At 45.3% G+C, this 72,089-nt stretch overlaps 1 protein-coding gene across 1 annotated transcript; it reads right to left on the reverse strand.

The window, feature by feature from the left end:
- Positions 1-35,778: 35,778 nt before the first annotated feature.
- On the reverse strand, positions 35,779-55,549 carry Emp1 (epithelial membrane protein 1). Its single transcript, XM_032905526.1, has 5 exons — positions 55,370-55,549; positions 41,339-41,452; positions 38,683-38,779; positions 38,445-38,585; positions 35,779-37,727 (listed from the first exon to the last, which is right to left on the reverse strand). Exons 2-5 carry the CDS (start codon positions 41,414-41,416, stop codon positions 37,561-37,563), a joined length of 483 nt encoding a protein of 160 aa, XP_032761417.1. The 5' UTR covers positions 41,417-41,452; positions 55,370-55,549; the 3' UTR covers positions 35,779-37,560.
- Between the last annotated feature and the right edge of the window lie 16,540 nt (positions 55,550-72,089).

Raw genomic sequence — 72,089 nt, forward strand, 5'->3', positions numbered from 1 at the left:
TTAAACCGCAAGCAAGAAGCAGAGTAACAAACCAGAAATGGCGCCGGACTTCATAGCTCTCAAAGAACTTCTTCAGTGGTGAACAGTGACGTACTTCCACCGACAAAGCCACCTCTCCTAAACTACCCCAAACAGCACCACCAAATATTCAAACGGGGACCAAATATTCAAACACCTGAAACTATGGGAGACATCGCATCCAAGCCACCACAGACGAACGCCAAGAGCCAGGTAGAAAATAAGTATCAGGAGAGAGATGATTCCTGCCATTGTTACCAGTGTTCCCCGAGCCATGTCAGCTGCCCCCTGGGACCCACTCTCGAGGGCCTCGGGGATTCCACTCTAGTGGAAGAACCCCAAGACTGTGGCTTGCGCCATAGTGTCTTCTAGGGTTCTCCACAGAGAAGCTTTACTGTGTTCGTATAGATTCCTGTCTCTACCCTGCAAGATGTAGTCTGGTGTTCGTGGGGCTTAAAAGCCACTTCCAAACCGTCGGCACAATTAGCAGTTAGGGATGCGGGAGCAACTGTGACTGGTCCAGTTGATAGCAACTCACTCCCTCAGGATGAGCTCTTCCCAGGAGGGTCCTCCATTCTCCTGCAAACAGGCTGCTAGGAGATCCGGCTCATCAAGCTTGTGGACAATCCCGAACATGTCTCCATATACTTAGACTTAATTACAATTAGCATGGAAATTAGTGCTCCCTTTAAAATTAACAATTCATACTTCTAGGACCATTAGAACACGGACCCACGGTCCTGCACAGTCCTCCCCGCCACGCCTCTCTCCCTCCTCCTCTCTGACTCTGAGTTTCTGCTGGGTTTTGCAAGCAGCACCATCTTCTGGACAACAACTCAGCTGCACCGTCCCCTAGTGGATGGGACACAGGACAGCGGGACAGATCATTTGCCAGATACTTCTGCTTTAGCTCTACGATGGGTAACGATTCCTAGGAGAAGAAGGTTGGGGAGTGTGGTGGGGGGAATTTGTGAGAAGTGCAAGAGAAGGGAAGAGCTAAGTGTCAATAAAATCCATAAGTGTGTGTGTGTGTGTGTGTGTGTGTGTGTGTGTGTGTGTGTGTGTGTGTGTGTGTGTAACATGCTTCTCAGGAACCATTCTCCTTGCTCATTGAAGCAAGGTCTCTCACTGAGACCTGGAGCTCACTGAACAGAGTGCCAGTCAGCCCAAGTTCTCCTCCCCTTGCACTAAGTCCTTTATCTGCCAACTGAGCCTTCCTCCCAACTTTTTGCCATTTTTTTCCTTTCCAGCCACCTGGCATGAGAAGTATCTGCTTTATTATACCGATATAATATTTTTGTCTTGATATAAATAATTGCCAGTCTAGAAAGCCTCCCTAAATAAAACAAGCAGAAACCCCACAAGTGGTGTCCAATAGTGAGCACGGCTCCCTCTCCCAGTAGGAAGATCTTTACGCTACGGCAGGAAAAAAATCAATTATGTTATGGGAAAATAGCTCCACGTCTCACTGGGTCTGAGAAAACAAATCCAAGATGACATCCCATCTACTCTATTAACCTAAAATTCCTATTTAAAAATAAGTCAGTTAAGAACACTCTTTTTTTTTTTCCCTAAAAAGAGTTCTCTGGTTGCAGTTCACCAGCTGGGATGGTAGGGGGATGATGGGTTTGTTGTTTGTGGTACGATGTGCTTTGTGTGCATGTAACTGCATTATTTGCTACTTTGAAGTCATCAGAATTCAAGTTCAATTGTGTATGAAAAAAAGTCATCACAGAACCCATTGTTTTGTACCATGACTAAAAGAAAATAATTTCTTAAGCTACTCGGCAATGATCAAAATTAGTAATGGTGGCAGCTAGCATACTAAATCCTTCCTGAAATATATTTTTAAATCCTTAGCATATTTAATCTTTTTGCTAATTCAAAGTGGTGGCATTATCCTCATCTTAAAGGTAGAGACACTGAGGTACAGATAGAATGTATAACCCAGGATCATACGGGGGACTTGAAGCCAGTAATCTGGATGACCCCTGAGACTCTGAGCTGACCTGGGGTGATACCCTCCCTATCTGCATGACGATACATTAGAGAACTCTGGGGGAAAAAACAGTCATTCAACATGGAAGCCATTTCTGGTCCTCAAGTTTTATACCCATCCATTTACTTGTATCCATCCCCAATCCTTGACCCACTCCCAAACACACAGTCAAGTTCATGAAGATATGGACAGAAGGAGAGTGGGGGAGAAGGAGGTTTACTTCAGATTCAGTTTTATTTTCAATTTGTGTGTGTGTGTGTGTGTGTGTGTGTGTGTGTGTGTGTGTGTGTGTGTGTGTGTGTGTGTGGAAAAGCAGTTGCCTTTGGAAGCCAGGCTTCAGATCCTCTGGAGCTGAGGTGACAAGTGTTGTGAGTGGCCTGACATGGGTGCTGGGAACCAAGCGTGGGACCTCTACAAGAGCAGTGTGTGTTCTTACAAATGGTTAAGCCATCTCTTCAGCCCTGGGAACAAGTAATTTTAACTCAAGTTTTTTTTTTTAATTGGGGTCTATGGGGCCATGAATTCTCTAAAATTATAGGCAATGTGTCTCCTGTAAGGTCGTGTTTCTAGAGAAAGAATCCACATCTTTCCTCCTATCTTCAAACGTGCCCATGTGCTTAAAAATATTGAGTCACCAACTTTAATAGAGAACAAAATGGTGGCCCCATCAACCACTTTCCTTGTCCTTCTGTTTCAGAGCACCTCGCATGCAGCCCACATCCTCCCTTTTGGTCAAAATGTGGAAACAAGCCCAAAAGAAGCCCAGAAGACAAAACCACCTTTAGAATTGGCTAACATATCCCCTGTCGTGTTCATGTGCCATACCCCAGACGTGAACTCATACATGGATGAAGGAATAGGGCCAAAGTTGGACAAAGTTAACTTTGGTTGAAGTTCTCTAACACTGCGTTAGAAGCGTTATGACTGTCACCCTGTGAAACTGATTAGAGGAACAGGAGGCTCTGGGATGGCAAGGGTCAAGGCCAAGTTCAGGCCGTTGCCCAGTCTGACTCTACGGCGTTGTCTCTCCTCTTTGCTCTAAGAAAGAGAAACAGGAATCCTATTGATTAATCATCTCTGATGACGTTGGCAAACCTTCCCAGGCTCTTTCAATAAGGATGGACACATGCATACACACATATCTGGGACAGATTGGCCAGGGAGAGCCATCAGCTCTGCTACTTCTCTAATGTAGGCAACCTTGGGTGTCAGGCCTGGCTTCCAGTTCATTTGAGTCAGGGTCTTTTGTTACTAGCTGCTATGCTCTCCAGGATAACTGGCCGTAAGCCTCTGGGATTTATTTGTCCTCAGTTCTCATCTCATCGTGGGAGCATTAGTACAACAGATGAGAGCCTCGATGCCTAGCTTAAATGGGGATCAGAACATCAGAACTCAGGTGTTCACATCCACATGGCAAGGACTTCACCCACTGAGTCATCTCCCCAGCGACACACACGCACGAGAGAGAGAGGAAGGAAGGAAGGAAGAAAGGAAGACAGGAAGAAAGGAAGAATGGGAACCAAAAGAGTATGAACAGATAGAGAAGGAAAGGGAAGAAAAGGGAAGGGAACGGAAGGGAAGGGCATTGTGATATGATGATTGGCGAGAAATACTGAAGAAAGAGGGACCCCTGATTGCTAAAACCCTACAAACCCATACATCCTTGCCAAGTGTCTCTTCTCCAAGATCTGGCCAAATAAACAATTTGTTTATGATGCTCCGGCAACCTCAGGACCAAGGACTGGGACCTGGGGACTGACCATCTGCCTGACCCTAGCTCTGACGCTGACCTGTCCCTCCCTTGTGAGACACTCCCACTGCCTGAGACACTGAGATAGACGTCACAGGGGTGGGATGACCCGTAGGGTTCACTTTGACGTCACTATCACAGCGGCGGAGTGAGATGACCCCTAGCTCCTGGGCAGAGTCTGACTCTTACCATATTGTCCTCAGTGAATCTGATGTCCTGTCACCTGGCTGTGCGGGACATGGCTTCAGGCCACCCGTCAATGCTCTGGACAGGTGACATCTCCTTAGCCTTTTCTCCCACCTGTCCTTCTAATGGAGCTGGACAGCCATGCAAAGTCCGTGAAAACGAGGCTGTCTTGGCGTGACTGGTATGCATCCAGGGAGTGTTTTAATATAATTCAGAGCTGCACGGCACAGGGCTCCAGCGAGACTCTCAGGGTGCAGTACCCACCACAATCGAAGACTCATGGCGGCTGATTAGGGGGAGGAAGATCAGTGGCGATCTTATAGGACGACTAAAAAAGTGACCCTAGTTATTATTTTCATATAATTGGATTTATTAAAGCTGTTTAAAAGATTATTTTTAAATTAAGTTCTTAATTAAGCTTGCCCAACACCGTCTCTTTAAGATTTATCTATTTATATTTTATGTATATGGCTGTTTCTCGTGCACATGTGTGTGTACGCCATATGCCTGCCTGGTGCCTGCAGAGCCAGAAGAAGGAGTCAGATCCCCCGGAACTGGAGTTAAGGATGGTTGTGAGCTGCTGGGTGGAGGTGCTGGGAATTGAACATGAGTCCTCTGCAAGAGCAGCAAGTGCTGTCTTAGACCATTGAGCCATCCCCCAGCCCCTAAAATACTCTTCTATAAGAAGTGAATATAAATATTCCTGAGGTAGAGTAGGGATGTACACCATAAAGATCTGCCCCCCAGAGACCCACTTCCTCTATCAAGGTCCCACTTTCTAAAAGTTCTACTCCTTTCCTAAACAGTGCCACCAAGTGGTGACCAAGTGTACACACACACACACACACACACACACACTACCTTGTACATCTCCAGACCCGAACCACCCTCTGTATACTCATTGACTAGCTATGAACACAACTCTGGTAAGATAACCACTATCACTTTGCTGTATTTCTGCCCTACTTGAATTGGGGTTTATCTGGGTCAGAGGGTCTCCACTGCACCTATCTTTGTTGCAGCCTTGAGTGAAAATCGTGCTAGAATCCAAGTATTCAGTCAGTGTGTTCGCCGAATGGGGGAAGATCGGTAGCTGAGGGAGGAGCGTCATAGTCTCTCCAGTCCTGAATTAACTTTAGCACCTATGGCACCACCCCACCAAAGGCTGCACATGTCATTAATCTCAACACTCAGGTGGCAGAGGCAGGTGGATCTCTTGGAGTTCAAGGCCAGCCTGGTCTACAGAGAGAGTTCTTGGACAACCAAGGCTACACAAAATCTAACCCTCACCCCCGAAAAATGACAGAATTTCAAAAACTAAGGGTTAGTTCTTGAGTGCTCTGAATGAACCCCAAACAGGCCACAAGTGTGGGCCTACCTGGCTAGGTGTAGCTTTGGAGTCTGGGAAGGTGATGTTCCCCTCATAGATATTGAGACTGGATGCTGACATCACAGTAATGATTCAGTGTAGACTAGATGGAAGCTCACAGTCCCTCCCTACCTCAGGGACCAGAGGGAACCTGTAAGTTACAGAAGCTACCTCCTCTAGGGACAATTCTGTGTCACTGGAACCAGAGCAATCCCCAGTGCTGCTTTAGATGTCTCTGAATGTCCCCCTGCTTCTCTCCCCTGGGGCGTCTTGACTACTGTGAACAGTGTTCCGATCAGTCATGTTTCTAAGTGGCATGCATTGGTCTGTGAAGAATTTTAACCACTCTCTCCTGCTTTTAGTTCATTCTTCTCGAAGCAGCCCTGGGCCAGGTGTTCTTTTGTGTATTTTACAGAACGACAAGTGGAATGTTTTAGAGACCAAAGGAGGTGGGAAGATCAAGTCGAAGGGAGGTACGTGTCACTCTGCCTGCTTTCTATAGAGGCTGCTTAGTAAGGGCAAGTAAGGATGCTGGCTTGGTCTTATAGGGTTGCCAAGAGACCCCACTGAGTCCTGGCAGTGGAGTCAGAATTATCAATCAGTGTTTCTAACCCATCCCCCACTCCTGCCAAAGGGTACCCAGGTGTTTAGGCTGAATAGATCTCATGGGCTACTCTAAGTGTGGGCCTTGATTGAAGCCATTCACGATGAGTGATTCCATGCCTGCCAAAGAACTAGGCCGTGAGCTCAGTCAGTGCACGTCAGTGCCTTATCAGTGAGGGTAGACGTACAATGGTCAAACCATATGATGGAAAGAAAAATTATCAGACGAAGCCTCCTCTTCAGACCTAGAAGGGTCTGTCTGGCTTGCTTCTGGGGACCATTTCTCCATTTATTTGTCCCACCCCATTCTGCCAGCACCCAGTGTTCTGAGCACAGCTCTAGTTGCTAGTGCTGAGGACACTAAGCCATTGCCACCTTGGGTCTCACAAGAAAATAAAGACACCGTTAAGATACATTGTTTACCACCAAGTGACACAAGCTCAGATGGGAAATGAAGTAAGGCGAGAACACAGAAAGCTGTGGGGATGTGTTCCCAGCAGTTCAAGAGACACCACCAAAGCTGCTGAGAGGAGAGGGCGATTGTCTCTGGCTGAAGAAACCAGAGCTTTCTGGTGACATCAGAAAGAGTTAGAAAAGAGGCTTAATATGAAAGGCGTTTGACAATAAATCTAGGGCTTAGTGACTGATCAGATCTGGAAGTTGCAAGAGAATGACAAACAAAAGGCTCTTGAAAAGCAGTGTTTGAAACCACAGTCCGTATATCCTTAGTGGGTAATGAAATCAACTGAATGATCGCATTCAGCTTTCAGTGAAATAAAATGAGCTAGAATAAGATAGAGCTTACTGCCTAGTTAGGGTGTCTGTTTTCTTGCAGCCCTGACTGAATACCTTACAAGAAGCAACTGAAGGGGGGAGGGGAGGGGTTCGGCTTACAGCTGAAGGGTAAAGTTCATCATGGTGGGAAGGGACAGAAGTGGGAGTGAGAAGCATGAAACTGCCCTTCTGCATCCAGGTAAAATAGAATCGAGAGAGTAGAAGAGGCAGGGCGGGTCTACAAACCACAAGATCCATCCCGTAGAGACAACCTCTAACCAAGTCCTACATCCCAACGACAACCAAGACTTGCGCCCCAATGGCAGCCAAGTCTTATGTCCTACAAACTTCTAAGACGGCACCGCTGGAACACCACTGTGTGCTAACCCAAGAGCCTACGGAGGACAATTCATATCCAAGTCTCAACATAATGTTAGTACTATGTTGAATTTTTTGCTTCATTTACATATATGTATGTGTCCACATAAACGTAACCAAGCTATAACAGAAATGCATATTCTTTTAAAGTGGGTCATGCTTTTACAAACTGTAAAGCATTGGCTTGAAATGTTTGTGTGAAGGTAAGACACACATAGTAGTCAACATCAAAAAATGCCTGTAATTGTAAAGATGCCATGGAAATTAAGGTTTCTCCTAAATATCTAAATAGACGTAGGGAAGATCGGGGATACATGAGGGAAACGTCAGAGCTGGAGGACGAATTTAGAATTCATTTTCAGATAAGTTCTATGTGAAATTTTAACGAGGATGGATCGTCAAGGAGAAAGTGTGGCAAACATATGGGAAATGTCAAAGGCAAAGCCTTGGGCTGGAGCAGCAGCGTTTAGAGGGAAGAAGGAAAAAGACAAAGCATTAGAGAACGAAGAGTTTGAAGGACATGAGGGCACTGGGAGGACAGAGCACTGGAACAGGGAGCAGGATTCAAGCAATGCTGAATGTTCTAGAAACCTGAAAACAAGGACCTAGATCAAGAGAACAGCACCTGACACAGCAAATTCCAGAATATCGACAGTTCTCAAGAATTATACTTGTGCATAGTGGTGAAAATACAAACCAGGAAAAGAAAGTCACATACACACACACGTACACATACACACACTCATACATGCGTGCACACATACACACATACACATCACACACACATACATATACACATGCACACATACACATGCACACATACACATCACACACACATACATATACACATGCACACATACACATGCACATACATACACATCACACACACATACATATACACATGCACACATACACATGCACATACACATGCACACACACATACATATGCACACATACACACACATACACACATACACACACATATACACATGCACACATACACATGCACACATACACATGCACATACATACACATGCACACACACATACATATACACATGCACATACATACACATGCACATACACAAACATATACACATACAAACTTACACACAGTGTATTTTATAATCAAAGAATACCTGCAGATGAATTTATGATCACCCGTTTCCCCAGATGTTGCCAAGGAACCATGTTTGAAGTCACAGCAGCCAAGGCCTGGCAATCTCTTCATTCAGTCAGTAGCCAGACCATGTTTTGAAACCTCAGATTTCAATAGCACCAAATAACCACGTCTCAAGAACCCAACCTAACAGGCTTACCTCAGCCAAAGTGTTTCAATATTTTCAGTACTCAGAGGAGCCTTGAGATGATGACAGGTGCCTCTCAATCCTGCGTCTTCGTCTTCTTCCGAGGACTGCCTCTTTGAAAGACTATTGTCTGGGAAACGTTTGAATGGGGCTAAGGTTATATAAGCATATGAAGTCAGAGCTATGGTTGACTCTAAAATGCCCCAATAACTCTTGTCATTTAGGCTTGGTCCCGAGAGCAGCAGGTAGGATCTTGGAAAACTGATTAACAGTGAAGGCCCTGACTTCATGAGTGGAATAATCATAGCTTATTAGAATGTTGGAGAATTTTAGGAGGGTGAAAGAGCTAGATCCTTGTGGGCATGTTTTGTCCCTGGTCCTTCCCTCCCTTACTCTTTGTTGTTCCCCTGACTTGAGCAGTATCTCTCTACTATCTGCTTCCTTCCTTGATGTTCTGCCTCACCTCAGGCCTAAGAACAATGGAGCTGACTCACTATGGATTGAAACGTCTACAGCCCATAAGCCAAAATCAGCCTTCCATCTTGTCTGCTGATTTGCCAGAGATTTTTGTTACAGTAACAGAAAGCTAACATGAGTGGACACTGTAAAGACCAAGGGCTTCTAAACAAAATCAAGAACTGTCAGCTTGAGGTCAGACAATGTCTTGCCACTCATCAGATTTTGTCTGCCTTGGGATTCAGAGGCCTTAGTTCCAGATGTGAGAAGAAGAGGATCCATGAAGCTGACACACACCCCAGCACAGGTCCTGGCAGTAATGGTGTCTGGGATTCAGGCTGCTTGTCTCTTCCCAAAGAGACAGTTTTCTGCTGACCTCAAGGCTTCTTTAGAAAGACAACCACAGCAAACCCTCTCTAAAAAGTAGCATTCAACGATGCTTGCAAATGTGCTCGTGTTCTCTCTAAGTTCTTTCTATATTGTTAACTTATTCAATCCTCATAGCAACTCGGAGAGAGAACTATTATTAGCAGCCTCATTCTGGAGAAACTGAAGTATGGAGATGTTAAGTAAGCTGTCTGACACCATACAGATGGAAACAGTCAGAGCCTGATACAGCTGGACACAGTCAGAGTCTGATACAGATGGACACAGTCAGAGTCTGATACAGATGGACACAGACAGAGCCTAATACAGCTGGACACAGTTAGACCCAGGTACAGCTGGATAGAGACAGAGCCAGGTAGAGCTAGACACAGGCAGATCCAGGTACAGCTGGAAACAGTAAGACTCTGGTACAGCTGGACACAGGCAGAGCCTGATACAGCTGGAAACAGTCAGACCCAGGTACAGCTGGACACAATCAGAGTCTGATACAGATGGACACAGTCAGAGCCAGGTACAGCTGGACACAATCAGAGTCTGATACAGATGGACACAGACAGAGCCTAATACAGCTGGACACAGTCAGACCCAGGTACAGCTGGAAACAGTCAGGGCCAGGTACAGCTGGACACAGGCAGACCCAGGTACAGCAGGACACAGACAGAGCCTGATATAGCTGGACACAGTTCATCAGCTTAAACACCACTCCTCGGCTTTATGCTTGCAGTGAAGTGGGACAAAGAGGATTTGTGTAGTAGTTCGAATCTGAAATGTCTCCCATGGACTCAGGAGTTGCAGGTCTGGGAGCCAGAGGGTGGTGGTGGTAGGAGATGGTAGGCGGTGACGCCTGGCTGGAGGAAGTAGATGCTTGGGAATGTACCTTTGACGAGGGTCTAATCCAGGCTGTTTCTGCTTTCCGTCTGCGCCCTGGCCACTGAGAGGGGGCAAGCCTCTCCCACCTGCCTCTGCCACCATGATAGTCTCTGTCCCCGAGCCTGAACAGCTGATCCAGCCAACATTAGACTGAATGTTCTGAAACCATGACCAAATCTTTCCACTCTTTTTTAATCAGTAAATACAGATAGTTTTATTTCTTTTTTTATTACATCCATTCATTTATTGTATAAATAAAAAATACACAAGAATATCACGTGTCTATTGCCTTATGCCCCATATCTAACAGGTTTCAACTGCATATGTAGACATCAAAAAGAAATAACTTTTATTGTCAACCACTTAATTACCTCCTTTTACTTGATCTTAAATTTTATTTATTTATTTTATTGGATTTTTTATTTACATTTCAAATGTTATCCCCTTTCCCAGTTTTCTGTGCACAAACCCCCTATCCCATCTCCCCACCCCCTTCTTCTATGATGGTGTTTTCCCTCCCCAACCATCCACCTCTTCCCATCTCTCCACCCTGACATTCCCCTATACTGGGGATCCAGCCTTGGCAGGACCAAGGGCTTCTCCTCCCACTGGTGCCCAACAAGGTTATCCTCTGCTACATATGCAACTGGAGCCATGGGTCTGTCCATGTGTACTCTTTGGGTAGTGGTTTAGTCCCTAGGAGTGGTTGGTTGGTATTGTTGTTCTTATGGGGTTGCAAACCCCTTCAGCTCCTTCAATCCTTTCTCTAACTCCTCCAATGGGGACCCCATTCTCAGTTCAGTGGTTGGGTGCTAGCATTCCCCTCTGTATTTGTCATGCTCTGGCAGAGCCTCTCAGGAGACAGCTCTATCAGGCTCCTGTCAGCATGCACATCTTGGTATCAGCAATATTGACTGGGTTTGGTGGCTGTAGGTATATGGGCTGGATCCCCAGGTGGGGCAGGCTCTGAATGGCCTTTCCTTCAGTCTCCGCTCCAACCTTTGTCTCCATATCTCCTCCTATGAATATTTTTGTTCCCCCTTCTAAGAAGGACTGAAGCAACCACACTTTGGTCTTCCTTCTTCTTGAGCTTCATGTGGTTTGTGAATTTTATCTTGGGTATCCACTTATCAGTGAGTGCATACCATGTATGTTCTTTTGTGATTGGGTTACCTCACTCAGGATGATATTTTCTAATTTGCCTAAGAATTTCATGAAGTCATTGTTTTTGATAGCTGAGTAGTACTCCATTGTGTAGATGTACCACATTTTCTGTATCCATTCCTCTGTTGAAGGGCATCTGGGTTCTTTCCAGCTTCTGGCTATTATAAATAAGGCTGCTATGAACATAGTGGAGCACGTGTCTTTGTTATATGTTGGGGCATCTTTTGGGTGTATGCCCAAGAGAGGTATAGCTGGGTCCTCAGGTAGTGCAATGTCCAATTTTCTGAGGAACGTCCAAACTGATTTCCAGAGTGGTTGTACCAGTCTGCAATCCCACCAACAATGGAGGAGTGTTCCTCTTTCTCCACATCCTCACCAGCATCTGTTGCCACCTGAGTTTTTGATCTTGGCCATTCTGACTGGCGTGAGGTGGAATTTCAGGGTTGTTTTGATTTGCATTTCCCTGATGACTAAGGATGTTGAACATTTCTTTAGATACTTCTCAGTCATTCAATATTCCTCAGCTGAGAATTCTTTGTTTAGCTCTGTACCCCATTTTTAATAGAGTTATTTGGCTCTCTGGAGTCTAACTTCTTGAGTTCTTTGTGTATATTGGATATTAGCCCTCTATCGGATGTAGGATTGGTAAAGATCTTTTTCCAATCTGTTGGTTGCTGTTTTGTCCTAATGACAATGTCCTTTGCCTTACAGAAGCTTTGTAATTTTAAGAGGTCCATTCTTGATCTGAGAGCATAAGCCATTGGTGTTTGTCAGTGCTCCCAGTGACTGGCTTTCAGCTCTGCGCTCAGGCAGAGACTGGAAGGATCCTCCCCCTGACTGCTCCTAGGTTTCTGTGTCCAGAGGGCTCTAGGTGGATTCCTCTTGAGCCAGGAATGTGAGCTGAATTAGTTGTCTCCCCTGCACTCTCAGGATGATCTGCACTTCTGAGAGTCCAGTTCTCTCCCCAACAGGATTTGGGTACAGAGAAGTGTGGGTCCGGGTCAGCTCTGGGTACAGGGCCTTTCCACCCTTTAAAAAGTACTTCTTTAACGTATCTGTTCCACGGGCAAAAAGTCTTATTAACCCAGTCTGCTATGGTATTTGGGGCTGCATAAAAGGATGAACTGAGCAGAGGAAACCTGGCAGAGCCCTGCAGCAAGCACTTAGCAATAACATTGGACGAATAGGAAGAATTCCTAGGAAGATCCAGAAGCCATTGGGAAGAACCCAGATTCCTGCAGAACCGTAGGACAGGGACTCTCCTGGGAGAACTTTCATGTGAAAAGTGGTGGGTCCTGCCCCTGTGCAGTCTGATTCTCCACAAATGGCCTTTTGCTGTGCTTAGAAACCCAGTAATGGTTCCTGTGCAGCAGGCTCCCCCACCATCTCCTATGTCTCCTCTGACCGCTTTTGAAATACAATACAGATCATCACTCTACAGTGCTCACATCAGTTCAAATTCTTCTTTTACTTTCAGGGGAGCAGGCTGACTCTGTCACAAGCCCTCCCTTTCTCTGGAGGCTCCGTCAAGCTACGTGTGCCGCCTCCGAAGGTCCTTTACATACCGAGAAATCATTAAATGTATCCACAGATAAACAGGCAACATGAAATCAATTTTTCTCCTCTAATAGAAAGAGTACATATGAAGATGACTTCTAATCGCGACAACTGGAAGCAGGCGGGGGAATATGAAATTTATACAAGCGATTTTCAAAGAGGAAAGCGTGTCAGGCTGAGGCCAGTTTTCGTTGAGAGTGGTGTGGTCACTCGGTGCCTTCGGAAGAGGAATGGCAATGAGAAAGTTAGGTGTGGAAAGGCAAGATAACTGCCTTTTCCAACCCCACAAAGAAAATGAGCCTCTTATCGGGCCTGGTGAGTCTATGGTATATGGTCAGCCTCATTAGCATATCTTAATTGAGAATTACACTGTCATCGGAGAATACATTGTAAGGCATAAAACATGAGAGACACGTAATCCATTGAAATTCCAAACGCACGTCTGGGCTCCTCACCATTCCTCCAAGTGATTCCTCCCTTTTCCTTTCCCTCTTCCTTCATGGTTCATCCCCCCGTGTTTTCTGCCCTCCTGGTGGCCACCCTCGTCCCATTTCCCCCACACGTGTGATGTATTTCTAGTTGTCATCGCTTCATTTCTAACCCTTTTCTCCTCCGTATGGCTTTCCTCCGTATCTCTTCCCACCGCTACTCATTCTCCTTCATCTTTCCCACTGTCTTTCCCTCTCCCTCTCCCCGAGCCCCGCTCCCACCTCCTTCTTCTCTACCTCTCCATCACACGCACTGCCTCGAGTTCACATAAAAATTAACTCGCAATCAAGGGTTTCTCCGCCAGTTCTAAATCGCATTGTGTAGCCTATGCTCCGGCACTTGGAATTGCCTGAGCCTGGCTGCGTCTCACAGCCTGTTGCGCTAAGCCTCAAGTGTTTTCTTGACCCTCCACTTTTCACACATCAGGCAGAATAGCATTATCCGTTATCTCTTTGGAGCAGGGACAGGAGGAACACACTGTTGAATATACATTTGGCCGGGACTGTGTCTATATTATGGGAGACATCACTCACTTTCCGGGCAGAGGACATCAATCCCTGCTGCACAGCCTTACCTGCTACGTGTGTCCCAATTGTTCTCCCCTTACCAAGTACACCCGCAACTGCCCTAGTGGGCAATCTATCCACCGCACTTCAAGGACAACTATGAAGACTGCTGAACTGGGCTTGTATTATGGCTTGACCATGAAATATCCCCCATGGATTTGTGTATTGAAGAGTTCCTTCCCAGGCAGTAGCACTATTCGGGCAGGTAGTAGAAACGTTAGGAGGTGGGGTCTCGCTGGAGGAGGTGAAGAGCCTGTCTCTAGCTGCCATAGCTTGTTCTGATGGCCTTCCTCTGCCTCCTACGTGCAGAGATTAAAAGCACACACTACCACAACCATCTCCAGTTTTCTTTCTGATGCTCTGATAAAACACTTTGACCAAAAGCAACTTAGGGGAGGACATTTTGTATGTGGCACGTACCCAGTCTGTCATTGAGAGATATCGGGTAGGAACTCAAACTTGAAGCAGAAACCAGGGAAGAATGTTGTTTCCTGGCTTGCTCTTAGGCTTGTCCTTGACTAGCTTTCTCATGCAGTCCAGAACCACCTGTCCAGGGTATAACACTACCCCACAGTGAGCAGGGCCCTCTTCGTCAATTACTAACCAAGGCAATCGCACCAAAGAAGTGTCCACAGGCCAGTCTTGTCTGGACAATCCAACTGAGAGTCCCTTCTCAGATGACTCTAGACTGTTGAGTTGACAATCAAAGCTAAGTCAGCTTCTGACTGGAATACACGGATATGTGAATCATTTTTATAGCATACATGCAGAACTACAGGCATGGGCTATATTTTATTTTCCTGTGTGGACATCTATACTGCTGAAACCATACCAAGGGGTATATGTTTGGGGTATATGTTTGCCAGGAGCCTGATATCAATGACATTCTGTCTTCTTGGGTGATGTCTGGGACTCTTGGGATAATTTTCCTACAAGTCCACATAGGCATAAATCATGAGAGCCAGGACTCATTGGGAGTACTTTGTCCTCATGATAGTCTTAAGAGTGTCAAGTTCTATTTGGAGGCCTTAAAATATCCCCAAGCCTTAGGCCAAAACATCCCCAAGACCTGGCTTTCAAAGTCACTGGCTAATCAAAGAAAGCAAAAAGGTATTTTGGTCAGTCAATGAGATCCCCAGTTAATTGATCTTCAGGACTGGCCTAAGCTTATTCAGGAACCCCATAAAATGTAAAACCTTGCCCCAATTCTATCAACTTTCTATTACTCTACACTGGAATATTTCATATACATTGCACTAAACCAAGGAACTATTTACTTTGTGACATTTCCTGGCTCTCTCTCTATCCCCCTATCCACCCCTATTTTGGGTAAAGTGTACCTATATTACCCCATGAAAAGATGGACATAGGAATGAAAGGCAAGTTCAGTGACTTAAAGTGTCAGACTGCTACCAACCACTATGGCTGTTGCAGCTCTGGTTGAGATGTTTGGGGCTCTACCTCTGCAAATATTCTGAAGCTAGCTGTCACTGCTGTGTTCTGAATAGAAAGGGGATCTAGTATACAGAGTCAGTGTCTAGTTGGACAAAGAGGGGGAGGGTTATCCTCCGAGTCAAGCTGAAATATCTTCCTCAACAGCCAAGAAGAGCAGTAGAAGCCATGAGATCTGTAAGGTCTGTAAGACAGATCCCAAAATGTATTTCAAGACATTATTGTCTAAGATAATTGGAATTTTTCTGGAAAAAAATTTAATTTGGGGTATGTGTCTTAGTTAGGGTTTTACTGCTGTGAACAGACACCATGACCAAGGAACCTTATAAGAGCAACATTTAATTGGGGCTGGCTTACAGGTTCAGAGGTTCAGTCCATTATCATCAAGGCAGGAACATGGCAGCATCCAGGGAGGCATGGTGCAGGAGGAGCTGAGAGTTCTACATCTTCACTGAAGGCTGCTAGCAAAATACTGACTTTCAGGCAGCTAGGATGAGGGTCTTAAAGTCCATACCCACAGTGACACACCTACTCCAACAGGGCCACACCTTCTAATCATGCCAGTCCCTGGGCTGAGCACATACAAACCATCACAGGGTGTGATTTCATTGGTGTTTAGCGAATACCTAACTTGTTGATAATAGTGGAAATCGGATATTATTCTAAATTTCAGAAGATAAAACTGAATCAAACCATGAATAAGAATGCTGAGGGTCTGGGAAGATGATTCAGTGGTTCAGAGTCCATACTTCGAAGGGACAGAATTTTGTTCCCAACAGCCAGATCTGGCTACTCACAACTGCCTATAACTAACTGGAACTCCAAGGAGGTCCAACACTTCTGACCTCCTCCACAGTCTCACATTTGCATGTGCACACATACACACACACACACACACACACACACACACACACACACAGAGTGAACTTTTAAAGTGTTTTCACTTCACTTTTTTAATATTTTAATTGTATATTGTATATTTTTAGTTATGTCAGAGGTATCTTATCCCCTAAGCCCCTCTCCCCTGGAGCTGAAGTTACTCTCTCTATGGGGGTTCTAGCAATCCAGACTCAGGTCCTACTAGAGATTCACACCCACTCTTAACCACTGAGCTATCTCTCCATTCCCTGCACCCTCAAAAAGAATTTTTTTTCTATTGTTTTCTTCTTATTCTGTGAAGAATGTTGCTGGAAACTTTGTTAGCATTACATTGAATTTGTAGATTGCTTTTGGTTTTACAGCCATTACAACATTAAGTCAGTTAATCCATGAGCACGGGAGGTCTTTCATTTATGTCTTCATCAGAGATAAACGAAGGTGCCTTGGGGGAAGAATTAATGTACGTAGTGGCTGAACCTCCCTGGCTGTTCTCTGTCTCTGCTACGTGCTTTAGAAATTACTGACTCCTGGGCCTCAAAATTCGCTAAGAGTAGCACCACTGGGGGTTGGGGATTTAGCTCAGTGGTAGAGCACTTGCCTAGCAAGCGCAAGGCCCTGGGTTCGGTCCCCAGCTCCGAAAAAAAAAAAGAGTAGCACCACTGTTCACCTCGGCCACTTACAAGATGCTGCTCTCTTAAGAGGCAAACCAAAGAGACAGAAAATCCAAGAAAAAAAATGGCAACAGAACATTTTGCCGGAACAAATTTGTCAAATGTGTTCACTCATATTCTAATAATACAGGCTTTGCACCCTTGCCTCTGATATTGGCATTCCCAAGGGACATAAAACAGCATCCCAACTTCTTTCCCTTCGTCCTCTCAATATATAGAAAGAGATTTAGCAACCATTGCACCAATCAGAACACTAGGAAAAGTAATAACCACAAAATCCCGGGGTAGGTAACATTGCTACTTTGGAGTAATTATGACTCCTAGACGATTCAAGGTGGTTCCAATGTCAAAGTCTCCATCTGAGTACCTTTATGTGTGGCCTCTCGTTTCTCAGATGAACCCCCAAACAAGAACTCCAGCCCAGCCATAACCCTCCAGTAAATACTAATAACTTTCTAGACACACGTCACTGTTAAAATAAACATAATCCCACCACCCTGTGGCAGTTCATGGAAGTCGGGGCTTCGAGTGGTGTGGGACTCTGCTCCCTGCTGAGAGCAGAAGAGCATTTCAGGTAGAGAGGACTCCAGGAGTGTGGCAGAGCTCTGCTGAGAGACAGGCTTCCTTTCCGGGCCTGGTCTTACGCACCATCATATGAAGATGGAGAGCAGAAGATATTGAAACTGAAAAGGAGGTTGAACCTGGACTTCAAGGAATCTGGGATGCAGGATAAGGGCAGTGGCTTTATTGTTCACACTACTGGGACTTCATGGATGCTTTTGAGCAGGACAGGGGCCCAAGAAAAACCTGACCTTTGGTAAAATGACTGTCTGCTTGGAGCGGAGGGAGGTGTAGGGTAGAAATCAATTTGAGACTTTTTCCCGGACAGGAGAACACTAATTCAGAAATGATGTCAAGGCCTGTCAGGACCAAGCTAAAAGACTGTAAAGGGGGACACACATTTAAGAGTTGAACCTATTGAGACCATAATTTTTGTGGTCTTAAACCTTTATCAGGTCTTGATGCTGTTATCTCCCGCTTTGAAATTACTTGAAAATGCCCAGAAACACACGTGTCCTTCAGTAACACTTTCCACGACATGTAGTATCCGAAATAAACCTGGTGTGATGGTTCATGCCTGTTATCCCAGTATTGGAAAGACAGAGACAGGAGGATCAATCAAATCCAATCTCTACTACATGGGACCCTGTCTCAAAGAAGAAAAATGATATGGCCACCAGGGGGCGCAGTTGCACTAACAACGTCCATAGAGACCAGAAAAGCAAGCAGGCTTTATTGTGTCCCCAAGACTTAGAACAACACCTAGGTGAGACAAAGTGAAGAAATACATTGTAATCATTACCAGAAACCATGGCTTGAGTCCTGGAGTCTTACACTCTTGGGAAATATGAGACCAGTTTGCACAATGAAAGAACATGGGAAAAGGTTTATTGAACATTTTCTTCTGTTCTGCACATGAATTGTGCATGTGACTCTGCAGATGGTGATGAGACTCTGTCTCATTTTCTGGCTTACAAGGTTGATTTGAGAGATTTATCCAGTAAGATAGTTATCTTATGCCAAACACTTCAATATACAAGAATACGCTCGAGACTTGGGGTAGAAGGGATGTGATGGTGAGTGCTATCAAGTTGACAGAATCTAGAATCGCCCAGGAGATGGGCCTATGGACATATCTTGGGGAATTGTCTTGATTTCATTAATTGAGGTGGGGAGAACTGCCCACTCTGGGTGATGCCATTCCCTATTTAGATCCTGCACCTTATAAACGGAGAAACGGGGCTGAGCAGCAGGAAGCATTTGTTGCTGTGTGTGTCTTCTTGACTGTGGACGTGAGGGCCAGCTGCTTCAAGCTCTTGCTGCCCCATTTCTCCCCTGGTGTGATGGACCTCACCTGAACTCTGTGAGCCGACGTAAGCCTTTTCCCCCTCAAGTTGCTCTGGTCAGGGAGTTTATCATACCAACAGGAAAGAAAACGGAGATAAGGAGCAGAGAATCAAAGGCCAAGGAGAGACAAGTGAAGACCATTCAGAAGCTAGCCGCTCTCCTGAAGATGTTAGTGTGGCGGTGTGAACAAAGGAGTGATGGGAAGGACCTCGTGTTACCATGCAGTGAACAGAAGGAAGCCTTCCAGGAACTAACGCCAAGCTGGAATGTAAAAGCTGAGAAGGAACCGATCGAGGGAAGATGTTGGGGGAAGAGGGTTCAGGGCCATGAGAACAGCTCATGCAGAGACCCAAGCAGACTGAGCTCCTGACACTCCTAGAACAGAAAGATCTGAGTGGGATGAACTGGGAGTGGTGACAATGACATAGGAATGGCTGGTGTGAGGTGACTAGAAGAGTCTACAGGGCCATTCTTATTCAAACCCATATGACCGCGTGAGGGCTTCACAAGTCAGTAACTCCATCAGGCAGTGAATGCATCAGTAGTAACAGCTCAGTGTATTTTAACACCCTCTGAGGAATCTTGTCTGACTCTGTTTGCACCAATTTTTACCTGAGTAGTCTCAGAAGATGAGGTTGTGTAGACTGCTCCCTGGTGACGAGGGAGAAAAGGGGTTGTCAGGGTGCTTGCCCGCCTGCACGCACATGTGCATACACACACACACAGACACACACACACACACACGCCCATTGTGAGCCTGTGGAGAGACTCTCCTTTTCTTTCCAGGCCACGTTTGCCTTGTGTCACCTCCAGCGCTCAAGCAAATGGAAGGCACGCCCATGTGGTATTAATAGTGCTATTTTGGCTGATGATATAATGGCTTCCAGAATCACCAAGAGGACTTTCAGCACCTCTCTGGGGATGCGGGCGGGGCTGTTGCCCATGTCTGGGTGGGCCTCCCTCTCACTACGGATCCTCCTACCAAGAGGAGTGCTATTTTTGACCTCGGGTGGGTAAGTGTCTTGGTATTTCCTAAGCATGGTTGAGATCACCCTGGTGTGAGGGGGAAATAAGCCCTAGGAGAAAAGACTCTCTTCAGGCCCTGACCTTCCCCCAAAACGGGACTGAGTCCAGCTTGTTGTCGTTCTGAGAAAGAAGGAAATGGGAAGGAAGAGGCAGGGGCGGGACTGAAGCTCGGGAGGACATAAATATGGAGAACCATGAGGACTGCTGTTCCACAGATCCGTTGATTTACACATTGATTTATTCATAAATACATCCATGGGGCAGGAGGTTAGGCACCACTCTTATTCTAAGAATTTTGGGAATACTAATACATTTGAGCCTTAAAACAACTTTACTAAATAAATGAAGAAGGGAGAGAGGGAGGGAGGAAGGCTGCGGGGGGAGGGAGGGGTTTGAATGAATTCACCAGCTCAGTGGAAAAACACATGGTTTCCTACATAAAAAAAAAAAAACCTGCCGAGGGGCTCAGAGCCTTGAAGTATCACAACATAACTAAACCAGATCAAACTTTAGTTGTTCTACAGTAAAATTGTGGGTTTTTAATTCGTATTACTTAAAACAAATGAGAAATGATTGCATGAGGCTAAAATAATTTCAACTGGTTTGCCTGCTTCTTAATTTACTAATAAAATAGGTTCTAGGAACATGGCCACGTCACATCATCTATCCCTTCCGTGAGTAAAACTGAATATCTTTCATAATGAAATTGAAAGTGAGCGTTGATGACTTTATCCCTCTTCTTCCATAAAAATCTATTTTTATCAAATGACCTTTATCTACCTCATTTTGTAAATGGGCTTCGGGGGCCTCTGAAGCGTGTCTAACAGGCCTGGGCAGGTAGTGGTGCCTTAGCAGGAGAACCCTGGTGACCCCCAGAAATGCAGAGCCTCAGCTGGAAATGTTGCCAGTTGTCAACTTCAGTCCCACCCGCAGCCTGAAACGGGGAGAGGCCAGCAGGGTACCAAGTCCTTCCCTGACATCTAGTGTCAGCTCCTGAAATGGCAGCCTGGGAATCAGGCAGAAAGAGGGAGAAGGAAGTTAGGCTGGCTTGTCACCAGGGTTGGCGAGCAGCTTGTTCCTAAGGGTTGCCTTTCACCTCAGGGCCTTGCAGAGTCCCCCAGTAAGCAGCTGCCTCACAGTTACTGCCTCACAGTTTATCCAAGACAAGAGCAGAGAAGACGAACCTGGAAGATGGTGCGGCATCGTTTTTCTTACCTCGCGCGTAATGTGTGTTATTGATCAAACCTTGATGAGGACTCTTCATGCTTACTTACCTCTGGTTGAAAAGAAATCAGAAAGGAAAAAGAAAAATGGTGAGAGCTACGAGCTCCTGCTTCTCGGCACCAGTCTGATCGGGATATGAGGATGCCTGGGTCGCGGGGACCACAGGTTCCTCCCTCGCTTTAGTCCTTTGGGCGCCTCAGTACATGGTGCCATAAATGTATCTGCTGTGAAAAACCACTTGCCGATAGCATGCTTCTAACAATGCCGGGACTGCCCTGCAGGGACCAGAAAGAATTTGGACCATCCAAGGAAAATAAGGAGCCAGTCGGGGGGCGGCGGGGTGGGGGTGGGGTGGGGTGGGGTTGTGTGGAAGGGAAAGCTTCTATCAACGTCAGGCAGAATGGGAACCTGCAGCAGCCCGCTGCTGTGTCTCCCGGCAGCCTGCTGAAATCATTCAGGAGTTGTTGACACTCCAGTTCCAGTCACGAGTCTGCCCACATCAGCTGGGACTTCATCAGCAAGCCCTAACAAACTCATAAGGTACCAAAGGCGCCCCCTAGCGAGAACCGCCCTCCCAGGTTTCCCTAGACTCGTGATACTTCAATGTCAGCCAGTTTCTCCTTCATTGAAAACGGAGATGCTTTTATCATTCAGTCATTTCATCTGCTCAAGGGATGTTGACTCAGTGTGTAGGATACACCAGGCCATAAGATGGATTCTGCAAAAGCGAAGAAGAAAGGCATCATAGAACCAATCAGGAGAGGTACACTTGCTGCTTGCTAACATTGATTAAATCTCATCTCAAGAATTTTTTTTTTTTGCAAGTACTAAAACCTCTCGTACATGCCAGGCAATCACTCTACCGTGAGCTACAGCCCCAGCCTAATCAGAACTATATTTCACCTGCCCTTAAGTCATAGCCTCCCTCCCTAAGACATCATCTCTTTACCTTAGAACCACCGTAAGCCTGCGAGACTATCCTGGTTACCCCCTGCTCTGAAATCATTATTAGACCTAAGAAGAGGAAATGCCTTCTGCCAAGTTCCCCTGTAGGCTGGCCAGGTGAACCTGAGAGAAACAACTCTAAAAGTAGAAAGGTTTAGTATAGCTGCTCGTAGTCTCAGAGTGATCCATCCATGTTTCCCTGGTTCCATGGGCATGAGGTAGGGCAGGATATCATGGTAGGGGACACTACATCATGCCCATGGAGCTAGGTGGACACGGACCAACCCAGGAGGGCAGTGGGACAGGAGGGACACAGTCCTCAATCAGTAACTTTAATTCCCTAAAAGACAGAGAGCTAATAGGTGCACTCTTTCTACTATCCTAGCTGTTAAAGGTTTGTTCTAGCAGGCTCTACTCAGGTTTAGGCAAACATTGTATGTGTGGGGGTTATAACTATGAAGCTGTGAATGTCCAAGCACCGTCATTTAGGAAACAAGCCTGTTCTTTTAAGAAGGGGATGGAGTATGAATAAGGAAGATGAGTGTCTCAGTCAGGGTTTCTATTCCTGCACAAACATCGTGACCAAGAAGCAAGTTGGGGAGGAAAGGGTTGATTCAGCTCACACTTCCACATTGCTGTTCATCAGCAAAGGAAGTCAGGACTGGAACTCACACAGGTCAGGAAGCAGGAGCTGATGCAGAGGCCATGGAGGGATGTTTCTTACTGGCTTGCTTCCCCTGGCTTGCTCAACTTGCTCTCTTATAGAACCCAAGACCACAAGCCCAGGGATGGCCCCACCCACAGTGGGCTGGGTCCTCCTACTCTTGATCACTAGTTGAGAAAATGCCTTCCAGCTGGGTCTCATGGAGGCATTTCCTCAACGGAGGCTCCTTTCTCCGTGATAACTCCGGTGTGTGTCAAGTTGACACATAACCAGCCAATACAATCAACAAACATTAAAAAGTCCAGAAGCTATGGTGAGAACAGCCGACAGCACTTACGGTTTGGACAGGGAGTGTCCCCCAAAAGACCTGTGTTGACGGCTTGACTTCCAAGTCAGTAGTGCTCATGAGCGGGAGGGATCCACTGACAAGTTCATAGCTGTGTGAGTGACCGGAAGGCGGGGTCCAGTGGAAGGAAATAGCTCACTGAGAGGGGTTTCTTTGAAGAAACCCCAATGCCCAGTCCCTCGGTGTTCATGCTTCCTGGCAGCCACAAGGTGAGCACTCACCTGTCACCTGCCCCCACTTCCATGATATCCCGCCCTACATCATGCCTACGGAGCGAGCTAAACACGGAGCAACAGCTCTGAGACTCTGAGCCATACTAAACCGTTCTACTTCTAAGACTGTTTCTCTCGGGTCTCACGTGTCGCAGTGATGAAAACCAAGCACAGTGTTTTGAAGCCGTTTTAAGATGTCGATTCTTCAGGTGTAAGAACATGCAGGGGTCTGACTTGAGAGACGGTGAGCAGATACTTCCTCTGGATTGAGACAGGAAGGAGGCGGGAGGTTCACAGGAAACTCACAACTTACAAGACACACATGGGCCCCTTCACGGCAGTCAGTGTATGAGGAGAAAACGACCGCTGGGAAGAGGAGTCGCCTGCGAGTGTGCAGGGAGCTCTGAGGATGAATCGGCATCAGTCATCGCCTGTGGGGAGGACATTTTGGAGGTGTGGCTGCCACACCCTCCTGTAAATCACCACCCCACCCCCCAAAACTAGACTTGAGCAGAATAATTTCTCTGCTCTGTTATTGGTCCTGAGTCTGGGGTGTTTGCTCACCCACCCTAGGCAACGCCATGTAATTTGTGATTTTGTCCTAAAATGGTGACAACTGTTGTTTAGCGTCACCATGAGAAAAAGTGGCTTTAATTTATTTTCTTAATTTTAGCTTTGAAAGTTCATGGATCTGGGATGTATGTTTGTGAGCTAAACAGCAAATGCAAAGACTGCCCTTGAAACTAGGTTTGGGTGGAAAGGGGGAGTCCTTTAAAATAGTTATTTTATAATATATTATGTATAATATATAATATATACACATATACTATATAATACACATATAATGTATATACATATAATTTAATATACATATATAATATATACACATATAATATACATATACATATATACACACATATAATATACATATATAACATATACATAGAATGTATAATATATACATATGTGTGTATACATATATATATATATATATATATATATATAGAGAGAGAGAGAGAGAGAGAGAGAGAGAGAGAGAGAGAGACCCAAACACTGCCCTTTATCACAACTAGTTGGATTTGGAATCATTAGAAAATTTCAATAAACCGAATGGTGGAGAAGAAATACGCAGCCAGGGGTTGGGGATTTAGCTCAGTGGTAGAGCGCTTGCCTAGCAAGTGCAAGGCCCTGGGTTCAGTCCCCAGCTCCGAAAAAAAAAGAAAAGGAAAAAAAAAAAGAAAAAAAAGAAATAGGCAGCCAGCACTGGGTAAAATGGCTGCTCATCTTTTTCATTTGCCTCATGTATGTCCCCACATGGTCAGAATATTTGTGAAGAAAACTGAACCTTAGGTTCAGAGACAACTAAAGACCAGTGGCTGGGTTGGTAAAATAACGCCTGTCCCTCTCACTGAAGGATTGACATAGCTCAACCTGAGTGTCAGCAAGTATGGATGCCTGTCCTTGTGCTTTCAGAGCGGCCATTTTTCATTGTCTACCTCCCAGAACCCGGGAAAACCACTGCTCCTCAGGGTTCCTCATACCAACCCATGAGGAACTAGAGGCAAAGAAGGATCTCATTGAACTTCCCAGCCAATCAGCTTTCAGGATCCACCTAGAGCCCAGTTTTCTCTTTTGGGTCAGTTAAGTCACATGTGGTCTGGTAGAAATCCTTTTCCATTATCATCTTCTTCCCCTCATGTCCAATTTGATTTGTTCAGTCAGCATCATGGAACTTTCTAGACTACCTGTGGTGAAGCTATTTGAAGAGTCAACTCTACTCGATGTGTGAAAATAGCAACCCAGCCTCCAGTCCCTGTACTCAGTGCATTCCAAAGATGCCCTGGTTTGCTCCCCAGGTCATTAGTATCCACAAATGAAGTCTATTTCTCTAGAAATCCGTTTAACACAGGGACTCAGTAGAACTATTGTGCTCAAAGAAGCTTTGAGAAATCGTCTGGTACAACCTGCATCCCTGATGCAAATGTCTAAAGCTGGATTTGAAAATGGGTTTCTTCCTCAGTAAAGGCTTGACACCATCTTGACAGAGATTTACAGAGTTCATGATGGAGATTTGGGGAAGCGGAGGCTCAAAGTCTACAGGAGAAATTTGCTGGGGTTCATTAGTGATGGCTCCTGGAGCGGGTAGGAGTTTGGACACACCCTAAACCACCCTGGAGAGAGCGATAGTCTCTTAAACTCATTGCACACTGTCCCTTCATCACAGGCTGCGCCTTCCCTTACAAAACCCTGTCAGAGGAAAATTGGCAACGGCTGAATCCTGCAGTCCTTTTTATCTTTTATCCTGGACCCTACTTTTCCAACTCTTTAATCATCACGGTTTTCTTGTTTGTCCAGTCACTCCAATTTCTCCACCTCCCTTTGAACAACGGTGACCAATACCGAAGAGTGTGCCCTAACTCAGACTATAACCTGACTGATTCAGAGTATAAAGGGGAGAGCGCCTCTCATCTTTGTGTTGCTTCATAACTCCCTGGGATCATGGGAGCTTTCTCACCACAACTTTTGACTAATCTGTGTCAGGTGTGCAGACCCTGTCCTGGGATTGATGTGTACACATCAGTCCTCTCATCCATGAGAGGTTTGGTGGCGTCAAAGCAAACTGCCCAAAAGAAGTTTCCACTGGGGTGGGGAGGAGTAAGCAATTTTGGACAAAAGTAAAGGATACTCTTAAAATATTTTAAAACAAAACCAGATGTTAAAACTGTTGAAAAGGAAAATTCAGTGAAAGGCAACATTTCTGAGAAGCAAATTTAAGCAGATTAGATATTTTAAACAAGCTTCATGGGCTATAAAATTAAAAGTCCCAGTGTGTCCCAGATCCATGTCCTGTCCTCCTACCACCCCTCCACGCCCATGAGGACAGGATCTGAGTTGCAAGCACCATCAACGGAAAATGAGATGCTGATTTGGGGAAGTTAAAATTGGCAACAAGGCAGCTGGATCCCAACACATACAAGGAAAATCATTGTCAAGAAAGGCGACCTGGCATAGGCGACTGACTCCATGGGTAAAGTGTTTGCTGTACAAACATGAGGACCTGAGTTCGAATCCCCCAAGACCCAGGTAGAGCCAGACATAATAGCATACATGTGTAATCCCAGTGCTCCTATCGGGGAGATGGGAGGTAGAGACAAGAGAATCCTTAAAGGTTTGAGGGTCAGTTATCCTTGTGTATGCCTTCATTAGAACCTGTCTCAATCAAGGACCAACATTAGAGATGCCCTCCATAGGTATGTTGTATGTATATCCCCTTACACACACACACACACACACACACACACACACACACACACACACACACCCATATACACAATCACACTGATACACCAACAACAACAACAACCACCACCATACACAACCACACATACACACACCACCACCACACCAAAAGACGCAAAGGTATCCCAAACGGACATATGAGTCCTGAGAATCTCGCCTAAGTATAGATAAAACATAGGCATAACCAGCCCCCTACCTAGCACCTGACATCTTCACTAACCCACAAGACCACTTTGGAAAGGAATCTTTCACAGTCACCCAAAAACGTCTTCAGACTCCATCCCAGTGCTGCTAGTGAGATTTTCCTCACCATCTCCCGCACCGCCAAGATGCTGTTTCAAAGCAGAGAGGACTTGTTTGAACTCACAGCTTCAGGGTCAGTCCAAGATGAGTTGTCGGCTTGGGGCATGTGGCTGACCCATGGAACAGCCCATGGAAAAGCAAAGAAGCTCATCTCACAGTGGACAAGCATCATAGAGGTGTGGACAGGGCCAGGACAGACTACATCCGGAGCATACCCCCATGGATGTGTTTCCCACAACTGGGTCCCACCTCCTGCATTTCACCATTTTCCAATAGTTCCGCCATACTGTACCATTCCGATGTAGGGATAAACACATTGATAGGGCGGAGCCCTTAGTATCTAATCTCAACCCAAAGAAGCCAAGACCCCAGTGGCATGAGCTTGAGGGGAGACATTTATTTGCACGGCACCGGCAACACCTGAGTGGCCAGCAGGTCCCCTGAGCTCCCCTTTTGCTTTCAAGCTAACTCTCTCTCCAGCTTTCTCATTTCATGTATGATTCAATAGCTACTTTTGTGCCACCCGAGCTCATTTATTCTTATTTAACGTGTTCGAGTGTTTTTGCCTGCATTCATGACTGCGCACCAGATGGGTGCAGTGCCCGTGGAGGCCAGAAGAATAAGTCAGATCCCCCGGAAACTGGAGTTGCAGATGGTGGTGAGACTCCGCGTGGATGCTGGGAACTGAAGCAGCCCTCCGGAAGAGCAGACCGAGCTCTTAAGCACTGAGCATGCGTGCAGCCAGCCCCATCTCCCTGAAACCTAGTGAATCACATCCCAGCTCAACCAGATCTCCACTATTAACCCGTTGTGGCCCAGCCTCCCTTGGTTTATCCAGTCGTTCTGTTTTAGCCCTCCCCTCAGCTGTCACAGTAGAGTCCCCATTTTCTCTGAAGTTTCTTCTCTCCCGGAGGACCTCATTCTTCCTCTGCCAATTTATTCTCCCAGAACACATACTTCAATTCTGTGACTCTTTGCTTTAAAAAAAAAATTTACAGATCTATGTAATTCAAGCCATGGACTACATAGCTAATAGTGACCTTGAACTCCTGATTCTCCTGCCTCTACCTTCTAAGATGATAGGCATGCACCACCATGCCGCAGTGTACATAGTGCTGGAGAGCAAATGGAGGGAACTTGTATTAAATGAATGCCCCTGGGGACACAGCTTGAGAAACAGAGCAAACTGCTCTAAAACAGGACCCATCTCTGCTGGCTTCTACGGGGTAGACAGCCACAGATGGTTACAGTGGGATTTGTGAGTATACAAAATTGTGTGTGTGTGTGTGTGTGTGTGTGTGTGTGTGTGTGTGCGCGCGCGTGTGTACAGGCTTGTGGAAATCAGAGGACAAGTTTTGGGAGTTGGTTCTCACTTCTTCATGGGCTCTGTGGGTTAAACTCAAGTCCCTCGGCTAGCACGGCAAGTGCCTTTCCTTGGGCTCAAATGCCATCTAGCTGTCTCAAATCTCCTAAATTTTAACAAAACAGCAAAATTAAAATGTATATATTTTTATAAAGAGAATCTTGATTTGAACTTCATGATGCCAACGACATTGCTAAAATGACAAGACAGAAATCTTCCCTTCTCCCTGCACCAAGTGTATTTCACTGGGAACTTTTGTCCCTTCCCAACACACAGGAAATGCTACAAAGTACAGGTGTTGACAGCCATCACAACACCCAATCACATCACGCCCAGCACTCCACTGGGAATCCCCCCCCCCCGGGCATTGTACCAGCACCTGCTGGTTGCCAGGCCTCATGGGGGATGCTGAGGGTAAGGGAATGAATGATCACTTCCCTGCCCTGGTGAGGTTTGCAGTCTAGCTAGAGGTACTGTGGTAGCTAGAAATACCACAACTCAAACATTCTGTGATGGTCTGATGGGATATGAACATGGTGTTAGGTAAACACTGAGGCCCCAACAGGTGCAGGGCAGTCAGACCACCCTGTCAGCTCTAATGAGCGTGCTAAGGCTGGAGAAATTGGAAGCAGGTGCCAGGCAGCAGAGGAAGAAAGGCCTTCAGAGGGAAAAACATACATCAGGAAACACCACCAAATATTGTGTGGGTTTTTATCTCGAGGGCTGTGCTACTAACTGTTTTGTGAACTTGATATAAGCTAAGGTCACCTGGGAAGGGGGAACCTCAACTAGAAAATGCCATCATCACATTGGCCAGCAGGCAAGTTTGTAGGACAGTTTCTTGGTTAATTATTGATGTGGAAAAGCCTAGATCACCGTGTGCAGGGCCACTTCTGAACAGGTGGGCCTGAGAGGTAACAAAGTCAGGTGAGCAAGCCAGTAAGCAGCACCCCTCCATGGGCTCTTCCTCAGTTCCTGTCTCCAGACCTGACTCCCTTCAGTGATGGATCTGAGATACACGAGTCGAATAGACCCTTTCCTCCTCCCTAGGTGGCTGTGATGTTTACCAAAGCATCAGAAAGCAGTCAAAGGCAAAGTTACAATGGGCATGGGACAAGAGGCCGTGGTAGATGTGTTTAGGGCAGGAATAACATGAAGGGGACTGCGGAGGATTCTAACCAGGTGACTGCACAATCTTTTTTGCATGTTAAGGGATGTTTTGCAGTCGAGTGGAAGCAACTTATAGCATTGGGTTCTGAGCTGTTCAGCGACTTTAAATAACTGCCATTCCAGATCTGAGCCAATGCTGCCGGAGTAGAGAATGGGTAAGGGAGGACGCATAACTTGGGAATTAGAATCAATGGTAATCAATTACTCATTAAATGGGAAGAATGGGCAGTCCTCTGGCTTCTCAGTCTAATTAGTGTTCCTAATTCAGAAGGAAGAAATCAGAGGGAAGGGGCATAAAAGACCTCATGGGTCCAGCTGAATTGGTAGTTCTCAAAGGCCCAGGATAACCTGAGTCAAGATGCAGATTTTGAATCCATTGCAATATGGGTGATCATTAATTATATGAACTTCAAGCAAATCTCCTATACAACATGCAGAGAAAGAGTGGCTAGAAGACTTAGAAATCTGAGAATATTCACTAGATGGGAAAGAAAGCTACTGTTGGTCAACCCTTAAAAAAACAGTCATGCTAGGTATGGTGATGTACACCTTTAATCTCAGTACTATATTATAATAATCTCAGGTCCAAAGTTCCCTGCCCAATCACCACTCAGCAGTCAGGAGGCAGAGGCAGGTAATTCTCAGTGAGTTAAAGACCGGCCTCTGGTGAAGAGAGCAAATTCAGCCAGGGCTACAAAGTAAGACACTATCTCCAGGACACAGAGAGATATAGCTAAATAACTAAATAAATGTATTTGCTCACTTATTCTTTGTTTATTGTATATAAAATAATGTTATACACAATACAAAGATCATTTGCTGAGGCAGACACACACAGAAGAGAGACACTGTGAAACCAGTGGTCAGGCAGGCAATGCCTTCATAAACGAACTTCCAAGGCTCTTCCCAACCCTCTAGCCACACTCTCCTGTGAACATGAAGTCCAAAGAGGCTATATGTACCTTCAACCTGCTACCTCTTTCCTATCTATATTCTGAGGACCCACGACCCAAAGTCCCCTGCCCAATCACCACTGGGCACACGCACTACTAGGATGTCTCCTGGGTTTGTGAAATAGCACAGTGTGCACACTCTGAGCTCAGAGGAGAACCAACTGAGGAACACTCCTTGGCAGGAAGGGGAAGGGAAGAGATTGGCCACGGGGCATGCACATGCATGCACCCCAAGTCCCTCAAGTTGAAGAATGAAACAGGAATGTGTTCAATAAAGAAGCTGAGCTGAGAGCCAGAGGCCAGTAACAGTAACAGCACTCTCCTCTCTGGAAGGCCAGGGACCCCGAAATTGGATTCTGATCTCCTTAATCTACTTAGACATATGGTATGTAGGCCTCTATTTGTGTTCCTCGTGTTCCTCGAGCTCCTCAGCCACATACACGCCAGGGCAGGGCCCAGCAGAAGCAGAAATAATGCACATACTGAGGAACCTGCCAAAGAAGAGTTGACAAGAAGTAGAATCTTGAGGTAGAAGGAAGAGAGTGTCTCATGTGTTTCCTTCCGCTTAGAATATGAAGAGCATAAGCATGTTTGGTCCTCAAGAGAACACTTCCGGAAGGAGAGAGGTTAGAGATTCGGGGAGAAAGGGGAGCATCTAGGGAGCATCCCTGAGAGCTAAGAAGGACACAGGAGAGTGGTGGTGGTGGCCACCCTGAGAAAGGAGCGTTGAGCAGCCTCCCTCGTCAGGACAAGCAGCACTGGGAAATGCGAGGCCCAGGCCAAGGTCAGGGAACAGGTGGCTGAAAGAAGCTTAGAGCAAACAATTAATAATTGTCTGCATGAAGCTTGTCTCTCCCTCTCCAGAGGCTCTGACAAGTATGAAACACAATGAGGTAGGCAGAATCTGAATTACCCCAGGGAAGGATATTAGCAGTCATTTCTGGTATGCCGTGCTGATATGCATTCGGTAGGTCGGGTCATGAGAAGGAATCTGCCCAAATGCTTTTAATGTTTTTTTAAGGCGGGATGACTAAATGTCAGATTCATTAACGTCATCCAACTCACTCAACAAAGTGAGTGCTGTAACTCAAAACCTATTGCAAAATACTCAAAACAGGTACAATTTTGACTCACCCTAAAAACTGTAAAGATAAGAGTTCAAAGTGATTGGTTCATATCCCAACGCTCAGGAGGGGGACCCAGGAGAATCAGGAGTCCAGCTGCAGCTATGTAGTGAATTGGAAGCCATCCTGGGCTATATGAGACACTGTCTCAGAAAAGGGGTGTGTGTGTGTGTGTGTGTGTGTGTGTGCGCGCGTGTGCATTTCAGAAGATAAAAAAAACTAAAAATATAAAGATTTCATAATGCTCAAAGCCTGTAAATTATAATACTGAGGAGTCGATGTCATTCAAACCAGCCTAAACAATCTGAATTTAAGAGATCCATGTGCTAATAACACAAGGGAGGCAGCTAAGAAGTGCCAGCGCCAGAGTGCCCAGATCAAAGAGGGGAGATACCTCAATCCAGACAGGGTCACGCTGAATGCCATGTTCTTCCATATTTAATGGAAAAACTAAACGCTACTTCCTTGCTATAATCAAGCCAGACTTTCTGACAAGAGACCCACGTTCACTCTCCACCCTCCCTCTCCCAGACACAGTTAGCTTTTCCAAGACACAAGGGCTTGGAAGAGCAACAGAACAGTCTGGTATTTAAACTAAATCCTATCTTGCTGAAAATACATCGAACTTCCAAAATAAATTACCAAAATCATTTCAACCCAGACAGTAAGTTTTAAAAAAATCTTTTTTTCTGGGAGAGAGATTTGAGGCACAGTCTTGTTTATGTAATAGTCTTGTTTATGAAATAGACCAGGCTGGCAAATTTGTGGCCCCTGCCTCTCCTCTGTCTCTACTCACCTACTGTTGGGACTCCAGACATGTACACAACTCCTGGCTAGTGCCAACCCATTAAGTCATTAAGAATTCAACAGCCCGTATTTCCTCACAGTCTGCTCTGTCAAATTTAGCTCTTGCTACAGTAATGTCTCTCATCTGCCACTTGGACAGTCTTCTTGAACTGCAGGTCACTTCGTAGGTCCTTGTAGATACAATTCACTAAAAGACTGTCAAATCCTAAAGGACACTACACACCTGTGATCCCAGTACTCAGGCGACTACTGTTGTCCACGTTCCCTCTGTGCCCCAGAACGGGGCTATTTCAAACTTACTGCCACATTCCTGAGAGACATTTCGTCTGCCTGTTGGTATGCTCTGGCTTTCCTTAGCAGACACACAAAACTGCTTCTTGTGTTGCTGGAATACGGAGCCTTGCACAAGCAGGATTTTAACTCCCACTCGCTTTCTTTCAAAGGCTCCTGAGAAATTGTCCTCTGTGCCTAAAAGCCAGTGGGGTTTTACAAAGGGACAATCTGGAGTATGTCCAAAGCAGAGTGACAGAGTTATCTATTAGCCATGTTGCACCTCGGTTTTATCACCCCAATGAATGGATTTCCTGTGCCTATGGCCTCATTCTTGAATGACAAGGGAGATCTCAGTGACTCATCTTTCTCCACCCTCCTCATTTGGACCAAAGTCACCTGCATATTTACTTAATCACTTTAAATCAATTCAACTCTATACAAGTCATTTAATTGCTCAAATATTTACCCATCACCTTTATATGTGGAAATCTGACAACTTCCTGCCCTCTCTCAGAATGTAATCTCATTCTGCAAGATAACTCTCACATCTTGCTATCTCACTTCTGTACGGAACTAAATGTCATCTGAAATCACGGAAACATCTGGTGTTTAAGCTTTCTTCAAATTATTTCTAAGACAGAAAGCTAGTACACCTTGGCCTTGACAAGAAGATATCTAATTTTATGTGTCAACCTGACTGGGCCAAAGGATCCAACTATGTAACCGAACATTATTCTGGGTGTTTCTAGGAAGACATCTTGGGATGAGAATGGCCTTTAAATGGATAAAGTTTAAGCAAAGCAGGTTGCCTTTCATGGTGTGGGTGAACCTCATCTGATCAGCCTAGAACTAAAGAAAACTGGGTCTTCAGAGGAATACTATAGGAAATCACTCGGGGTGAGCACTGCTGTGTAGGATCTTGCTTGCTAGCCTTCCCAAGCCTGTCCGAATACCACTGATTACCACCTAGATTCTTGAAATGCAAGATGACATCTTTGCAGTCGAAGACATGTTGGGTGGGTCTGGGTGTTCATTGGTGACTAAAGACCTTCAGGGAGTGGATGGGCAGTCAGAAGAGCCAACCAACGAGTTGTATCATGGTAGGAAATCTCCAGGAGATCTATGTAAGGAAAATAGGGCTCATAAAGATGTTCAAGGACAGCAGTTCTCAACCTTCCTAATGCTGTCACGCTTCGGGACAGTTCCTCATGTTGTGGAAACCCTCAACAATAAAATTATTTTGTTGCTACTTCATAACTGTAATTTTGCAACCATGAATTCTAATGTAACTGTCTGATGTGCAGGATATCTGATGTAACTATCTGATGTGCAGGATATCTGATATGTGACCCTTGTGAAAAGGTCATTCAAGACCCTCACACATAGAGAGGCCACAACCCACAGGTTGAGAACTAATATCCTAGAAACAGCCTAAGGCATCTTATGGGCAGCCAGGGGTGATGGGGCACACCTCTAATTCTACCACACAGAGAGGCAGAGCTCAGAGGATTATAAGTTTGAAGCTAGCCAGGGCTACACAGTGAGACTCTGTCAAAAAAAAAAAAAAAAAAAAAAAACAAAACAAAAAAACAAGACAAAATAAACAAAAAGATGTCTTATGGGCCTCTGAGAAGTCATCACAAAATTCAATGCAATTAAATCTGCTAATTTGAAATGTACTAAAATCGTGTGTGTGTGTGTGTGTGTGTGTGTGTGTGTGTGTGTGTGTGTGTGTAAGTATGTATGTATGTATGTATATATGTATGTATGTGTATAATGTATGTGTGTGTGCTCATCCATCTATGCACATGTGGAAAACAGAGGTTGATATAGGATGATAGATTGGTTTTCATTATTACTTTCCGAGGCAGAGTCTCTCATTGAACCTAGAACCATTTTAGGCTAGGCTAGCTGACCAATGAGTTCAATCTCTACCCCCACTCCTGAGCTACAGGCACATTATTGCACCTTTTAAAATTGGGGTTCTGGGACTCAAAGCTCAGGTCCTCCCTCATGCTTGTGTGGTGAACACTTTACCCACTGAGTCATCGCTGAACCATCTCTTAGTCTTTCATGCTGGAGGGTCATTTTGAGGTTTAATGATGTATTTCTTAATACTCATCTATTTTCTAGTGTGAGTATTTTGCCAGAAGAAAGCATTGGATCCCCTAGAAGCCAAGTTCCACATGAGTGAGCCTTCATGTGGATGTTGAGAACTGGACCTGAGTCCTCTGCAAGGACCAGCGAGTACTTCTAACCACTGAGCCATCTCTTCGGCCCCTCGTAGTGCATTTCTGGTGTGTTTTTCTGTATAGTTGGTTTTTTTAACACAAGACCATAGAGGACTGAAAGACTATCAAAACCATGTCTGTCATACTAGTGTTGATATGATGATGAGATGCGGAATATCCACCTGCTCTCCGCCATCAACAACAGCTCTGACAGCTCACAGAAAAGAGTTAATCTTGCCTTCATTGAGCCCATGTAGAGATGCCCCAGTTAACACAGGGGGCTTCTTCAGAAATCAGGCTTCCCAGCACTTTGTGCATCACTGTGTACTGACAGGACACATTACAGGAGCTGGCTACTTCAACCAAACTTTATAAGTGCCTCATTTCTTAATGTCATAAGCCATTCTTATTTAAGTTGATAACCTCTTTCTAATCTATTAGCTTATGAAATTCCATTTTTGTCTAAGAGGTCTAATTAAAGCAAAGCAGAGCTATACTTAATAACATTCCACTGCCTGAAATAATTATTAGAGAAATCCTTAAGGTTTTCCCAGAAAGTAGCTTAATGTCTCAAATAAATGTCAAGTTCACCGAATCAAACCAGTAGGTAAATTAATGAAGAGGAATAAATGTCACCATTCTCCATATCAGCTCATGATTTTTTAAAAAGAAAACAGTCACACAATGTAGGGAATCAGAATTTGTTTTTATATCCCTAGAGTTATAAACATTTGTATCAAAATATTTACAATTATAGTATATGAAATATCCTATTAATGAAGAAGCCAAATACAGTACTAGAATAACCCACCAATGCAATGCAAGTTACATGAGACGTAAATGTCACAGAAAAAAAGTAAAAGACAAGGGAATGCATGGTTCTTTCTCTCCAGTCATAATTCAACTTTTTTTTTCTTTTTTCTTTTTTCTTTTTTTCGGTGCTGGGGACTGAACCCAGGGCCTTGCACTTGCTAGGCAAGCGCTCTACCACTGAGCTAAATCCCCAACCCCATAATTCAACTTTTTAACAAAATGCGACTCTCTTCTTCTGTTGATTTTCTTATGAACATAAGACAGCCTAGAACAAATGTATGGTGGTCAAATTATAATTTAAGAATTATTATAGCTTTCCTGACCAGTATCTCTGCCATCAGCTCAGCAGTTAAGTAACCTACTTGAACATTCCCTTAAACATAATACACTAGAGAAATATACTTAGTAATGGTCCCTTTACATAAATACCAGCAAGTATAGCATAACAACTCCCTCCCAAAAGAAATGGATATGAGAAATGGGTAAGAATAATCCTAGGAAAAGAAATGTAGAAAAGATATCTCAGACTCTTCCCGGGGTGATCTTCTAAGGGCAATAGAAGAAACTATTTCTAAAAGAAAAGCCCTTTAAGGCAGAAATCTGAGATGTCATGCTACCTCTAAGTCTTATGTAGGAATACCCCTGCAGCCCCAACAATTCAGCTACCATCTGACTGGACACCCTAAGAGTTTCTCCTGTTTTAAAAAAGAAACTGTCTGCCCACCACCAGGACTTTATTCATCTCACCAAACTGCGTTTTTTTTCCTAAGAGCAGGCACTCTGTTCTTAACATAAGTGAAATATAGTATGCTTAGTACTCCATAACCAGATAGCACCTTCCCCTGCACCCCGGGACTTGTTCTTTAGTTTAGATTGATGTGTATTTTAATTGGCTTACAGAATTGCCATCTTTGGCTGGAAAATAGTGTATTGGAAGCTGTTGAGAGGAGACCACTCCAGCCCAGGTCAAAGCTACAGTGACCTCTGTGTTTAGATGTCATGTTCTGGTCCCCAGTGTTATTTTGGTCATCATTAGACTTCCTCAAATGTTCCTAATTCGGAGGAAGCTTAACAGAATTGTTTGGCAATGGAACATGTGCATCTCTCCTGTGTTACATTTACAGGACACATTGGGTGCATTGGGGAATCCTAAAAACCCATAACTTTACTATTGCATTGTGGTGGGCATGCGCTTTGACCCTACGGTTTGTGGGGCGTTTTCATCTTTGGCTCTAGAGAATCTAGAAAAATTCCAGAAAAGCTGCCTTGGCTTTAAGTGAGGGTCTAGCAGAGTCCAGAGCAGGACATCTCCATGAGGGACAGCTCAGTGAAGCATGACTGAGGGGCTCTGCCTATCCCCACCTGTCTCCCAGATCCTCTGGGGTAAATATTTCTACTTCTTGGTTCAACCAATTCTATCAGCTTGACCTTATAATCCATCTCTCTTTCTTCACTTTTGTTAGAAAGGCCACTAAATACGGGCATCAGCTTCCTGGCCAAAGCTCCCACTAGAGGCACTTGGGATCTGGATTTGAGGTTTGGTTTCAGGTCACAAGGATAAGGTGGCTTCGAGGCTTAGCCTCAGCATAGAGGCAGTGATCTGCTCTTGCTAGGACTTGTACCACTGTCAGAACTCATTGATATGGGTTTGCAAGACCTCAGTGTATGACCCAGCAGTCACCCTCAAGAGTGGCGCCAGTGGAATGGCAGCTGGTGAGGCCCCAAGTGTCGGTAATTGAGGATAGACGGGGCCATATTTGGTGGCTAGAGGAGGACTCTCTGGTGGCCTCAAGGAAGCATCAGCATAGTAGCCAACAACTTTCTCCCAAGGATGGGCGTTTGGCGGTAGAGAATCCCGCCCCCCCAGATATGGTTTGGGTTTTGGCCTCTCCTACTCTTCCTTTCCCCCTCCCTTCCCCCCTCCCCTCCCTTGGTTATCCCTACACAGTGACTTCTGCTTCCCTCCCAGATTCAGTTGCTTCCTCCTCCCTACTTCCCCACCCCCACCCCAGATGCCCACGAGCTTATTTCTTCCTCAGGACCATATAGAGTATGCCGATGATGAAGCTGAAGCAGAAGCAAATCCAGGTCAGGATGAAACAGTAGCCTTGATGGCTGCTGGTGAAAAAGTTCCCTTCGCTGTGGGCATAGTGGTGAGTGTAGATAGACACTCCAATCAGGATGCACAGCCCTGCAAGCAAAGAAAGGGGGAGCTGTCATGGTTGGCACTGAGGTGCTCTTGTTATGATCCCTTTTTCCTGGGCAGTGATGAGAAGGTGAACACTATCTATGTGTCCCTAAATAGCTGCTCTGTTGGTTTGCCCAGATTTGTGCCTGATGGTATATTGGTAAGTGAGAGCTATCTGGGCTTTCCTATCTGTTCTGGCTTGTGGGTAATGAAGAATAAATCATGGAGCATCCTGCTCTCAACCTGCCTTTTTTCATCTGGGCCTCCATATGTCTAGGTGTGGTGTTATGAGAGTAGCCTGGTCTTCCTTCTAACTGGGTGTTTCTGGAAAGAATGGGGAAGGTGATGCATGGTGGTAATTGTGCACATGGTATCAATAGCTGCATCTCTCTGGGGATCCCCACCTTCTGTATAGAGGGGCTCCTGATGATGCCTGAGCATAGGGGGGTTGCTGATCCAAGCAGCCATGGCAGGCCATCAGCAGATAACTAGAGGAGAAAGCAGCCCAGGGCAGCTTCACACAGCCACATGCTAATCTGAGGCAGTGACTAAAGCAAAGATATGAAGACGAGTAAAGCTTTTCCTGCAGGGATGTGTATGTAGCTCAGTATTAGGGTATTTGTTTAGCATCTCAAGACCCTGTGCTCAGTCTGGAGCAGTGTGGGGGTGGGAGGGGAGATGCTCTCGTGTAAAATAGACTCTGCTGCTCTGGGTACTCACAGCACACCAGCATGGTGGATCCCGAGAGGAAGAACCGGTTTCCCTTCTCCATGGTGAAGAGCTGGAACACGAAGACCACGAGGGAGATTATAGAGAAGATGATGGAGAGGATCATGAAAGCTTGCACTGCCTTGATAGCATCTGTGAAGACAGAGCAGGAGCGTTAGACAACCTGAGAGTCCGGACATCTTCCTGACCACACCCATGGTGGGCTAGGCATTGATGTCCGCACGCATACCGTCATTGCCGTAGCTCAGAGAGTCGTCACAGCTGCCACTGGTGCAGTTCTTCCAAAGCCCTATGGACGAGTCTATACCGTCCGCCACCATCCACACCTGAAACCAGAAGACGGAGTGGATTAAGAATTACCCTTCTGCTTTCCGAAGAGGATGTCATCACCAGTCAGGACCAAATCTTGACCAAGATGCCCTATGCAGCTGTAAATACTGCTAAACCTCTTGGCTCTGTAGAAAGTAGATCTTAGTACACAAAGGTTCCAAGAGAAAGGATTGTGACCCGAAAGAGAGATCACCTTCCCTCTTTGGACTTCACTATTCATGGCGCACACACACACACACACACACACACACACACACACACACACACACACAGAAGAAATTACACCATAGGGGTTTAAAATTCTGAAGTTCCAAGGAACAAAAACTCTGGGTGAGGAAAGGTGCATGGAGTATGCACAAACCACTTTAAAAGACTCACATTTCAGTACCTAGCTAATAAGGAAAAACAAGGTAAGTCTTGCCTGGTAGCACCGCTCTGTGATTCCAGCCCCCTGGAAATAACTCGGGAGGCTCAGGAATGAAAGCTCCCACCCAATAAGTTCGAGACCAATGTAGGTAACATGAGGCTCTGTCCCAAAACACGAAAACAAAGATGTCTGGAGAGATGGCTTAGCAGTTGAGAGCATTTACAGCTCTTGCAAGAGGACGGGAGTTCAGACCCTAGCACCCACGCTAGAAGACTCACAAGAACCGGTAACTCCAGCTTCAGGAAATCCAACATCTTCCTCACCAGCACTCCTAGCACAGACTCACATACTTTTAAAAATAAATCTTTAAAGAACAAAAAATAGGGGGGAAATGTCCAACCGGAGACAACAGTAGAGCTACTGGGGAGACAAGAATGAACCTGGGAGTCCATAGGCAACTTTCGTCTACACAGAAGGATCAGAACATGCAAAGTCATTCATTCCATGTCAAAATGCTGTATCAAGCGCTTCAAGGCAGAGGCAACTAAAAACACAAGAGTGGCCAAAATGTATGTTCCCAGGCTCACCATGCCACTAGCATGTCCCTTCTTGCCTGGACCAAGAATAGATAATAAACTGGGGTCCTGTGCAGACATGTGCAAAACATGCTGAAACAGGAAACCCAAGCATGCATAATCGCCTGGTCTCTCAGCCCCACGTCAGGGCTGATACCGGGTGGATGTGAGGCACATGAGCAGCTCTTAATACACTTTGAAGTTTACCACATCGTTATCCTGTGAGGCATGCGAGTCAGCTTACAGAATGGCCAAATTACAAACCTACAGGAGGCAGAATGGGCAGGAGTTGTGTCCTGTCTCCTAACACTTAAACCACCCTGATGTCTGCAAAGCCCTTCTGTCTGGACTGTAAAACGTATTCACTCTTGCCAATCAGTCGTGGAACCCGCCTTTAATGCCAGCACTTGGGAGGCAGAAGCAGGCAGGCAGATCTCTTAAGATCTAGCCCAGGTCTGGTCTACACAGTGAGTTCCAGGACTACAAAGTCTATACAAAGAAACCCTATCTGGGGGGTGGAAAACAAAGCACAAAAAAACCTTATTCACCATAGCAAGAACTGTAGCCCATTCTGAAGCCATCTGCCTTAACTTGTTGTTGTTGCTGCTGCTGCTGCTGCTGCTGTTGTTGTTGTTGTTATTTGGTTTGGGTTTTTTGAATTTTTGGGTTTTTGTTTGAGGCAGGGTTTCTCTATGTAGTTTTCTGGCTGTACTGAAACTCGTTACATAGACCATGCTGGCCTCAAACTCACTGCCTCCCAAGTGCTCCTAAAGGCAGGAGCCAGCACATATGGCAAAATGTGTAGCTCAGGCTAGCCTCAAACTCATGATGCTCTTGCTGCTGCCTTCTTCACGCAAATCCTACCATCCGAATGGGCTGCGTTAACTTCTAAGTCCAAGAAGCTCCTTCTTTTCGTCTAAGACAAAACAAAACTTGGGCACTAAAATTGACCACTAGGGGTCAGAGTAGCCCCGGGTTCGCAGAGCAAAGACTAGCGATCTCGGGAGATCGTTCTATTTCTGTTATTTGATTCACCGGGCACCAAGTTAATCCTGCCAAATTCCATTTCACACACCAATTTCCACACAAAACTTGCATTTGTCAACCTCATTATCAAAGTAGTATCTTATTCTCTCATATCTATCTACCTTCTAAACGGGAATCTCTGTGGTCTAGCACATGAAGAAATATCTTTAACCCATGCACAGGAAGAGTCTGTCTCACGAGGAGGGCGTCTTTGCCAGCCCTCCCGTGTGAACTGCACTTCTATTTTCTTCTACTTCCCTTTTTTCTCTAGAGAAGACACACCCATCCTCCAAGTGCACCTTAGTCTCCACCTCCCGTAGATCCTTCTAGAAGCGAAGATGCCCGGTAATCTCTACCTCCCAACACCCCCCTAGAAGAGTCACTGTGGACCCTCGCCTTTCATACTTTGCTTATTTCATTCCTTGATCTATGAGTATGTGTTTGTTTGGTTTGTTTTCCTCTCGTGGCTAATCGAGAAGTTCATTGCGCTGTGATTTAACACTCCCGCCTCCCGTTTTTCTTAACATTTTGCCAAAATACTCCAAAGATCCCTCCCTAGGATGAGTGAACAGGGGGATGGGACTCACGTTGGCAATGGTGGAGACAAACAGCATAATGGCGGTGGCGATGTGGACCACGAAGAGACCGGCCAGTAACACCAACATCTTGGCTTCTTTTTTGTAACTCCTGAGTAGAGAATTCTGCAAACAAAAGACAGGGGAGAGAGAAAGGTTACTGTCACAGTCGGTAAGACACATCCCACCTTCTCATTTCGTGGGCTCTCTGTTGATGCAAGAAAGTGTGACCGTTTTTAAAATTCAAAATTACATCAAAATTTTCTAAAACCTGCTTTTCGCCTACCTGATTGATATACATGCCTGCTCAACTGTGTATAGACATGTACTTCCGTTTTATAGACATGTACTTCCGTTTTTATAGACATGTACTTCCATTCTGTTCCCACATGTTTATAGACTCATCTCTTTAATATAATGAATATTATATGAATAAAATGAGCATAATTAAAGAATATAATATTCATTATATTAAGAAGAGCATGGTATGCTTTATAACAGCTGCCAATGTTTTGTTTGTGATTGACAGGTCAAAACTGTAGGGCCTTGAGTTGTGGTAAGGATTTTGTCACCTCCAGAACTCTGCAGCAGCAGCAGCACACACAGTTTCAGTTTGCATGAGGAGAGCATCGGTGCTGCAGCAAAATGCTCACCCAGCAGATTGAATAGAAACAATGGGTTCCGCAGAACAAGGCACTATTACTCAATGGCCGTAGAGCAAATTGGCTACTAATTTGATCCCGGATGAGACGTAAAATAGGAGAGATACAACTTCTGTTATTACAATGCTCTTTGGCATCCAGTAGTATGACAACCTAATTACTGTGTAATGGTCTGATCACTTACTGATTTAGCATTCCAGACTAATATTCGCAACACCTGAGCCTTTGGCCCTGCGTGCCTCTTGGTGGGAATGCTGTTATGGGTCTAGGGTGATGTTAGATTTCCTGCGGCTCAACATGACAGCTCTGGGGCTACAGAAGTGTAAGGCTTGAGATAACACCAGATGTGCTTTTTTGCTGGTGCGTGGTGTTTATGCGACTTCAGTCACTCAGGACCCATCCCCGAAGACAAACAGAGGCATAAATCACCCTTCGGAAGAGCAGGAACTAATATAAATTAACAACGCGCATGGATAAACAAAAGTCCTCAGCCATAATTTCAACAGAGACCACTAATCGTAAAACCTAGAAGCTAAAGGAAACGTGAGAGGCGCGCGCCCGTCGGGGAGCCGTGCGTAACCTCTGTGTCACGCCTGTGACAGTTAGACGCAGAGCCAGCTCAGAGAGACATCAAAAGGAAAGGACCGGGGGTTATTCACCCTCTAGGCAGGGAGTGTGTGAGGATGCAGCAACCGTAGAGGAGAGGCTGTGTGCATCCTGCAATTGCTTGCTTCCCCGTCTCTCTCCACCTGATTTAATTGATGCTTTGGCTGTGCTTAAGCCACTTTCAAGCTACACTAGGCATTTATTAGAACAGCGATACTATGATTATTCTGACATTCCGGGTGTCTTTTATCTCCTCTCGCTTTCTCATTAGCTACTCAAAACCAAGCATGATCTACTGCACGCCTGGGTTCTCGGCTCTTTGTAGACACTGATTTCTACTCTCCAAAAATCCTCTTCCCCACTGGCTACTTCCCTCCAATGGGGAGGCAGGCAGAGAATGTTTCCAATTTAACTGTGAAGGACAAAACAGATGGAGTTTTCCTGCTGCCTCTGGGGAGAGACTGGAGCTCTCATATCTATGAATCCCCTCTTCCAGCATTCAAATTCATGGCTGCTTTTTGGGAGTTCTGGTCTACCTCCGGAACTTCCCACTGGCTTTCATGGATGGAGCAAAGGATTTGTTTTATTGTTTTGCTTTTTGAATTAGAAGTTGACTTAGAATTATTCCAAGTGCTTTGATCTCTGCTTCTGTTTCCTCATCCATGAAGAGCGGTAATGATTTCAATCACACCCAGAAGTGTGAGGGTTCTACTGGATTATATAAGTGAAAATGCCTTCTGCGGCATGGTACAGTACCGTGTGTGTCACATGGTACTAATAACAGGGTTGCTATGATTGTTGTTATTGTTACTGTTTCTTTTCTTCTATGAAGCAGAACAGCTGTTGCCTACCCAATCCAACTACTGGGTCTCGTGCCGCCCCACATCAAGGCCAAGAAATAAAACACGGGCAGGGTAGTTCACTAGGCAGCATATGGCTAAAATCACTTTAGCCCTCAGACATTGTCATTTTTGTCTAGTCCTTGCCCCTGGAGTAAGGAGGATATTAAGAACACATCCTCCAGCATCACCAGAGACAGTTGGCTTGCCCGTCTAGAATAAAGCTGGCTCAGGAAAGAAAACTCCAAGAATTACATAATGGGTACATTTCGTCCAACTTTCCTTGACCTTTTAATGACTCTCAGGTTAATTTTGTTTATAATTGACAGATTCCCTCCTAATAGTGAGACGTAGTTGAGGAGACAAGAATGGAAGACAGTCCAAGTGAGGCCTCTTTAAATGAGTGGCCTGACAGGCGGGCCAATTCAGGAGACTTTCTGTCTCCTTGAATGCCCTGGGACTCTATCCAGCAGAGTCCCTCTTGTTTTGTCCTGCTTATGGCCTCATCCAGTGGCCCTCGCTGTATGTGGGAATTATGTACTCTCCCAGGCCACTCCATCTCTCTTCTTACCTTGACTCAGGCCTACCTTGTTCTTGTCCCCTGCCTGCTGCACCTGAAGAGCAGGTGAGGGGACCCATGCTAAAACGTGACTCTTTTATCTAAGATGGATGGTAGGGGTGGGGGTGCACAATATCTCAGATCAGGGATCATTCTCAGTGAACAAGACCCACAGTTCACTCTGCCTCTGCGTCCTGTGTCCAGCCACCGTGGAGACAGTTTAGGTGGAGTTACTGCATGACACATGTGACTTCATCTTTTCGCTGCCCCAAATTTGTCACCTTTATCAGTGTCATCCACTGTCAGCTTAGAGGGGCTTCCATTATCTTTAACACCCATCTTCCAAAACACTTGGAACACTTTATGACATTTCTGTGTTGGATGGCCCCATGGTTACCCAGCCTCTGTATTAGAGAGCCTACCCCTTAGTCTAGGACAGCTGTTCTCAACCTGTGGGGGTCGAATGACCCTTTCACGGTGGGTTGCACATGAGGTACTTATATTACAATTCATCACAGCAGCGAGATCACAGTTATGAAGTAGCAACAAAAATAATTTCATGGTTAAAGGATTCCAGCCTTAGGAAGGTTGAGAACTCCGGGTCTAGGAGAACCAAACCCCCAAGGTCTTTTCAGAAAACCACCAGTGGTGGCTGGTGGGTGGGTGCCTGACAAGCTAGTAAACAGTGACTGAGAATGAGTATAAGCCCGTGCTCTCGAGACCCACCCACCACAGTCTCCTATAGCTATCCTTTGACTCATTCCTCGCCCAAGGAATAAGACCATTTCTGGTCTCCCAAGTGGACCACACCAGTATGACACTTGCCTGCTATGTTCAAAGCCCTGAGACCTGGCCTCAGCACTACTGCAAAAACAAAGCAAGCAGGAGCGTTTACAGTTTTGAAAGTATAGGCTGCTACGGCTTGTATCTCACTGGAACAGTAATGGAATTCTCCTGACTGTTTCTCCAAAATGCTGCTGCAGTTGGCATTCTTTGGTGGAGAGCACGTTCCACAACCCCAGTGAGTGGAGCAAACCGGGAAGCGGAGAACACAGTACCACAACTCTGACTGGACCACTGGGCCACCCCCCTCCCTTCTTGCTGCAATGGACAGAGTCAAAGTGTGTAGTGTGTTGTTGGGGCCTCCCAGAGCAGGAATATGGCTTGTGGTGCTTTTACACTCCCCAGTGCGAGCCATCACACCTGGTCAGTTCACAATGTTTGGAAAGCTTAGGAAGTGCTCTGGCTTCTATGCAGACAAGAACACTTCCGCTCCCAGTAAGCACAGCGGTTGCCCCATCTGCACTGTATGACTGGCAAGGGTATGCTTAGGGTCAAGGGAAACAGAGAAACAACCAAAAGGCACAGATGGCCACACCAGAAGGAATAACTATTAGGGAAGATAGGGATCGAACACTTGGAGCCAAGTGCAGCTAGAAATCACGGTGTAGCCCAAACTGGCCTCTACCTTGTTGGAACTCTCCTGCCTCCTTCGTGCTGAGCTAACATTCTGAGTGTATAGAGCTGAACAATTCACTTCAGCCTGGGTGACACTCTTGCAAATGAGACGGTCTCTATGGATGGCCAGACTATACAAGGTGCTTCCTAGGACCATGCGTGTGACTGAAGCTAGTTTAGAAAGTTCTGGAGCGGGGAAGAAGGCTATCTAAAGTAGTCCATTATTGGGAAGGAAAGACCAATAATGGTTTAGCTATCATTTCTGCCTCTCCTGGTTTCCTTCCTGAAGCATCAGTCACCTGGGAGTCTCTACCTGTATCGTCTTGCACTGGGTCCCAATCCTGCCCCCACTGTTAGGACCCTAGACTGGATGCTGAAGTCAGCTCGTCCCATGGCATGGCGCTCTCTCTAACCTTCCCCTCACCCTGCTTTCTCTGTATTGCTATTGGCTTATCTGACTATGTCCTTCCTCAGCCTACAACCCCCATCCTCCCACCACAACTGAGACAAGCACCAGTTTCCAGGAAATGAGACTCCAGACAGCTGCCCATGGAGTCCTGGGAATTTGACTTCCAAAAATAAAAGCTGCTTTTATATCCTTCCCCTAGTAACTACCTATTAATTCTTCTCACCAAGCTCAAAATTCTGCCTCCTTCTTTCCATAGAGCTGAAATCAGTTTTTTTTTCCCACTTCTGTTATGTTACAGCCCTTACGCAGTCCTAATAAAGGCCCTTATGGCAGCCTGCCTGATGACAGAGTTCTTTATGGACGTGTTTGGCTCCCCCACCCAGAGGAGTCTGAGTTCCTAAGGGCAGACTCTATGACAGGCCCCAGATAAACCTCGTTAATGAAGAAATAGATGATCTGAAGAGAGCAGTGTTTCCTTCGCTGTGGAACAGTAATAGCAGAGCAGCTGAAGGACACAGAACGCCTCCTTTCTCTTCTTCTCATTCCTTTAATCTTTATTTTATGTGTGTGGCTGTTTTGCCCACCTGTATGTTTGTGTACCCATGGAGGCCAGAAAATGGTGCCAGGTCCCCTGGAGCTGGAATTACAAACAACTAGGAACTACCAGCTATGTGGATGCTGGAAACTGAACTGGAGTCCCCTGGAAAAGCACTCAGTGTTCTTAATGACCGAACCACGTCTACAGAACTTCCTCTTTTCTTTTAAGGTAGCATGTACTCTAGTCCTCTGTCACTTTTATAATTGATTTGTCACATCACTACAAGTACGGGTTCGGTACCTTCTTATGCACAAACTTCATAATATTTGTTTCCATTTAACTTTTGTAACTACTTTTTGGCAAGTATAGAACTTCCAGGCTAAGGGAGAGCTTCAAGATTTGGTTCCCAGACCACGGAACTCATCTACAAACTCAACCTGGAAATCCATGCAAATCATACGCAAACTCGACCTGTCCCTCGGAACCACCTACCAAGGACCTATTAGAAAAGTCCTGCCAACAGTACGTACAGCCCACAGAATTTGAGTATAGTTCAATTGGTAAGAGTGAGTGCTTGCCTACTCCAAGTATAGTGGAACATACCTTTAATCCCAAGTGGCATTTGGGAGCCAGAGGCAGGCTGAGCTCTGTAAGTTCAAAGTCAGCCTGGTCTATACGTGAGTTCCAGGATAGCCAGAGCTACATAGCAAACTCTGTCTCAAAGACAGACACACAAAACAAACAAAAGGTGAAAAGAGCATTTGCCTAGCACTCAAGAAGCTCTCAGCTCAATCCCAGCACACACACACACACACACACACACACACACACACACACACGCACTTTGCCTGCACACGCGCACACGCACGCTGCACTTTGCCACACGCACACGCACACACACACATGCACACGCACATGCACGCACACAGCTCAGTCCTGAGACTATTCTTACTAGAGCCTCCTCTGTCCTTCCTTTGGCCAGTGCTATTCTAACAATGACATTCCCATGTCCCGCTGGCTAACTGCAAATTGGGGTGAAAGCTTTCGCATCCCATCTGATCCGAGATCTGACACTTCCTGCAAGGCAGTGAGAAAGAGGAAAGGCCACGTCTCTTGGAAGGGGTTGGGTCAAATGAGTCAGCCCTGACTGTGCCCATCTTCCTCAGTGTGACATCTGAAATGGATTTGGGGCCCTCTGTTTTTCCCAGGGACACTGCAGGGTGGCACAGAAGCCTGTCCACCCTCCTCCCCATCAACACCACTCCTGTTGTGCTTGGGGTTCGAATGTGTTTGCGTTCCCACTGAGGATCATTTTAGTTGGCAAAATAGATGCCCGTGGGACAAAAAGCAAATAAGAAGAGGAAATTCTGCCCTTGGGGAACGGTGTGGAGGACGTTTCTGGAGGAGGGGGAAGGCTGGGATGGAAGGCAAGCTGGTGGATGGGACCTTGGATGAGCTTCCCTGCCATTGTTATTGTGCTTTAGGTCATGTGTACTTTTCCGTCCTCAACATTGTTTTCACGCACAGAGGGAAAGGGAGGCGTGCATCTCAGTGTGGGAAACGGGGTGGGGGGATCCTAAAGGACCAAATCTTCCTGTTCCTGCATATGGGGTGTTGGACAAGGAGAGAAAACACTGCGAATCTGTGTAGCTCACACTAGGGCTGACGCTTCAAGCACGGGTGGGTTCTGTGCCCGTTAACAATCGAGCAGTGAAAGACACAGATCTGGATGACTCAGAGAAATGAATGTTTCTTTGTGGTTCTGGGGCAAAGGGGCTACAAAGGAGGCCCGTCATAAATACGGCAGTCTCTTCGGGGCTAATATCACCTGTATATCCTGGCATAGGTCGTTAGCTATAGAGCCAAGGAGTTAGCTTGAAGAACAGCAAACATTAGAAGGAAGAGGAAGAGGAAAGGAAAGAAAGAAAGAGACAAAGAAAGAAAGGAAAGGGGAAAGAAAAGGGAAAAGACATGAAAAAAAGAAAAGAAGATGAAATGGGAAGGAAATGAGGAGGAAATGGGGAAGAAAATCAGAAAGAAAAAGAAAGGAAGAAGGGGGGGATGGAAGGAGGGATGGAGTGAGTGAGGGAGGGAGGGAGGTCCAATTAGAAAGGTGAGACCAAGTCCTACAAACATTATGTCTGGCTAATGGCCAGAGTTAAAAGATTTTGGGGTTGGGGATTTAGCTCAGTGGTAGAGCGCTTGCCTAGCAAGCTCAAGGCCCTGGGTTCGGTTCCCAGCTCCGAAAAAAAGAAAAAATAAAAGATTTTGCAAAACCTGTCGGCTTGGTGAAATCTAGGGAGGTGGGTCCCAACAAACTCTAAGTTCAAATTTCTTAAGGACCTCATAGGGTTAGCATGAGCACTGAAGGGTCCATACCTAATGCAAAGCCAGCCAAATGCTGTAGGTCATATTTACTCATTAGTGTAACAAAGAAAGACTCAGGCAAGGTGGTCTTGAGGCTTCTCTGCTGCCTGAGAGCTGGGGACCATGCAAAGGCAAGCAAATAGCATGAATATTGTTTTTGCAGATGCATCCAGAGACGCCCCACCCTCATCTCTCTCTCTCTCTCTCTTATTTCCGCTTGTCCTCCATTCCGCCCATGGAGTGGGTGGATCTGGACAACATCTGCAAAGGCAAAAGACAGACCTAGGCTGTGAGGCCTGACTTCGGCCCACGCCCTCTGACTGCAGCTGGCCAGTGTCGGGGAGGACGTCTCCTGGGTGAGGACGGAAGCTTCTGCTGCCTTCTGTTCCTGACAAAGGAGAAGTATTCCTGCAGCCAGACTGTCTTCCAGGGAGACATTGCCAAGATAATAACTAGGGTTTGGTAAGAAAAATCAAGGTGTGGCTGGGCCCTAGGGGCTTCCGGGTGCATCTGACAGCAGATGGCAGTAACTCGCTTCAACCAGAAAAGTCTGAGAGAGCTGGAGGACTGTGCAGAGCAGGGCCACCCAAGTATGCTGGGTGGGCACTGGCTTGGTTCGGTTTCAGTGAAGTTGACCACTTTGTTTTGAGAGGTACTGGGGTCTTTCAGTCATGCCCTTTGACCAAGACCTCTGCCTACCAGCTGATAGACTTACAATGAAGCCACTAGCCTGGATCTCCACTCCAGCTCGGTTTTCTGTCTTCTATCAAAGGGTGTGTGTGTGTGTGTGTGTGTGTGTGTGTGTGTGTGTGTGTGTGTGTGTGTGTGTGTGTGTGCGTGTGTAGAAACCAGAAGACAACCCTGGTGTCATTCATCCTCAGCTTTTCTCCACCTTGCTTTTTGTTGTTGTTGTTGTGTTTATGAGATGGGGTCTTATTAGTGGCTTGGCCCTCAAGATTCAGCTAGGCTGACCGGCTATGAACCCCAGGGAGCCTCCGGTCTCCCTCCCCCATGGATGAGATTACAAATCCAACCACACCCAACTATTCATGTGGGCTTTGAGGATCAGACTCAAGTCCTCGTGTTTGCACAGCCAGCTCTTTACCCACTGAGCTATCTCCCCAGCCCCTCCTTTGATATTTTGAGACAGAATCACTAGGTAGTCTGTGCTAACCTTGAAGTCACAACAATCCTCCTGCTTCAACCGTCCCCAGGGCTGGGAATTAAAAGCATGCAGCGCCACACCCAGCTGTTGTCTGAGGGTTTGACAGTTACTGGTGGCTCCGTTCCTCCCACAACTTTCAAGCTGAGTGGAGTTGGACAGTCCCTCCAAATTGTCCCAACGGTCTATGCTTTTCCCTGTCGCACTGCTTTCTATGGCCCACCCAGGACAGACAGCTGGCCCTGTCAAAGCCCTCCCTGCCAGCCCTGAGACTGGTTCCCATACTCTCAGCACTGATAGATTCCCCTAGCTCTGGGAGCTCAGGGAGCAGCCATGAGGAAAGGGAAGCTCCTGGCCTCAGCCGCACAGTTTACCAGCCCTCTGTGAATGGTCCTGCTTAAGCCAAATTCACTGTTGCAGCTTAGCAAAGCTCTCTCCCCTTCCTTCTCTCAAACCCCAAGGGAAAGAACTTGGGTTTCTGAAAGTGGAAGTTTAAGGTGTGGGTCCTGACCAGGCTTTCCTCTGTCATCTGAAAGGAGAAGCAGGGATACTCTACCTGTAAAACCCAAGGTCCCCAAACATGCCACAGCCAAGAAGAGGAAAAGATTTCCATGGAGGTCAAAAAAAACCAAAAAAACAGAATTTTGATCCAAGGGCTATCCCTGGTCTGTTTACTTTCTCTGCTTGGCTCTCTCTAGGCCTTTCTGTTTGTCCATCCCACAAACACCCAGTTTCTGTTCACTCTCATTCCCTCCCCTCCAACTCCCCAACCTTCCAGTTCACTTGCTCTCACCCACACTTGCATCTGTCCCCCCTCCTCAAGAGGAGGCTGCTGTCTCACCCAGGACCGGCTCAGTTTCTGAGCCCAATGATGCTCCTAATGAATTGATGTGTGCACAGATTCCTCTGGAGATGACACCTTTTTTTGATAAACCAAACATCATTCTTTCCAAGCTCGGGTAATATCCATGGCTATTTCGGATGAGTTCTTTAATGCTGTGCCCAAGGAATCTTGGATCTGGTAGGGCAACAAAAGCCACCTCCTCACCCCCGACCCCTCCAGTTCTTACCATTGAATGCCGAGCCATGAACATGCTAGGCAGTCATACTGCCAGTGGGCTGTATCTCTAGCCCCTGGTTTGATTACACTAACTTTTATGGATTAAGTTAGCCGTTAGCATGAATTCAAGGGCCTTCTTAAAACCAAAGTGGTAAGGTCCTAGATTTCTCGGAGCCTGGAGTGTCTTGGTGGCCAAGTTGTTTCTTCCTCCTTTCTTAGTGACTTGCTTCTTCTGATCACAGGAAAGATTTGAAGCAAGACCAGAGCCCGATCTTGCTACTCAATCATCTTACATCCTCCCCACAATTATTGACACGATTCCGACATGTGCCAACAGTGCTGTGTTGTAAGAAGACTCCATGAAAGAGACTCAGGAAAGTACAAGTCAGCCCAGCCGCAGAAGACCAAAAGCCCTGGCTGTGACAATGTTCTTTCTGAACAACAGTGAAGAAAACATTGACACCCCCCCACCCACACACAGACACACACAGACACACACACTCACACACACACACAGACACACACTATTTTGCTTAAAGGGAGGTTCAGAAGCAGCAAGACCATGTTTGTGTTTTTCCTTTTCTTCTTTGGTGTCAGGAAACCCACCAGTCAAATTGACGGATGTGTTTCACAAGTTAGGGTACCAGGGACTGAAGTGTTCCAGAATCTTCGTGGGGACTCATGTTTGGGAAATGAGTGTTAGAAACCAAAGGGGGCCCCAATGTGCATTCTTCAAAAACAAGGACGACCCAGAAATTCAAAGTCACCTGAGAAGATTATCCCAAAAAAACAAGAAACTTAGGTCCAGAAAATTCTAGTCCGATGGTAATCAAGAATTATAGCCCTTCAAGGAACTGACGTTCAGGTTGCTGGCTATTAGACAGAACCTCCTTTGATTGGCAGTGTTGCCAAACCAGGTCACAAGAATGCACAGGCATATACTACAAGCCCTGTGGACCAAACCAGGGCAATCGCAAAAGGCTGTTATATGCTTGTGTTTCAGGGATCTGGTTGATTTCACTATGATCAGTAGATAGGAACATTGGGCGTGTCACCCCACGTACACCTAAGAGTCCTAGAGGCCTCTGAGAGTGTGTGTTAGGTAGTGTGTTAGTTAGGTTGTGACCACAACCATGTGCTTAGAAAATGAACAGAATCAATTATATAGGAGTGAATGGTTTGACTAGGAGGATAATCTTAATACTTCAAAAATGCTCTTTCTGTATCCCACACACACCCACAATGGTGGGACACACCATTCGGGGAAGAAGGGTAGAAAAAGTTCTAGACTCTAGCCTGCCATTCATGGAGAAACCCTGTCTCACAACAACAACAACAACAAAAAAAAAACAGCTGAGCACTGATCCATGTGCCTTTAATCCCAGCACTCAGGAAGCAGAAGCAGGTAGGTCTTTGTAAGTTCAAAGCCAGGCTAGTCTACACAGCAAGTCTACACAGCCAGGGCTACAGAGCGAGGTTCTGTATTTGAATAGTAAAGAAAAGAATAAAGCAAGATAGTGTGGGTAATGCCATTCCATCAAGCCATACTGATTAAAAGTTTAATTAAAGATGAAATGTCTAGAGAAACAGGGAGTGTAGTATTGGGGAGTAGGAGGGGGGGCAGCAGAACAGATTTAAAACGGCCGGTCCCCCCCCCCACACACACCTCGGGTCATTTCAGGCCTGCAAAACAAGAACTTTCTGAGAAGCCATTTTTGCTGAATTTCAGAAACTCTGGTATGATTTGCTGTCTAGAAAGGACGACTGGTGTGAGTGAACATTCTGAGGAGCGTACACTCTGGGTGGGGTCCCCTCCCTGGTATTCTGAGGAGCTGCGAGCCATGGGATAACCATCTGTTCACAATGATGTAATAGTTAGATTCCTGCATATGGTAAGATAATGAGATTCCCTTCACATTTTTGTTTGTTTGTTTGTCTCTGTTTTGTTTTTGAGGCAGTTTCACTGGTTGGCCCCAGGCTACCCTTGAATCTTTAATAATCTCCTGCCTCAGCTCCCTGAGTCCTGGGATGACAGGTATGAACCACCACGCCCAACATCTAAATTTAAGTTTCTATAAAAGCAATGAAGAAGAAAAAGGAAGGAAGCCACATTCCAGGCGGAGACCCCTTCGGGTTGTGTGGAGGCTGAGGAAATCAGTTTTGCCTTCACAGAAATGTGCTTGGCTTCCTGCTCTGCAGTCCCAGAGCTGCCTAGAAACAGCCAGGAGGCCCTGCATTCCGACAGCTTCCACAGAGTCCTTCCTCAGGATTGGAGACCTGCCTAATCTTGTTTCCAGAGGAGAGCGAAGACGGTGAGAAAGCCAGCCAACCTTTCTCAAGGTCTGGGGACAGACATCTGTCCTCTGGCAAAGGACTGCCCTTACTACTGGCCCATAGCCACGGTCTTGAGACATGATCTTCTCCGGCTGGACCTTGATGGCCTCCTGCCAGCTCCCAGGACAGTTTAGTCCCTGGAACAATGTAAAATCTAGGGGCTCTCTGACAGGGAGGCCAGACCGGATGTCCAGCAGCCCTGGACAGTATTCTGCCTCCACCCTATTCTGCAGTCTCTGGATGAAACTGGAGCCGCCTGAGGACGGGAGGCCATGATTTGGGAGGGGGTGGTAGTGGCCTCTTTTTCCAGGACAACCAAAGTCTTAGAGCTGAAGTCCAAAAAAGCTCACAGCCCAGGGGCTCTCCCACTACCAGAAAGCAAAAAGTCAGAGATTTTTTTTTAATTGTTCTCTAACTCCACGGGGATTGGGGGGACACAAAGCGTTATATTCTCACTTATCAAGGGACCGCGGAGTTTGAGGCAGCTCCTTAACCCTCCAGTGTCCCCTTTTTGCTGACTTGTTTGAGGCTGCCGACTTTCAACCAGATCAGAATGACACACAATCGCATGTGTGGTCTCCACAGGAAACTGCGGCTGTGTCCCTAATGATAACTATGGACAACAGCGATGGCTTCCCCAGTTCACACCCATGCAGTCTGGAAGTAATAAACACCGGGAGCAAAAGCGGTTGCTCCCCAAGTCTTGAGAAGTGGGTCCTGGCACGTTCTCATCACCCACCCCACCCTTGGGGCAAAGAGGTTTTTAACGGCTCAATGGAAACACACACACACACACCAGCGATCACTTTTAAATTTGCTCTTCCAACCAGCAAGCTGCATTTCTAAAGAAAAAGGTGCCTCACTTCATCAGGCAAGCTGAGTCCTGCGGCTCTCCCCAGGCTTGTTTACGAGAGGGGGGCGGGGGAGAGGGGACAGGGGAGTGGGGGGGAAACCACATCTGTGTTGAAATGAACCACACCTCCACAGACATTAGCTAAGCTAATAAAAACAAAAGCAAACACAGCCTTGCACCTTTGTTCTCTGTGAGTTTAGCACGTGGGTCTGTAGCTGTACGGTATTTTGGACAAAAGCAATAAGATAAACACTCCCGTATGGCCACTGCCACACTAGAAAATTCCATGTCTGCTTAGAAAAAAGTCTTTAATAGATTCTGAGAGGTCCTTTTTCCCCTCTAAGTTGGCTCCAAAATGCAGATGCGTGGGGTGGAGGCACAACGGCTTTACCAGAATCCCTGACGTTCCCTCCAACCCCATGCCCCCCCCATCTTCTTCCCCCACCTCCACATCTGGCCAAGGATTCCGGAACCCACACCAATCCTCCCATTCCATCAAACTAACCCCTCCCAAGGTTTATTTGAAACACCCTTTGCCTCTGTTTCCCTAACGGTTTTTCTTTAAACAAACCAATCCCCTCTTCCCTTCCTGTGAGAAGGGGGTGGAGGAAAACAAGAGAAACAAAGAAATACTTAAAACAGACAAGGAGGGCGCAGCAAATACAATAGCAAAACAAAAAACAAAAACGGAAACCAAGATGTTTATCCACCATCACCTCGAAGTGTAAAAGAGTAACAAACAACCCACAAAGCAAAGCAAACTTTCTTTTCAGAGACTGCCTTGAACCTGCGCAGAGAGAAAAGAGAAGCTGTCTTGGTAAGACAGCATCCTTCTGGATTTCAGCTCAAAGTAATTTGAATGGAAACGGAGGGTTTGGAAACCTCTTTCAAGCCTGCTATGTCGTTTCGAAGGCCCGTAGAGTTCCTTCCATAAAGAACATTCCACTCAGGTTTGTTCCAAAGTCCCTGCTCCTTCCACCTCCTCGGAGCAAGGATCGACATACCAGCAGCAGAATGTGATCCCAGCTGATATCCCAGACTCCTCCACTACATTAAAATAAAAGTTCCAAGGACTCTTCTTGCTAGACATAGAGGGATAGCAGAGAAAAGAAGAGAGCAGAAGGCTTCAAGGAGCCTAACAGAGGCAAGAAAAGAGTGGGTTCTGCAGAGTTTCCCCAGTGTGGGAGCAATCTTACGTGGAGTATCCAGTGACAGAAGCAGATGCCCTGAGTGGTGGCGCTGGCTGCTGGTCTGGTCCTCTCTTCAGGAGGTTTGTGACCACAGTGAGGGGAGGGACCTGACTCCCGAGGTTATAAGTTTCCTGGGCTGGTGTGCTGGGGTGTGTGCTGGGCGGTTTCTTTTCCCCGTGTTTTAAAGGAGTTTCTATGAATCAGTCTGGATTTAAAAAAAAAAAAAAAAGTTGGTGAGCTACGCCCTGCTAAGTTGGCAGCCGGTCAGATGTGGCTGGGAGTGAGCCATCAATTCAAAGAACCCTGTTGTAGCTCCCTCTGACTCAGACACGCAGACCACAGTGGAAAAAGGAATGACATTGCTTCAAATGAGTAAGAGGAGTCACACAAATAGATCTGTTTACCGAAGCCCAGTTCCCCTACCCAGAAGGAGCCCCGGTTGCCAAGGACATAAGGCAAAACACAGGTTAGGGTCAGGAGGAGGAGAGAGGGAGGTAGATACGGTTCCACGTTAATTAAAGATCCAGCTAATCACCAAACAGGATTCCCCCACTCTTCCTCCCCCACCACACACATCAGCAGCTGTTCATCACCAGGAATTATCAGACTCATTTCTCATTGACTTCCCTGCCTGACCCTTGTGCCCCTGACCTGTAGGCGGCAGTGGGATGAGGCTCTTGAAGCAGAAGGACACTAGCATGCTCCGAATGTTGGGACACTGATTGACAGCAGGCAATCCTGGGTCTTTAATTACACTCTCACCCTATGGATTGTAGGCATTGCAGGAGGAAGTCTGCGCATTAAGGACTTTGCACTCTGATCTGCAGGCGATAATCGTTTGGACCTTGCTCCACAGTTGGCTTTTGTGAAGCCAGCCAGGGACCCAATCTCAGCTTCCTCCCTGAACCATTCCCCACTTAATCTCAGAGTTGGGAGGTGGGGTGGGGTGGGGTGGGCTACAGAGTTGTCTGATCCCACAGCCCTTGATCACCTCGCTAAAGAGGTTCAGGTCCTGAGTGCCTACATTAATCCCAGCCATCCTTACCAACCTTGTGACGTTGGGCAAGCGCTCTCCTTTCTGCCTCCTTGTGCATGTAATGGGAACAGTAGGTACCCAGCACACACATATGTCAAGAAATACATGTATCAACCAAGTCTGGTGGATCGTGCCTGCAAGCTCAATATTCGAGAAGCTGAGGCAGAAGAATTGCTATTAGTTCAAAATCATCTTGGGCTACTCGATGTGATCCAAGCCAGCCTGAGCTACTGAGTGAGACACTATCGAGAGAGACAGAGTGACAGAGTTAGTAGGTAGTGGAAGGGGAAGCATAAGTTCAAGGAGAGTTTGAGGCTAGCCTGGGGTACATGACATGATAGATAGATAGATAGATAGATAGATAGATAGATAGATAGATAGTTTGATTGATAGATAGATAAATGATTGATAGAAGATAGATAGATAGATAGATAGATAGATAGATAGATAGATAGATAGAGATGATTGATAGATAGATAGGGATGATAGATAGATGATAAATGATTGATAGATAATAGATGATAGATAGATAGATAGATAGATAGATAGATAGATAGATAGATAGATGATAAAAATAGATAGATAGCAATGACTAACATAGACTCTATAAATTTGTGCCCAGTAGTCATTCTATATTAGTTGCAATGTGATTTCCCAGAAGACATTCTTAACTAGGAGAAGAGACCTTTCAGGGAAGAAACACAGAGTCGCTATAGCTGCCAAACCCCAGCAACTGGGGTTGCTGCTGTTTTCTTCCAATCCGGTGCCTGCCTTGTGATGCCTTGGACTTAGTCATTTGTCAGAAAAATATTTGCTTTACAACAACCTTCCTGGGACCCTGCTAAAACTGGGTCAGAGTGGACTGGACCCCACCCTCTAGGAATTTAAATTCCACAGAAGGACAGAAAGACATAGGAGGCTCAAAGTCCAACAGAGTGTTGGTGAGGTTAGGTGGCAAAAACCGTAAGCAAATCTCAGTGGTGCTTGGTCAAATCTTGTAGAAAAGAGGGTATTTTTAAGAGATGGTTGAGGAAAACACACACACACACACACACACACACACACACACACACACACACACACACACTGATTTGACTCTTCCCTCTTCACAAGTCCTGACAATGAGATCCTATCCCAGAAAAGTAAAACCATGCAGATATTTCATTGAAAACCAATGATATGACAAAGATTACATCAGTTTTCCATGGTGTTCCTCACCTCCCGCCTCTGCCATCTAATAAAAGAGGAAAAGGGCCTGTCTACTGCTCCTAGCCAGAGGCTGTGGCCCCTGACAGCTTTGATGCAGCCCTCAGGGAGGGAGGGGAGCTGACAGTGCTGGCCCTAACTTCATGCCACACCCCAGTGTGAAGCTCTCTCCTCTCCACAGCAGAGTGTAAAAGAGAGCTGGGGTCCAGGAGTCAAATCCTCAGACCACGGCTCCGGAGAGTGTGGGCTGGTTGCATTTTTAAAGAGAGAAACCTGGGGCTGGTGGATGGAGGGAGGGGCCCTGAGAGCAGAAGCAAAGCAGGAGTTCTAGTTTTTCTTCTTCTGCCTGGCAGTGGAGGGGACCCAGAAATCTACCTCCTCAGTTGCAGCCATAAGCGAGTAGCCTGCTGGGGCCCTTTGAAACAGGCCTAATAAATCCCACTGTGCTGTTCGCTTGGAGATGTTTAGGTATGGAGAGAAATGTTAAAATTACAGGAGAGCATTTGTGCATGTTTGCACACCCACCTCCCCATACACACACAGAGAGAGAGAGAGAGACAGAGACAGAGACAGAGAGAGACAGAGACAGAGACAAAGACAGAGACTATAGAGAGATCCATATAAAGGCAAATATTTATGTCTGTATATTTTAACATCTCATAGTTAGCACATAAGCATCACTGAGCTGGGTTGATCAAATCCTTTTCAAATCGGGGGAAGAATCCAATCCATTTGGCTGAGGTACTAGGCTATGGATATATTAAAAACATTCTGACTGGGGCCCAGCATTGTGGAACACTCGACTCTGGAGGCACAGGCAGATGGATCTCTAACTTGATCTACACAGAGAATTCCAGGAGAGCCAGGGCTACATAGACAGACCTTCTCAAAAAAAAAAAAAAAAAAAAAAAAAAAAAAAAAAGTGACTGCTCTGAGAAGGCGAGGCTCAGCTGGTAGAGATCTTCCAGCACATGTGAAGACCTGGGTTTGATCCCTAACACCAACAGAACAGCACTGCGATGCATGGCTATGATCCTAGCACTTGGGAGGTGGAGACAGGAGGATCAGAAAGTCATAGTGAATTGAAAGCCATATTGGGGTACAAGAGACCCTGCCTCAAGACAATAAATAACATAAAACATGGCATCTGATTCTTCCCACGGCCATATGTGCACAGTTGTAACTTTGGACAGTAGCACAGGGTGTTACTGCACACAGGGTGAGGGTGGAGGTTCTCTGTGTCTCTGTCTCTCTCTCTGTGTCTCTGTCTCTCTCTCTGTCTCTGTCTCTGTCTCTCTCTCTCTCTCTCTCTCTCTCACACACACACACACACACACACACACACACACACACAGCTACAGAGTTCTTTCTAGCAGTCTGGAACAATCCACTCTGCTCGGCTCTGTTGCCGTTCCCCTCACTTGGAAAGTGGAGTGAGCGAGCATGGCTCTATGGATGCCACAAGAGCCAGGCACAGTTTCACTGAACCCTCTCGCCCAGTGAAACAGAGTTATGCTGCCACTGGGGCACACCCCCTCTTTCTGCATCAGTAAGAATCTCCCGCTGGCACCACACCCTTTAGGGCAGAGTTTCAAGTCTGTGCTGGTGTGCACACTTTGAATGAATGTTAGACTCGGGAGCTTCTGGTGTCTGACGTACAGTACAGATCAGTTAGTTCCTCAGGGTCTGCACTCCTTTCAGCCCACAGGAAATAGAACCAAAATGACTGTGTTGACTGTGGGAATTTATCCCACAGGACTCTTAATCTAAGCTACACGGTCCCCAAAGGTGTTCATTGTTAATATTAGCAGATGCTGTCTAAACCTAAGGCTGCAAGGGGCATATATAGTTACACAGTTTCCCCCAAAGTTGAAACGTTTGCTCCTTGCTACACCTTTGAGACTTGAGAATTTAGCAACATTTCCCCCTCCCTCCCTCTTGCTCTCTGCCCTCAACGTTTTCTTTTCTGCTGAGCTCTTCTTGGTTTTGTTCCCTCAGGAGCTTCTCTTCCTGCTTTTCCTCTTTGCTTTCTTAAGCTCCCCTCTGTAAATGTAATTTTAACACAGTCTCATTAAACGAGAAGTCTCTAAGAGTCCCCTCATCTCATGTCTCGCTAATATATTGTGCTAAAACTATTTTGGAAAAGTAATGTGGATGAAATTCCAAGTCGGCTCCAAGTACGTGGGCCTGAGGCTCCCAGCTTTGCAGAGGAGACCAGCTTGAACCGGCTTGCTGAGAAGGAAGCTCTTACTGTTTCAGAACAAAGGAGGCTGGGTGGACAAAGACCTCTGACCTCACAGGAGAAAAGTTGGTGACACAGGACATTTGGCAGATCGACACCAGCCACCATGGAGAGTTTCTTCAGGCAAGGGGGATGTATAAAGAAGACTGTCCAAATGCCTCAAAGAAAACATCCTCGGAGTGCATCCCCCTGGGGATATTGTTTTATGGTCGGAAAAGAACAACAAACTCGTAAATAAGATTTGAAATAAAATGTAAAAGCGAAATAAAAAATAAAAAGATTCGCTCTCTTTCCAGCTCATGTCAGCTGCAGCTTTGGAAGGCGTAGACTTCCAAGAAAGACTAGAAGGGGTCTTGAATAAGCAGGGTTTCTTCTGCACTTTGCCTTTCCTTTCATGAAAGCATTCTTCCTGCCCCTTCAGGGATGACTTCAGGTAAAGGACTGAATATTCACAAGCGCTAATGAAGAGACTATCTCTGAGGTTCCTGCAATGGTCAGCCCAGGAGATGAGCAGACACAGCTTGCCTACCAGGAGTCAAATAACGCATTGAACCCACAAGTATCTCATACCCAAGCAAGTGAATCTCACGTTCTCCTTCAAGATGTTTTTGTAAAACTTAGAAAATGATCGGAGACCCCCTTAGGTGTAGATCCCACCACTGTGGGGACAGCAGATGGTAGGCGTTTTTAAAGTTATCTAAAGGGAGTTGTTGTGGACAAGCAGTCCAGCATAGAGACCTTAAAATATGTTCCCCACCGAGACTGCACAGTCATCACAGCACTAACGTTCATGCTAGACGTCTTCCGGGCTAGTCAACACTTGGAAAGGTGGGATGTTTTGCATAGTGAAAGCAAACCCTAATGAGAGTCAAGCCCATTGGGCAACTGGATATTCATTCTGGCTAAGTGACAGGTTAATTGGTCCCATGCATCAACACATGTATACACACAAAAATAGATATTAAAACGCCTTTTAATTTTATGCGCATGAGTGTTTTGCCTGCATGTATGTTTGTAATGTGCATGGTGCTTATCAAAGTCAGAAGAAGTTGTTGAATCCCCTAAAAGCGAAGTTATTGATGGTCGTTGGTGCTAGACGCCAAGCCTGTGTCCCCAACAAGAGCGACAAGACTTCTTAGTCACAGGGTCCTCTCTCCAACCTCTAAAGACAAAGTTTAAACACTGTTCTAGCTACTGGTTTGGGTTTTCAACAATTTGTAAAATGTGTCAAAACATCCCTCTGCCATTTCAAATGATGTAATTTTGTGTGTTGACATTCTCGGTATTAATGATTATATAATCGAAACACCTATCGTCCATGAAAATCTTGAAGGTGATCTTTGTTCTGTAACTCAAATACTCATCCAAGATTTAATCCCTTAAGCATATATATCTCACGGGCATGTAAATTTGCTTTCATGTTCAGTAAATAGCAAAGTTAAATGTATAATAGACTCATTTTAAAATACATTTCCTTATGATATACTATCAGTGGGTGTTTGATTTGTATAACTATTTCACATACCTCTCTGGCTACAGTGGCAGAAGAAAGTCTCTGGCAACAACCAAAGGAAAGTTCACAAGTGGAAAAGGTTTAAGAAGGCCCATGCCATAGAACTCTGAGCAGAGAGGTGTCTCGATACCCTGTAACACTCCGGAGTTTCTGAAGCCACACATCTCCCCTTCAGATGATACGGACTGCCCCCACACACACCTGTGCTCGCCACACATGCCTGTGCCCCTAAAGACCTGTGCCCTCAGACACACACATCTGTCCCCATCCCCATACATGCCTGTGACACACACACACACACACACACACACACACACACACACACACACACACACACACACACACACCTGTCCTCTCCCTCTGTAAGTTCAGGAGATTCGCTGCCCATGGACACCGTGTCTTCAGCCACATTATACTGCTGTCTAACGCCAAGATTACTTGCCATCTTTCTGATTGCGATTTCGATCTGGCCATGCTAGCCTATAGCTATGCCAGCCATCTCAGTAAGACTTGGTTGGGCGTTTCTACATTTCCAAAGCCACATCTCTGGGACTACTTGGAGAATGATCCTGTCTACAGAGACTCAAACCAAGTATTCTATTTTTATTTTTTTTTAAATGTGTGTGTGTGTGTGTGTGTGTGTGTGCGCGCGCGCTTGTGCATGTTATTATGGGAGTATGTGCCCAAGAATGCAGGTTGCACCCTTGGAGCTAGAGTTACAGGGAGTTCCGAGCCGCCCAATATGGGTGCTAGACCCAAGCTCCTCCAATTCTCCGGAACACTCTTAACTGCTGAGCCATCACTTCAGCCCCTGCACTTCCCCGTCTTTCCCCCACTTTTACTCTTTTTTTTTTTTCTTTTTAATTTTTTTTTTATTAACTTGAATATTTCTTATATACATTTGAGTGTTATTCCCTTTCGGTTTCCAGGCAAACATCCCCTCCCCCCCTTCCTTATGGGTGTTCCCCTCCCCACCCTCCCCATTGCCACCCTCCCCCAACAGTCTAGTTCACTGGGGGTTCAGTAATATGGGACCCAGGGCTTCCCCTTCCACTGGTGCTCTTACTAGGATATTCATTTGCTACCTATGAGGTCAGAGTCCAGGGTCAGTCCATGTATAGTCTTTAGGTAGTGGCTTAGTCCTGAGCTCTGGTTGCTTGGCATTGTTGTTCATATGGGGTCAAGCTCTTCCAGTTCTTTCTCTGATTCCTTCAGCAGGGGTCCCTATTCTCAGTTCAGTGGTTTGCTGCTGGCATTGCCTCTGTATTTGCTGTATTCTGGCTGTGTCTCTCAGGGATCGATCTACACTTCTGCACTTCTTTGCTTCATCCATCTTGTCTAATTGGGTGGGTGTATATATATGGGCCACATGTGGGGCAGGCTCTGAATGGGTGTCCCTTCAGTCTCTGTTTTAATCTTTTGCCTCTCTCTTCCTGCCAAGGGTATTCTTGTTCCTTTTAAAGAAGGGTGAAGCATTCACATTTTGATCATCCGTCTTGAGTTTCATTTGTTCTAGGCATCTAGGGTAATTCAGGCATTTGGGCTAATAGCCACTTATCAGTGAGTGCATACCATGTATGTCTTTCTGTGATTGGGTTAGCTCACTCAGGATGATATTTTCCAGTTCAACCATTTGCCTACAAATTTCATAAACTCGTTGTTTTTGATAGCTGAGTAATATTCCATTGTGTAGATGTACCACATTTTCTGTATCCATTCCTCTGTTGAAGGGCATCTGGGTTCTTTCCAGCTTCTGGCTATTATAAATAAGGCTGCTATGAACATAGTGGAGCCGTGTCTTTTTTATATGTTGGGGCATCTTTTTGGGTATATGCCCAAGAGAGGTATAGCTGGATCTTAGGCAGTTTAATGTCCAATTTTCTGAGGAACCTCCAGACTGATTTCCAGAATGGTTGTACCAGTCTGCAATCCCACCAACAATGGAGGAGTGTTCCTCTTTCTCCATCATCTCGCCAGCATTTGCTGTCACCTGAGTTTTGATCTTAGCCATTCTCACTGGTGTGAGGTGAAATCTCAGGGTTGTTTTGATTTACATTTTCCTGATGACTAAAGATGTTGAACATTTCTTTAGGTGTTTCTCAGCCATTCGGCATTCCTCAGCTGTGAATTCTTTGTTTAGCTCTGAACCCCATTTTTTTAATAGGGTTATTTGTCTCCCTCTTGGTCTAACTTTTGAGTTCTTTGTATATTTTGGATATAAGGCCTCTATCTGTTGTAGGATTGGTAAAGATCTTTTCCCAATCTGTTGGTTGCCGTTTGTCCTAACCACAGTGTCCTTTGCCTTACAAGCTTTGCAGTTTTATGAGATCCCATTTGTGGGATTCTTGATCTTAGAGCATAAGCCATTGGTGTTTTGTTCAGAAATTTTTTCCAGTGCCCATGTTTTCCAGATGCTTCCCTAGTTTTTTCTTCTATTAGTTTGAGTGTGTCTGGTTTGATGTGGAGGTCCTTGATCCACTTGGACTTAAGCTTTGTACAGGGTGATAAGCATGGATCGATCTGCATTCTTCTACATGTTGACCTCCAGTTGAACCAGCACCATTTGCTGAAAATGCTATCTTTTTTTCCATTGGATGGATTTGGCTCCTTTGTCAAAATCAAGTGACCATAGGTGTGTGGGTTCATTTCTGGGTCTTCAATTCTATTCCATTGGTCTATCTGTCTGTCTCTGTACCAATACCATGCAGTTTTTTATCACTATTGCTCTGTAATACTGCTTGAGTTCAGGGATAGTGATTCCCCTGAAGTCCTTTTATTGTTGAGGATAGTTTAGCTATCCTGGGTTTTTGTTATTCAGATGAATTTGCAAATTGTTCTGTCTAACTCTTTGAAGAATTGGATTGGTATTTTGATGGGGATTGCATTGAATCTGTAGATAAGCTTTTGGTAAAATGGCCATTTTACTATATTAATCCTGCCAATCCATGAGCATGGGAGATCTTTCCATCTTCTGAGGTCTTCTTCAATTTCTTTCTTCAGTGTCTTGAAGTTCTTATTGTACAGATCTTTACTTGCTTGGTTAAAAGTCACACCGAGGTATTTTATATTATTTGGGTCTATTATGATGGGTGTCGTTTCCCTAATTTCTTTTCTCAGCTTGTTTCTCTTTTGTGTAGGAAGGCTACTGATTTATTTGAGTTAATTTTATACCCAGCCACTTTGCTGAAGTTGTTTATCAGCTTTAGTAGTTCTCTGAGTGGAACTTTTGGGATCACTTAAATATACTATCATATCATCTGCAAATAGTGATATTTTGACTTCTTCTTTTCGATCTGTATCCCCTTGACCTCCTTTTGTTGTCTGATTGCTCTGGCTAGAACTTCAAGAACTATATTGAATAAGTAGGGAGAGAGTGGGCAGCCTTGTCTAGTCCCTGATTTTAGTGGGATTGCTTCAAGTTTCTCTCCATTTAGTTTAATGTTAGCCACTGGTTTGCTGTATATGGCTTTTACTATGTTTAGGTATGGGCCTTGAATTCCTATTCTTTCCAGGACTTTTATCATGAAGGGGTGTTGAATTTTGTCAAATGCTTTCTCAGCATCTAATGAAATGATCATGTGGTTTTGTTCTTTCAGTTTGTTTATATAATGGATCACGTTGATGGTTTTCCGTATATTAAACCATCCCTGCATGCCTGGGATGAAGCCTACTTGATCATGGTGGATGATTGTTTTGATGTGCTCTTGGATTCGGTTTGCCAAAATTTTGTTGAGTATTTTTGCGTCAATGTTCATAAGGGAAATTGGTCTGAAGTTCTCTTTCTTTGTTGGGTCTTTGTGTGGTTTAGGTATAAGAGTAATTGTGGCCTCATAGAGGGTATTCGGTAGTGCTCCATCTGTTTCAATTTTGTGGAATAGTTTGGATAATATTGGTATGAGGTCTTCTATGAAGGTCTGATAGAATTCTGCACTAAACCCGTCTGGACCTGGACTCTTTTTGGTTGGGAGACCTTTAATGACTGCTTCTATTTCCTTAGGAGTTATGGGGTTGTTTAACTGGTTTATCTGTTCCTGATTTAACTTCGGTACCTGGTATCTGTCTAGGAAATTGTCCATTTCCTGCAGATTTTCAAGTTTTGTTGAATATAGGCTTTTATAGTAAGATCTGATGATTTTTTGAATTTCCCCTGAATCTGTAGTTATGTCTCCCTTTTCATTTCTGATTTTGTTAATTTGGACACACTCTCTGTGTCCTCTCGTTAGTCTGGCTAAGGGTTTATCTATCTTGTTGATTTTCTCAAAGAACCAACTTTTGGTTCTGTTGATTCTTTCTATGGTCCTTTTGTTTCTACTTGGTTGATTTCAGCTCTGAGTTTGATTATTTCCTGCCTTCTACTCCTCCTGGGTGTATTTGCTTCTTTTTGTTCTAGAGCTTTTAGGTGTGCTGTCAAGCTGCTGACATATGCTCTTTCCTGTTTCTTTCTGCAGGCACTCAAGCGCTATGAGTTTTCCTCTTAGCACAGCTTTCATCGTGTCCCATAAGTTTGGGTATGTTGTACCTTCATTTTCATTAAATTCTAAAAAGTTTTTAATTTCTTTCTTTATTTCTTCCTTGACCAGGTTATCATTGAGTAGAGCATTGTTCAATTTCCCGTGTATGTGGGCATTCTTCCCTTATTGTTATTGAAGACCAGCTTTGAAGCGTGGTGGTCCGATATACGCATGGGATTATTTCTATCTTTCTGTACCTGTTGAGGCCCGTTTTTGACCAATTATATGGTCAATTTTGGAGAAAATACCATGAGGAGCTGAGAAGAAGGTATATCCTTTTGCTTTAGGGTAGAACGTTCTATAAATATCCGTTAAGTCCATTTGGCTCATGACTTCTCTTAGTCTGTCTACGTCTCTGTTTAATTTCTGTTTCCATGATCTGTCCATTGATGAGAGTGGGGTGTTGAAATCTCCCACTATTATTGTGTGAGGTGCAATGTGTGTTTTGAGCTTTAGTAAGGTTTCTTTTACGTATGTAGGTGCCCTTGTATTTGGGGCATAGATATTTAGGATTGAGAGTTCATCTTGGTAGATTTTTCCTTTGATGAATATAAAGTGTCCTTCCTTATCTTTTTTGATGACTTTTAGTTGGAAATTGATTTTATTTGATATTAGAATGGCTACTCCAGCTTGCTTCTTCCGACCATTTGCTTGGAAAGTTGTTTCCCAGCCTTTCACTCTGAGGTAGTGTCTGTCTTTGTCTCTGAGGTGTGTTTCCTGTAGGCAGCAGAATGCAGGGTCCTCGTTGCGTATCCAGTTTGTTAATCTATGTCTTTTTATTGGGGAGTTGAGGCCATTAATGTTGAGAGATATTAAGGAATAGTGATTATTGCTTCCTGTTATATTCATATTTGGATGTGAGGTTATGTTTTTGTGCTTTTCTTCTCTTTGTTTTGTTGCCAAGACGATTAGTTTCTTGCTTCTTCTAGGGTATAGCTTGCCTCCTTATGTTGGGCTTTACCATTTATTATCCTTTGTAGTGCTGGATTTGTAGAAAGATATTGTGTAAATTTGGTCTTGTCATGGAATATCTTGGTTTCTCCATCTATATTAATTGAGAGTTTTGCAGGATACAGTAGCCTGGGCTGGCATTTGTGTTCTCTTAGGGTCTGTATGACATCAGTCCAGGATCTTCTGGCCTTCATAGTTTCTGAAAAGTCTGGTGTGATTCTGATAGGTCTGCCTTTATATTTGTCTTGACCTTTTTCCCTTACTGCTTTTAATATTCTTTCTTTATTTTGTGCGTTTGGTGTTTTGACTATTATGTGACGGGAGGTGTTTCTTTTCTGGTCCAATCTATTTGGAGTTCTGTAGGCTTCTTGTATGCCTATGGGTATCTCTTTTTTTAGGTTAGGGAAGTTTTCTTCTATGATTTTGTTGAAGATATTTACTGGTCCTTTGAGCTGGGAATCTTCACTCTCTTCTATACCTATTATCCTTGGGTTTGATCTTCTCATTGAGTCCTGGATTTCCTGTATGTTTTGGACCAGTAGCTTTTTCCGCTTTACATTATCTTTGACAGTTGAGTCAATGATTTCTATGGAATCTTCTGCTCCTGAGATTCTCTCTTCCATCTCTTGTATTCTGTTGGTGAAGCTTGTATCTACAGCTCCTTGTCTCTTCTTTTTGGTTTTCTATATCAGGGTTATTTCCATGTGTTCTTTCTTGATTGCTTCTATTTCCATTTTAATTCCTTCAACTGTTTGATTGTGTTTTCCTGGAATTCTTTCAGGGATTTTTTGCGATTCCTCTCTGTAGCTTCTACTTGTTCTCTAAGGGAGTTCTTCACGTCTTTCTTGAAGTCCTCCAGCATCATGATCAAATCTGATTTTGAAACTAGATCTTGCTTTTCTGGTGTGTTTGGATATTCCATGTTTGTTTTGGTGGGAGAATTGGGCTCCGATGATGCCATGTAGTCTTGGTTTCTGTTGCTTTTGTTCCTGCGCTTGCCTCTCGCCATCAGATTATCTCTAGTGTTACTTTGTTCTGCTAATTCTGACAGTGGCTAGACTGTCCTATAAGCCTGTGTGTCAGGAGTGCTGTAGACCTGTTTTACTGTTTTCTTTCAGCCAGTTATGGGGACAGAGTGTTCTGCTTTCGTGTGTGTAGTTTTGCCCCTCTACAGGTCTTCAGCTGTTCCTGTGGGCCTGTGTCTTGAGTTCACCAGGCAGGTCACTTGCAGCAGAAAAGTTGGTCTTACCTGTGGTCCCGAGGCTCAAGTTCGCTCGCGGGGTGCTGCCCACGGGCTCTCTGCGGTGGCAGCACACCGGGAAGATCTGCGCCGCCTCTTCCGGGAGCCTCCGTGCACCAGGGTTCCAGATGCCCTCCGGTGTTTTCCTCTGGAATCAGCAATGTGTGCAGAGAGCAGTCTCTTCTGGTTTCGCAGGCGTGTCTGCCTCTCTGAGGGTTTAGCTCTCCCTCCCACGGGATTTGGGTGCAGAGAACTGTTTATCCGGTCTGTTTCCTTCAGGTTCCGGCGGTGTCTCAGGCAGAGCTCCTGCCTCTCCTGGGCCCTCTCCAACGGGAGCCCAGAGGCTTTATACAGTTTCCTCTTGGGCCAGGGATGTGGGCAGGGTTGGGCAGTGTTGGTGGTCTCTTCCGCTCTGCAGCCTCAGGAGTGCCCACCTGACCAGGCGGTGAGGTCTCTCTCCCATGGGTTTTGGGAGCAGAGAGCTCCCACTTTTACTCTTAAAGGGAGGCTTTACCTGCAAAGACTGGAGCGGTCTTATACTACACCCTGTACTAAGTATCTGCACTTAAAGATCCAAGATAACACACTCCATACCGTCCTTCCTCTACTTACCATCTGGGCAATAGTTTCTTGATTACTGAAAGGAAGTAACTAAGCCAAGTGTTTGTGGGAATTTATTCTTGACATTCTGCAAAACTCTGACAGTGCATGCTGGGATTCAGTCCTTAAATGGTTTGATCTTTGACTATAGGCAATAATAACAGATATAAGACCAATGTATTTATTCACCAGTGGATGGAAAAGTGCACACACGCGCGCACACACACACACACACACACACACACACACACACACACACACTCACACGAGTGCTATTTGGCCGTTGAAAAGAATATCATCGTCTTTAACAGTATGGGTGAGCCAGGAGGACACACTGCTAAGTGAAATAAGTCAGGCATGGACAAGGCCAATGCATGATCTCACCTGTATATGTTCAGTCTACAGAAAGTGTAGCTCATAGAGTGAGAAGAATGATGGTTTCTAGAGCCTGGAGATAGGGCTGAGAAAATGTCGGATGACGAGTCCACAGTTTCAATTAGACAGAATGAATAGGTTCATCTTCAACCGCAGGCATGAAACTGAGTCAAAGTGGAAGTGAGAAGACGTTTGATACCCCGTTCCCAGTGATGTGTTTCCTCCAGCAAGGCTGTATCACTTCCCTAAACAGTGTCACCGTCTAGGAACCAAATATTCAGACACCTGAGACGATGAGATATTTCTCCTTCAAACCACCATTCTGTATTAATAATAGAATAGTATGTGCTAGAAAATTACTAATGAAGTATGTTATAAATAGCCTTACCATAAAACAACTTGTTAAAAACTTAATTTTTATGTATTTTTAATACTTGTACACATGTAAACAATGTATTATGACCACATGCACTCCCAAATCCCTCCTTCCACTCCTCCCAGGAATCTCCAACATGTTCCCCTGCGTGACTCATGTCCTCTTCTTTTTTCTGGTGATTTATAACCCACTGAATCCAATTAGTGTCTCCTGTTGGGATGCTGACTAGCCTTGTTGACTCTATCTTGTGTGGATAACTCTACCTGTAGTGAGTTTGTGAGAGCAATGGCCATTTCCTGACAAGAAGACAGCATTTCACAGCTCTCCTCCCCCATTCTCTGACCACTGCGGAACAGAGAGTTGAGGTAGAGAAAAGTACTGACCTGTGGGCATAAACATAAAAATGTAGGAAAGAGTGTGGTAACTCATCCATTCATCAAGACATCTGTGGCAGGCTCCCATTAAAAGTCTATGATACCTTTAGGCATGGAAGTTTTTTCCCCTAGATTTACAGTGACAGACATGAATTTCCTTCTGTACAGTGGGCCTGTTGGCTACCCCCATAACAGTCACTCCAATAGTTCACCAGTAGGCACATCTCATCTGGCAAGCTGATTTTGTTTCATGCTAGGTGATATCAATGATAGCCTCCCTAGCCCTCCAGAGGCCAGCATAGCTCCTACGGGCACTGCAATCAAACAGTCACCAGGGAGGAAGACTTCTAGGTATATTGCACCTTGATTTCTCTGTGTCTTTCTATATAGAGCTCAGCAGCAGTGGCCTGTCAATTAGTTCTAGTGGGCAATCAAGAACAATGACAAGTCTGTGCTGGGGACCTCTGGGACCTCCCTAAGCAATAGCTCACAGGGAAAAGCCACTCCTGGCACTCGTGATCCATGCCTTCTGAAGGAACCAACTGCAGGACACGTTGGTTAAAGCTCCTTTTAAAAACTTTGTTTTAAATTATATATTTTTGATTAGCTTCCAACACAGTAATTTTCTGTAAAGGTCCTTTTATACATCTTTAGTTCTGGTTAACCCACTCCCAACCCTTTCTCTCCCCTGTGGTCTTGACTTACTCCTGCTTAAATCTTTAAACCCCATAATTCTTCCCCTGTGGGTTCATATCATGTGTGCCTTACCGTCCCCTCACCTCTTGAGTCCCCTCCCACCCTCACCCACCTTTTCTAGCTCCCTCAGATCTGCATAGAAAACTACATATGAACATGCAAAGCTAAGATCTACCTATGAGAGAGTGCATGGCATTGGTCTCTAGGAACATGGATTACTTCCCTTAGAATAATACTTGGCTGCTCCATCCATTATCCTGCAAATTTCATTTGTGCGTGTGTGTGTGTGTGTGTGTGTGTGTGTGTGTGTGTGTGTGCTGAATAAAATTCCATTGTGTATATCCACCACATGTTTATTGTCTATTCATCAACTGATGGGAATCTAGGCTGATTCCATTTTCTATCAATTGCAAATCATGCAACAATGAACACGGATAGCAAGTGTCCCTGGAGGAGGACATGGCTTCCTTTGGGTACATGCTCAAGAGACAGATCACCTGGCAGTTCTACTCAAAACAACGGTTTTTATTATCTTCATAAAAGCAAGTAAAATGGCATACAATCTTTAAGCAAAATTCCAATAATCAATAAAATTATATATATATATATATATATATATATGAGTAAAAATAGGGACCTGAGAAATTACTCAGCAGTCAAGAGCACTCACTGGTCCTGCAGAAGCTCAAGGATTGGTTCCTAGGACCTACAGAGCAGCTCACATCCATCTGTAGCTTCAGCTCCAGGAGACTCAACATGCTATCTTGACTTTTACAGTTACTGCATGCACACAGTAAACATACTACATGCATGTAGCCAAACACTCATACTTTTAAGAATTAATGAACCTTAAGTGTGTGTGTGTGTGTGTGTGTGTGTGTGTGTGTGTGTTTTGAGGAAGAAGTATAGCTCAGTGTCAGCGCACTTTTTCAGCATAAAAAAGGTCCCAGATTCAATCTCCAACACTACACACACACACACACACACACACACACACACACACACACACACACTTTAACATAACCCATTTGCCTAATTTTTAGGTAATTAATGCAGGTATCCTTTCATATATGTTCGTATACATGTGGCTTACTCAAGATGGCCTACACATTCATCACTGACATCAACTGTTTCACACAACAAATATCCCTCTAACAAAACCCCTTAGCATCCCAACGAGTCATCATTTGTAACAGCTACATCAAAGTCTATAAAATAAAGTGTTTAGATAATTACTCATTGATAAAGCTGGGGATGTAGTCTAATTGGTAAAGTGTTGGCCTAGCATGAACAGGGCCCTAGTACCACATAAAAACTGGACACACCAATACACGCCTGTACTCTCAGTGGTCACCAAGACAGGCTGACCTGCACTCCAAGGTCATCTTTCTGCCTCAAAACCAAAACAACCAATTCCCTATCAGTGGGTGGCGGACACCACAAACAAGATGTTGGTGAAACTCCTTGTATACAGCACATCTATACACAGTAACATAGCTGACATCTTGTCTAAATACGGCTTCTCATTCATCGGCTGGCCAGATGGCGCTGATTTCATCGCACGATAGTGTATAATCTTAGAGAACTGATTTAAGCACTCAGGATT

The sequence above is a fragment of the Rattus rattus genome, chromosome 6, assembly GCF_011064425.1.
Source record: "Rattus rattus isolate New Zealand chromosome 6, Rrattus_CSIRO_v1, whole genome shotgun sequence".
Taxonomy (NCBI): Eukaryota; Metazoa; Chordata; class Mammalia; order Rodentia; family Muridae; genus Rattus; species Rattus rattus.

Excerpts from the sequence above, each read along its gene's own strand:
- Emp1 (XM_032905526.1), bottom strand. The coding sequence starts at position 41,416 with ATGTTGGTGTTACTGGCCGGTCTCTTCGTGGTCCACATCGCCACCGCC. Across the intron at positions 38,586-38,682 it reads TCTGAGCTACGGCAATGACG|ATGCTATCAAGGCAGTGCAA; the intron begins GTATGCGTGCGG and ends CTGTCTTCACAG. Across the intron at positions 37,728-38,444 it reads ATCCACCATGCTGGTGTGCT|GGCTGTGCATCCTGATTGGA; the intron begins GTGAGTACCCAG and ends CTTTGCTTGCAG.